Source organism: Ipomoea nil, unplaced genomic scaffold (assembly GCF_001879475.1).
Source record: "Ipomoea nil cultivar Tokyo-kokei standard unplaced genomic scaffold, Asagao_1.1 scaffold2826, whole genome shotgun sequence".
NCBI classification, from domain to species: Eukaryota; Viridiplantae; Streptophyta; class Magnoliopsida; order Solanales; family Convolvulaceae; genus Ipomoea; species Ipomoea nil.
The window spans coordinates 4,558,404-4,629,885 of NW_017619254.1; the positions used below are offsets into that span (position 1 = coordinate 4,558,404).

Genomic DNA, 71,482 nt, shown 5'->3' on the forward strand with positions numbered 1-71,482 from the left:
AGGAGATGTGTCAGATTTTATTGTGGACTGTTTGAATACACGGACCTTCCCAGCCAACTTGAATGATACGGATGTGGTTTTAATACCGAAGAAGAAAAATCCAGAACGGGTCACGGACCTCAGGCCTATAGCGCTAAGCAATGTGATTTATAGAATTATGGCTAAAATGATTTCAGCCAGGATGAAGCCACTCATGGATGATATTATTTCTGATACACAGAGTGCATTTATACCTGATAGATTGATTACAGATAATATTTTGATAGTGGCAGAGGTTGGCCACTTTCTGAACAGAAAACAATGTGGAAAGGTGGGATGGGGTGCTTTAAAGCTGGATATGGCGAAAGCGTATGATCGTATGGAATGGCCTTTCCTACGAAACATGTTAACAGCTTTGGGCTTTAGTAATATATGGGTGGAGTTAATCATGTTATGTGTGACTACTGTGTCATATAATATCAAACTGAATGGAACCCGAGGTTTGCCAATCATCCCATCTCGCGGACTCAGGCAGGGAGACCCATTATCCCCGTATCTATTTATTATCTGTGCAGAGGGACTATCTTTATTGCTACAACAGGCACAGATTCAGGGAGCAATTCATGGGTGCAGAGTTGCAAGGGGTGCACCTTCTATTTCACATCTATTCTTTGCTGATGACAGCCTACTATTTTTTAAAGCAAATGTGCAGGAAGCAAGTGCGATAAAGCAGTGTTTGACACGGTATGAAAATTTATCTGGCCAAGTGGTAAATTATCATAAGTCCAGCATATGTTATAGCAAGAACACACAGGATGTAGGGAGGAAGTGGCGCAGATACTGGGGGTTACTCAGGCACCAAACTTTGGAAAATATTTGGGACTACCCTCATTTGTAGGGAGAAATAAAAAAGCAGTCTTTTCATATATTGAGGATAAGATAAGGCAAAGAATCCTATCTTGGAATAAGAAATTGTTATCGCAAGCTGGTAAGGAAGTCTTGTTGAAAAGTGTGGCTCAGGCAATGCCCACCTTTTCAATGAGTGTCTTTTTATTACCTATGGGGATTTGCACAGCTATTGAGCGAACAATGAACCGGTATTGGTGGGGATCTGGGAATGAACGAGGAATCCATTGGAAGGCATGGGACAAATTGTGTATACCAAAAAAGTATGGTGGCCTGGGTTTTAAAGAACTGCACGCATTTAATATAGCAATGCTGGGCAAACAGGCATGGCGCTTGTTAACAAAACCTGACTCTCTGGTCTCACGAGTTTACAGAGCGAGATATTACCCAAAAGGGACCTTTTATGATGCCAAGGTAGGAAATAACCCCAGTTTCTATTGGCGTAGTATAATGGCAGCTCAGAGCATGATTTGTAGCGGAACGAGGCGCAGAATTGGAAATGGAAAGACAACTCTCATCTGGGACCACCCATGGTTACAAGATGAACACGACCCAATGGTTCATACTGATAAGCCCCCATATTTAAATAATGCAGCAGTGTTGGGATTAATTGATCATGAGACACAAACATGGGATCCGGATATTTTGGCAGATATTTTTATTCCTACGGATGTGGCTAGGATAAAAAGGATTCCAGTATCACCGGACTATGAGGATATGTGGTATTGGCATGGTGATCAGTGAGGTAATTATACTGTTAAGAGTGGCTACAAAGCAGTTGTGGGAGATCTCAATGATAATACAGGTACGCATAATTGGTTACGCCTATGGAAATTAAAAGTTCCCCCCAAATGGAAGACATTCTTGTGGAAGGCTTTGAGTGGTATCCTCCCTACTACAACGAATTTGATTATAAAGAGAGTGGAAATCCAACCAACATGTGCTATGTGTGGAATAATGGATGAAGACACAATGCATGCTTTAGTAACATGTGGTTATGCAAGTTCCATTTGGGCTCAATCTCACCTTCCAATCCCCATGATAGCAACAAATATTTTTCATACTTGGTTTAGTGAGCTATTAAATATTTTAGACACTAACCAAATTGTTCACGCAGCTGCAATATTATATCATATTTGGAGAGCCAGGAACGGAGCGGTATGGGATGCGTGTCTACCGCGACCACGAAAAGTGTTAGCCTTGGCCGAAGCAACCGCACTTGCATGGCAAAGAGTCCACCACACCCACCCACAAACGGACCAAGGGGCTGCCGCACAAAGCAGTGCTACTGCCACTGCCGTGACACGGCAGCAGCAGCACTACAACACGGCAAATGCCGTGACTGCTATGGGGATCGCCCAATAGGGCGCACGGAACGAGCCTGCCGAGCCGAGATGGAGATGCTATGTCGATGCTGGATTCATGCCAGCTACAGGAAGGGCTACGGTTGGCGCGGTTTTGTTCGACGAGGAAGGGGGATATGTATCGGCATTCAGTGCACCCTTGTCAGATTGTCTGTCCCCGCTTATGGCTGAAGCAATAGCATGTAAGGAGGCCTTGTCTTGGTTATGGAATCGTGGAGAGCGCTCAGTACACATACTCACGGATTGTTTGACCCTGCAACAGTATTTGACAAATCAAGCTATCACTGTTCGGACTTACGTTGGCTATGCCATTGATGCTTGTAGAGCATGCATTATTTCTTTTGATTATTGTTCAGTTAATTTTATTCCTAGATCAGAGAACTATTTAGCACATAGTCTAGCGGCTACTGCATTTAATTCTTCTACGATTATGTATTCGGACGATGTCCCTCCAGACTCTATTTCTGAGTACCTTTAATATATGCCTTATTGGCCACCTTTCAAAAAAAAAATTCTATATAATTTAGTATGACAACAAGTACATCACTTAATCATATCTATTCTAACAAACAATTTTTTGTACTCTAGCGTGAGGTAACAAATAATTGGTGTAAAAATTTGGTGCAACCTTTGTCTAAGAAGGATTGTTATACCGTGGAATCGTATCCACTTTGTAAGATGGGCATGGTTTCAATGTGACGCTATTTGGTAATTTGGAGTAACGGTGTTGTTAGTGACACCGTTTTCTTCCACCAATCATTTTTTTTTTTTGGTCAAAACAACTCAACGAGACGTTGTGAATATAGAGTTCAAGAATTATGAATATAGAGTTCAAAAATTACGAACATAGAATTCTATAATTATGAACATAGAGTTTTGTAATTGTGATTATAATAAAGTTTAATAATTGTGAATATAGAGTTCAATAATTATGAACATAGAGTTCTATAATTATAAACATAGAGTTCAGTAATTATGAACATAAATTTCTAGAGTTCAAAATTATGAACATAGAGTTCTGTAATTGTGAATATATATAGAGTTCAATAATTGTGAATATGAAATCCAAAAATTATAAACATAGAGTTCTATAATTATGAACATAGATTTCACTAATTATGAACATAGACTTCTTGAAAACAAATGTCGTTAACGGCATAAGAAAGCAAATTTTTTTTTAATTGACACAACATCGTTTTCCACCAAAATGACGCCGTTTTGAAACCGTTTCCACCTTGCAAGGTGGACATGGTTCCACAACATAATTTACCTTCCAAGAAAGACACCAAATTCTACACCAAAATGGTGTAAATGAATAGTGCTACACCAAAATGGTGTATATGGTGTAATACTATTCATTTAGACCATTTTGGTGTATAACTTTTTAAAATCTTTTTTTCAATTGTTTCCTTTTAAACATTTATATTATTAAAAATAAATTATAAAAATTTAAAGATCTCATTGAGACGTTTAAAACAAGATCAATATTGACTATAAAATAATTAAAAATTAAAGTACATAAAAACATAAATTTTATTTTAAAATATTATTATTTATATCAAAATTATATTTTATATTAAAATAATTTAAGTAAACTAAATTAAATTTTTAAATTATAAGAATACAAATTATTTTAGTGTATGAATAGAAATTTGGTGTAGAAATGGCATTGAAATGACATTGTTTTCCTATATTCAGTGTTGCAAAAATCCTGCCTAGACGCTAGGCGCCGACTGGCCACCCAACGTATTACTATAATAGGTGGTCTAGGCATCTGGCCGACTAGACCGCTTAGGTGCTGACCGCCTAAGCCGACTAGGCCTCCTAGGCACCGACTAGCTAGATCGCCTAGTCGGGTGATTAACTATTGCTCTTTTTTTTTTAAGGGCTATTTCACTCAAAATGACATTGTTTTGATCGAAATAACCTTAAATTATTCAAACTGTAGATGTTTTTAGATTGATATTTAATATTTTAATATTAACTATTAAAATATTAAATAGTTAAATTATTACTCTTAAAAAATTAAAAAATTGTAAATATATTTTTAAAAAGTAAAAAACAAAATAAAATAAATACACGGGCACCTAGCTGCCGATTGCGCGTCCGAGAAGTGCGTAGTGATTTTTTCAACTCATGCCTATATTACACAAATGCAACTACGATTAGTCTTTATTCTTAACTTTATACAAATTAAGCTATTCTAAGCATATAATAAACTCAAAGGACGACTCCAATTTTAATATAAGATGCCTCCCAAATACCTCACAAAACTTATCATCTTTGGCACTTACCAATATTTCACCTCACTTTCAATTCAAAAATAGATTAATTCAATTTATTTCTTCATAGGTCTGAGAACATCTATAAGGTTCAAAATATAATACGAAGAAGTTGAGAACGTGAATTATAACAAAACATTAGCATTAGCGCCCGTTAAAGTTCAACGCAGTGTTAGTCGTTAGTCACACAGACAACCCCCCATGTCACGTACAGGCCACCAATCAAGACTAAATGTTATTGAATTGGTTGTCATAAAGACAATCACTTTTAGGTTAAAGTTACTATGTTGAATTTAGTCATTTTACCTTTATTTTATTTTATTTAGTCTTTTTATTTTAAAAAGTGATGAAATTAAGAATAATTGTTCAAATCTCATTAGGAACATGATTATAATTATTTATTTTGAATATACTAATTTATTATATTGGTGATAAAAATAATTAATTTTAAATATTTATAAAGTAATATATGAGTAGGAATATAAATATCGGCAGCGCCACGTAATCTAAGTTAACGGCAATATTAACACCGTTAACTATTGTCCTTAATTATATTGCACCACTTTTGAAAGTACAATGACTAAATTAAACAAAATAAAGGTATAAAGACTAAATTGAACAATAAATAAATAAATAAATAAAATGAACTGATTTGAATCAAGGATGAACTTACTCATTACATCACTGAATATAAATAAAATGAACTGATTTGAATCAAGGATGAATTTACTCATTAGATTACTGAATATATAATTGGCTCGAACCCGGCCACAACCTCTTATATGAGAGATTAAATTCGCGTACCACAAGGCAGAAAACTTATCTAACTTAATACTTATATGACTAAAAAATTTAATATTTCCAGATATGACACTAACCTAACTAGTTCAGACATTTTGCGCTTGGGCTCAGATTCTGGTTCTACCATATGTCTAGGATAGGAGAGTGATGTTTCAATAGTTGTTCAAAAAATTATTTGAAAAGATTTCATTTTTGGTCCATTGATTATTATATTGTACATACTTCAAATTTGGTCCTTAATTATTAATATTTTCAAATTAGTTGAATGACTATATAATTTGTATCACATTTGGTCCTTGACTATTAATATTTTCAAATTAGGTGCATCACTTTGTAATTTAATTTGTCTCACATTTGGTCCTACCGTCTAATTTTCTGAACAACTATTACCCGATTTAAACAAAAAATAATAATTTTTTTGACAATAGTTGGCCAAAATTACTCTTTTATTTAGAACATATTATTTTTTTTCATTTAATGATTCACTTTTAAAAAAAAAATGCGAATTGCATTGTCATTTACAAATTAGAAAATTTTGCTTCCTGCATGCAGTACAAAATCATGATCTATAAAAGGAGATCATGCTTAGAACCAGGAATCAATTAAACCGTTCAGAAAGTTTTAAGCTAAGATTTGGTACAAGCTAGAATGGGGATAATTGATATGCTTATTATTAGCTTACCATTCTTGTCATTGATCCTTCCTCCAAATGTCGTTATAATTCTGATAATCTCAGTGTTTCTCTCATGCAAATGGCTAAATAACCAAAAAGCTGCTAAGCAATTCCCACTCCCTCCAGGCCCCATGTCATGGCCTGTAGTGGGATGCTTCCCTCAAATGCTTACAAACAAGCCAGTTTTCCGGTGGATGCTCAATCTCATGGAGGAGATGAACACCGAAATCGCCTGCTTCCGCCTTGGGGGAACCAATGTGATTTCCGTAACATCCCCGGAGGTGGCGCGTGAGATACTCATGAAACAAGACTCGGTGTTTGCGTCAAGACCGGCCTGCTTGTCAGCACAGCTGATAAGCAGTAATTATTTGATCTCCCTGGTTACCCCTCTGGGCGACCAGTGGAAGAAAATGAGGAGAGTTCTTACCTCTCGTGTGCTCTCGCCCAACACGCTTAACTGGCTGGCTCACAAGCGGGCGGCAGAAGCCGACCACCTCGTACGTTACATCTACAATCAGTGTAGAAACGCCGCAGGTTGCGGAGTAGTGGATGTGAGGGCGGCGGGGAGACACTTCTGTGGGAATGTGATTAGGCAGATGGTGTTCAGCAAGAGGCATTTCGGCGCAGGGGTGGAAGACGGCGGGCCTGGCGTGGAGGAAGAAGAGCACGTTAATGCCACCTTTGGAGTTCTTGCTTATGTGTATTCTTTTGGTATCTCGGATTACTTTCCCTGGCTAAGGATGTTTGATTTGGATGGCCATAGGAAAGCCCTCAAGAAAGCTGTAAAAGGTGTTAGGAAGCACCAAGATCCTGAAGTCGATGCTAGGATTAAGATGTGGAATAATGGGACGGAAACTGAGCAACAAGATATTCTTGACGTTCTTATCAAGCTCAAGGATATTGATGGAAGACCATTATTGACATCTGAAGAGATTAAAGCACAAATTCTTGTAAGTATAATTATACATTCTTTCACGATCATTTGTTTATATTTGCATACCACTATAGCAGTCATGTCACTTTTGAATTGTAGGAGCATCCATGATCCACCCAATGCATTCTTTCTAATTTCCAATTGTGATTGCTTTTGGCTTTATATTTGTAGCTTTTTAGCTTTGGATATTCATGATATATATATTTTCATATGTATGTTTTGCAGGAACTAATGATAGGAATTGTGGACAATCCATCAAACACGACGGAATGGGTATTAGCAGAAATGCTAAACAAGCCTGATATACTCCAGAATGCCACGGAAGAACTAGACAACATTGTCGGAAGAGAAAGGCTAGTACAAGAATCTGATCTTCCAAAGCTAAACTACCTCAACGCATGTATAAGGGAAGCATTTCGCCTTCATCCATTTGCGGATTTTGCTCCTCCACACCTTTGTACTTCTGACACAACTGTTTCCAATTATTTCATACCCAAGGATAGTCATGTCATAATAAGCCGCCCCGGCCTGGGGCGGAACCCTAGGGTCTGGGAGGAGCCTCTCAAGTTCATGCCAGAGCGCCACTTGAAAAATGACGGGTCTGAAGTGAGCTTTGTTGACCCGGAGTTGAGGATTTTATCGTTTAGTACTGGAAGACGTGGATGTCCGGGCATTCAACTAGGTTCTTTGGTTAGTAGCATGTTGCTGGCTAGGCTTGTGCAAGGGTTTGATTGGGTGCAGTGTGGAAGAATTGAGCTAAGGGAGTCGAAACATGATCTCCTTCTGGCACACCCTCTCCATGCACTTGCAAAACCAAGGTTGCCTCACTACATCTACTCATCCCTGGAATAAATTATATATACCTACTATTTTGGGTAAAGAGGGAAACATGCAACAACTATTAATGGTGTGCACGCGATAAACCTCACTTTGTATTTCTAGTCAGCAAAAAACTAAATAAATCCGTCTAAGTGGTTGCCCATAAAATTATATGTACTATTGATAATTAATGATGATGGATGTGATGCATGTAAACTTGTAATTGGTTATACTCTTTCGTAGTATGAATATGTATGTCATGGTTCTTGAAAAATTTTATAATGGTCTAGTGGAAATATAAATATATATAATTCTACTTATTATGTTTTTAACAACACTCTTGCAAGTGAGGTTTTGTTTTTCTCATATGATTGAAGATGGTGATGATGACATTAAGCTAAAGTCTACTATCTTCAAAGGTGTATAATTTGTCTATAATTTACTATCATAAGCAAAATAAAATGGACCTCCAAAAGACCAAAAGTATAGCAAAATTTAAGAGAAAAGAAATGAACTTTATATTCTATGAAACAAAACAAATTTCAATGTATTATAACTTTTGATATTTCTATGGTGAGTATATATAAAAGTACTTACAATGATAGAGAGGTATTCGTAACATTTAAAATTTTAATTTATCAAATTTTGATAATAAAAAATTTGATGCATATATTTGTAAAGGCCGGCTTTGAATTTGAAATTTGAAAATAATATATATGTTCATTCATAATAGTTGCATTGCCATTTCATCATTATCCCTGACTTTGAACAAAACTCAACCAATAATGAACATCAAGGTTTTTTGTGATATTTCTTTTATAATTATTGTTAAGGTAAAAATCTATATAATTTATGTTACACTTTTAATAATTTTTAGTTAGGTTGTTAGTGTAATTTGTTATTATTATTGTTGTTGTTGTTGAGCAACTCTGATTGAATATGGGAGATTAGTGGCCTTAATTAATTACCATTAAGGAGAGGTGATTTTCATTTTTTTAAATACATAGGTTTCTAGCTTATGTCAGACCAATCATAACCTTTCTAATGGATAATTCTATTTGCACCACCCAATTTGCTATCACGGCTGAAAATTATGGTATTTCCTACCAGGGCCGGATTCTGGGCTGTGCAAGCAGCCCAACAGCACAGGGCCCCAAATTTTAGAGGGCCCAATATTTAATTTTTACTTAGCTAGTTAAGATATTAAAAGAGATAACAATTTCACTTAATTTTAAAAGATTACATGGAGGAATGGTAAAAACATGTGACTATCATGTTTCCTTTGGGAGGTCAAAGGTTCAATTCTAGCTTGTGACATCTTTCATTTTTTCATAAAATCCTTTTATTATTATTAAAAAAAAAATTAGACTTTTGATAGGGTCTCGTTTATTTTAAGAACGGGGCCACACAAAACTAAAAACCGGCCTTGTTTCCGACCACCTGAAAATGATCTTAAATCAAGTCGAAAGCCTTGTTCCGACCACTTTTGGTATCCGGAAAAACCTTTATAGCTATTTCCGACCACTTTTTGCTTTCGATTTGATTTAAGATCACTTTCAGGTGGTCGGAAATTTCATAATTTCCAGTAGTGTTACACCACTTTTTTAATAGGTATAATAGCTTGGGTAATTCTATTTGCACCCATTAAAAGGTATTTTCGTCTTTTTCAGCTTAAGATCTCAATTTGAGTTTGAATAAAGGGATTTGAGTCCTAAGATCGATCTGAATTCGCAATTTAATTGAGATCGATCTTAGAGTTTAAATTCATTTATTTATGCTCAAATTAATTAGGAGCTTAATTTGAAAATGACGAAAATACTCTTAATACATAAGAGTGAGAACTAAACATGTTTATTTACCATCAAATCATGAGAATAAATAGAGTACAAGTCACGGAAGAAGGAAACTAGTTATACAAAACCAAATGATTAGGCAAACTCTAACTAACACAAACTAAGTCTCATCAGAAAATACTTTTAGAAAATAAATTTTGAGGGTTCCAAATTATTAACTTAAAAAATTAATTGTGTAGTACCTCATCAAAATCTTTCCACTCTTATTCCTAACCACTTCTAGTGTCGTCCAAGAAGTCAAAATAAATATTGAACATGTTTATTAATTGCTAACACGTTTGCATGTGAGAGGAGGAATGCTAATTCTCTTAGCTTTCATCAGATTCAATTCCAAACATATAACATCAAAATCATATTATCACAAAAGTCCTAATACTATCACTATGTGACACGACGCGATACGTACACTTTGATGTTCATTACTTTAATTTATATGCATGCATGGACTATTATATTGGCATTGTACACGTTTTCAAGTGAGGTGATGAGTGTTACCTTTCAAAAAAAAAAAAAAAAAAAAAAAAAAAAAAGTGAGTTGAGTGCACCTTGATTCACATAGTTTAATTTGTAGGGATTTGGGGCATTGAACGACGACCTTGGACTTCATGGACGTTTTCACGTACAGCTTCCCTTGTCCACAAGAAGTTTGTCACTTTCTCTCGTGCATTAAAATATGAGATGTTGATTTGTCTTGGAAAAAATAGTTAATATTGGTATTTAAAGTTGTCATTTTGTTGTATAATTTTCAATGAAGTCTACTTTCGGTTTGAATTGGATTAAAGTGAATTTGGATTCTCTTAAGTGTGATTTTTCATTCTATATATTATATGCATAAAATGGATAATAGATAAATAATAAATTGATTTTCAAAATATACTCATTTGAGTTGAGAAAAATTGAGTAGGGGAGATTTTTTAATAACTTTTGTCCGATATTGAATTGGAAAATAAATGTAGGTTTGCAGTACTAGTATATATATACAATTCCACTTTTTGAGAGAGGCGGGGGAGGGGGCGTTGGAAATTAAATCTTAAATGAGCCCAAAGGCTTAGTCTCGTTTGTGCTAAACCTGGCAATTTTTATCTGATTTTTTTTTTTTTTTAAAGTTTTGAATTGGCAACAATGGTGGAAAACTGGAAATGCTGTTTTAACTTTCAACTTTGACAAGAATCTTGACCAAGAAGGTTCCTGATGTAAAGGAATAAGAGATAGATATACGAACTGTTAGTGTGATTGAATCATGGAAACATTTTGATTTCCTATGCGGAAATTATGTACTAAGCGGGTTGCATGATTTTTTTTTTTTTTTTTTTTGAGTTTGTGGTTCCACCGGACTAAGCTTGGTTCCACCTTGTTGCACCTATACTAGATCCTGGTTCCCTGGTTCCTGGTTCCACTTTGTTCCGCCTAGGCTCTGGTTCCCCTATTCCTGGCTCCACGTTGTTCCACCTAGACCCTGGTTTCCCAGTTCCAGACCCCACTTGGTTCCTACCTGGTTGCATGATTCATTATACAATATAAACAAGTTGAAAATGACTAAAGAGTTATTGACTCTTTAGGCCACAAGTATAGGAGCAAAGACGCTGGGGCAAAGAAATTTACCGTTGGCCGAATCCTTGACTACAATTCAGAATAATGGATTCTGAAACTGTTCTAAGCCATGCTGAAGAGATTCAGATGATCTTCAACGAGATTCCTAACGAGGGAATGGCCAAGAGTTAGGCTTTCTAAGTGGCTTCAATTATTCATTTGTTGCCACCAGATTCAAAATACTTTAATAACTACTTGAAGCACAAGCGGAAGAAGATGAATCTAGATGATCACTCGCTGTAAAACAAATAATGATAAGTATTACAAGTAAAATGTCGTTCCGTTGGCGATTGGGAGTTAGGCACGTACTTGCACGACTATCATCTCACTAGACACCAAGACTTAGGTTCATTGAGAATCCAAGCAATCAACTCAGAATAAATCATAGTGATAACAAGTATAAAATAACTAAATAAATTAAAGGGTTAACAATAAGGAATGTAAATAGGGGAATGGATCAAGGATAATCACCTCCTAAGTGCACAAACAATCCATTAAGACCGGGGAGAAACACATATTTCAAGAGGTCACCACAATATGGGGTTAGAGTTTTCTAGATCTTTTGATCTTAGAACTAAAACTGCTAAGAATTGTCTCAATCTCAGCTCGTGACGCTACCAATTCCAAACTCTTAAGCTCATATGCATTTTTGGGTCCCGAAATGTTGAAAAGAAAAGTACGATATACATAAAATATAATTACTATCAAACACACTAAAAGCATTTGAAATCCTTTCAAGAACATCATGTCATCAAGAGGCTCAAGGGTTTCAAAGACTAATCAAAATCTTCAAAGAGTCTAAGTAGTTGGAGGAAATTAAAATCAACATTGGGTTGATAGTTTGTTGTAAAACTCTAGTAACAAATTATTAGCTTGTAGTTTTGTGGAATCCTAACAAACGTTGTGCTAACTTTGTGATCAAAGTACAAGTACAAGTACAAGTTTGTTGCTCACTTGTAATCTATATAAAAAAAAAAAAAAGTACAAATTAAAGTTATTGCTAAATTCTTTCTTGAATTATAAGAGAAGAATGGATTAGAGGAATTACCCAATCCTCGAACCACACTAAAAACTTTCATCTCATTTACATTTATGCACTTTATTACTACCATAACTATTTTCTTAATTTCTCAAATTACTTTTGAAACATCATATCCTTGTGTGTTATACTCACTTTCCATTGTGCATTAACTTTGATCAAAATCTTTCTTGACTAATTAATTAAGATCTCAACATGTATAACCTTTCCTGGAAACGCACTGTTGAGAGATTAATTTGTGAATTCAATCTCCAAAGCTCGATTATATTTTACAAAAAGTTTTATTATAATATTTTTTTTTCTTTTCCTGGTATCTTCTTAGCTACTATACTGTATTAAATTCTCCATGCTATCTTTTTTAATCTTTGTTCTTTTGGTAGTTTCTATCACCTGTGGAAACTCTTAGGTACTTTCAAAGCCCATTTTTTCAACCCGAACAAAAAATCATTTAAAATTTAATTAAAAAATACGTGTGGTTGTTAATTAGTAACGTACAGCAACCCGTCAAATTTAAAAAACTAATAACAACAACATACTAAAATTAGTGCAACACTAAATTACATCCACTTGATCTTGAAGCACATGAGAACAGAAAACATCCCATGATCAAATATAATTGAATAATTGATTGATCAAAACAGGTGTCATAATAAAACCTAAAAGTTGTTAAATCCATCTATCATTCTAACTTTAACAGCAAAGTTTATGTTCTCTTTCTTTAAAGTCAGGATGTGCATCAAATCAGCTAATACACGAATTTTATTTTAAATATTTAAAAATTTCAGTTAATATTTTTGGAACGTAACTAATATTTGAACTAAATAATAATTGGAATATGTTCAATTATGGTGAAATTGTCTTGAGTTAGTTTAGGTATACCTAACTTTCTTAATTGATCTTAAAAAAATTTTTAGCCATTTTATTATTTGCGTGCTAATATTTTTGTATATACAATCAAAATAAAAATAACAGAAAACATTAACAAATTAATTAAGAGAGTTTTGAAAATTAATTAATATAATATTATTATGAAATATACTTAATTGTTAATGTATAATATTCTTATGAAATTAAATAACTTGTTTGCTCTGCTGACATGCAGGCCCGTGGTCATTTATTTCATATCTCTATTTTTCATTTTTTAGTTTTTCATTTTTTCAAGTAAAAGAAAAAAGGTTAGAAATGTTGTTACAAGGGATTGAAGTATTGACCTTTACTATTAATTCCTGTCTTCTCCATTTTTTCAAATTTGGAGAATTAGTTAAATAGTGTCTCCAAATTCTAGAAAAATGGAGAACAATTCTCGGTTTTTTAATTGGGATCGGAAAAATGATTTTAGTCAATAAGTTTGGACGTTTCAATTTTTAGTTTCTCTAATTCTCTTTTTTTTTTTATTAGAAAAAAATACTCATTTCTCCCGTTACTAAGTACATTATGGTTCAGTAAGGTGGAAGCAACCGATTTCAATGCTCATCTCCTCCATGAGATTGATCATCCACAAAAAAATCGACTTCTTTAGCATTTTGGTTACTTAGCCATTTGTATGAGAGAAACGCAGATCGAGATTATCAAAATTAATTATTAGGGCAATAGGAGGAAGGGTTGATGACAAGAATGATGAGCTGCGCTAATAAGCATATCAATCATCAACATTTTATAGCAAATAATTAAAAATAAATAAATGATTATTGATCCCTATCTATATAATTCATGGAGTGAAATTTTCTATGCTTTATTTCATAATAATTATATTATATTCTTCCAAAAGGCTGAACCCCAACCCCGCCCTGACAAAGCATTTGAGAGGATGTAAATCATGGTGACTCAACTAAACATGAACCACATAGGCTAGACCGGTGCTGGTGAGACTCGATCCTTGGTAATAATTATATTATATTAATCCACCAAGTGATGGGGACATTGATTCATTGGGCTAAAAACAAATTAATAAAGTACATAACAAATATTACATTGTAAAAAATCATAAATGTTAAAAAAAATAAAAAATTAATCCACCAACTTGAAGTACTGCTTTGCCGAATGCTAAAGATGAAAGTGATATTAATATGTTATTATTCGTAAAGTCGGCTTGTACACTAGCTGCTTGAATCGGCCGGCTTTGACCCAGCATGTCAATTCTATGAAATATGTTAAATCAATTATCCATCTAACGATCAGTGTTTTGACCTAGGAAATTACTTTGCAACTTCGATCTTAGCTTGTTGGGAGATATGATATGAGAATATGAGTGAATAGATAACCATTTCAGCTCCCAGCTGCCTCATCTTAAGCTAGTTCACAGGTTCCAGAGGTCACGGTCGAATTCACGCTGTATTATTAATATGGATATTAATTATTTGCATTGCTATGTATGATACATCACTTGGATCTAATACATGCATGCAAATAAAACAATAGTAGCAGCTACGACTTATGAGTGCAAGGACGAGTAGATATGGTGAGGCAACCTTGGATTTGCAAGAGCATTGAGAGGGTTGGCAAGAAGGATACTATCGCCAGTACTCCATTCAAACCCTTGAATTGAAGAAGCCTACCCAGCAACATCCCGCTAACCAAAGACCCTAATTGAACACCAGGACATCCACGCCTTCCAGCACTAAACGATAAAATCTTCACCTCTACTGGATCAACTAGACTCACTTCTGACCCGTCATTTTTCAGGTGTCGTTCTGGCTTGAACTTGAGAGGTTACGTTCCTCCCAAATCCTAGGGTTCCGCCCTAGCCCGTGCCGACATATCATCACATGACTACCTTTGGGGATGAAATAGTTGGACAGGGTTGTGTCAGAAGAACATAGGTGGGGAGGAACAAAAGACGATAATGGATGAATACGAAATGCTTCCTTTAAACATGCGTTGAGGTAGTTTAAGCGAGGAAGATCTGATTCTTGTACTAGTCTTTCTTTTCCGATGACGTTATCAAGTTCTTCCGTGGCTCTTCTGAGGATTTCTGGTTGGTTTAACATTTCTGCTATAACCCATTCCACCACATTTGATGGATTGTCCACAATTGTTATCATTAGTTCCTGAAATAATAATATGAATAAAAAGATTAATTAGATATATGGTCATTAAATCCACCAAAAAAAAAAAGATATATGGTCATTAAAAAAAAAAAAAAAAAAAAATCATGAATATCATCAAAAGCTAGCAGAAATATATAATAATATATACTTACAAGAATTTGTGCCTTAATCTCTTCAGATGTTAATAATGGTTTACCATGGACATCCTTGAGCTTGATAAGAACATCAAGAATATCTTGTTGCTCATCATCATCAGTTTTGGTCCCATCCTTCCACATCTTAATCCTTTCATTAACTTCAGGATCTTGGTACTTCCTAACTCCATTCACAGCTTTCTGGATAGCTTTCCTCTGACCATCCAAATCAAACATCCTTAGCCAAGGAAAGAAATCCGAGATCCCAAAGGAATACAAAAGATCAAGAACTCCAAAGGTGGCATCAATGTGCTCTTGGTCCTCCACGCCAGGCCCTCCATCTTCTGCCCCGGCCCCGAAATACCTCTTGCTGAACACCATCTGCTTTATGACGTTCCCACAAAAGTGTTGCCCCGCCGCCCTCACATCTACTACTACTCCTCCTCCTGCGGCGGCGTTTCTACGACATTGATTGTAGATGTAACGTACGAGGTGGTCGGCTTCCGTGTCCCGCTTGTGAGATAGCCAGCTAAGGGCCTTGGGCGAGACCACATGGGACGTAAGAACTCTCCTCATTTTCTTCCACTGCTCACCCATGGGAGCAACCACGGATGTCAAGTAGTTACTACTGATTAGCTCCGCCGACATGCAGGTCGGCCTTGATGCAAACACAGAGTCTTGTTTCTTGAGTACCTCGCGTGCCATCTCGGGGGAGGTTACTGTAATCACATTGGTTCCCCCAAGGTTGAAGCAAGCGATTTCGGTGTTCATCTCTTCCATCACATTCAGCATCCACCGGAAAACCGGCTTGTTTCTAAGCAGCTGAGGGAAGCATCCCACTATAGGCCAGGCCATTGGGCCCGGAGGGAGTCGGAGCTTAATAGCTTTCTGTTTGCGTACTATCCATGAAAAAAGAAGAAACACAGAGATGATGATCAAAATCATCATCAGAGGAAGAGTTGATGACATTTTGTACCTACTTAAATCTTTAGTTCTCGATCTGAATATATGTAATAGGTTGTTAGGAGTTGATGTTTTGAACTAATTAAGCATATGTTCTCCTTTTATAGATCACCAGGCCAATTTGTACAGGAAGTTAAATTTTCTAATTTTGTAATGACAAGTTGCTATATTATATTTTGTGATAATCTGATATATATATATATTAGCTAGATATGAACATATTACTATAGGACTGATGTTTCATTTTACTTTATTAATCCTAAAATATCACATGATCGACTTAATTGGTTGGCCAAAGAAATTATTGGGTTGCCTCACTATAAACTAATAAAATATTAAAATATAAATTTTAAAGTTTATTCCTTTCACAAACTAAACAATGTAATAAAATTCATTTTTACCTACTCTATTTCTTATAGAATAAGATTTTAATTCATCATTTAAAATTCATTATATGAACCAAATGTATTTTAAGTTATATAGATACAGTTGATTCAATTTTTAAATTATTTCCATAGCCACTTTTAATCTTTGATCCATTTTTGAAGGAGCGATTCTACACCAAACATTAACAGAGATGTTGCTTTCATTAGGTTTGTTCAAAAACCATGACATGGCAAAATTACTGTTGGAAATTTATATAGTAAATGGTTGAATATATTATTTCAGACATGTTTATCAGTAGTATAAATAATATTTTGATTTTGTGAAGCTTAAAATACTCCGTATTATTTATGTTTGGTAGGAAGTTTATAATTTGATTAGTTGAGAATATTGGATAATTTTTCCCATCCCAATTTCGAGAAGTTAGACTGAAAGGTCAATTTCTAAGAAGTCCAAATTAACTTCTCGGTAGTTAACTGATGACGACATTAATTCTTTAGGCGGAAAAGAAATTAGAAAGTACATAATAAATATTATATTGTAAAGGATATGATCATAAATATTTTTTCTAAAAAAAATTAATCCACCAACTTGAATTTCTACTTTGCCGATGCTAAAGATGAAAGTGATATACTATGTGTCTATGTTATTATTAGTACGTACTAGCTGCTTGAATAGGCCCGGCTTTGGCCCAGCATGTCAATTCTCGCAAATTATGCCATGGAATCGTGTTCACCGAGAATGGTGAACACAAGGCAAAACGACGTCGTTTTTAGGCACAAAAAAAAAAAAAAAAAAAATTCGCGGATGTGGAGTTAACAGCGCCGTTTGATCAAATTATGAATTTTCTGTTATGAGATTATGAATTTTATGAAAATTCATAATCTCATAACAGAAAATTCATAATCGCATAACAGAAAATTCATAATCTCACAACTGAAAATTCATAATCTCATAACAGAAAATTCATAATCTTATAACAGAAAATTCATAATCTCATGGTTCCAAAGTGAATGTGTAGGCATGGAGGCATGGATTCATAATTTATGAATGTCCGTGATTTCGGACGGGAATGTGTAGGCATGGTTCCAAAGTGAATGTGCAGGCATGAATTCATAATGTATGAATGTCCGAAATTATGAATGTAATGAAAATTCATAATCTCATAACAGAAAATTCATAATCGCATAACAGAAAATTCATAATCTCATAACTGAAAATTCATAATCTCATAACAGAAAATTCATAATTTTATAACAGAAAATTCATAATCTCATGGTTCCAAAGTGAATGTGTAGGCATGGTTCCAAAGTGAATGTGTAGGCATGGTTCCAAAGTGAATGTGCAGGCATGGATTCATAATTTATGAATGTCCGTGATTTCGGACGGGAATGTGTAGGCATGGTTCCAAAGTGAATGTGCAGGCATGAATTCATAATTTATGAATGTCCGAAATCTTTGTTCACCTCAAATTAAAGTGAAACCACAAAATGTGAAAATAAAGAAGAAAAATCACGCAATTAAAAAAAAAAAAAAAAAAAAAAAAAAGAGATAACGGTATACTAACACCGTTGGAACCGTGTTCACCATGAATGGTGACACGGTTCCATGGCATAACGTCTGGTCAATTCTAGGCAAATTATGCTATGCAAGGTGCGCACGTCTCTAAAACGGCGTCGTTTTTCTTGAAAATAACGTTGTTCTAACTAAAAAAAAAAAAAAAAAAAAAAAAAAAATTGTTCGAAAGGCTGTTAACAGCGTATTCGTTATGAAATTATGAATGTACAATTATGACATTATGAATGTACAGTTGTAGAATTATGAATGTACGGTTATGGAATTATGAACTTACAATTATGAACATAGAGCTTCGAAAATTATGAATGTACAGTATGGAATTATGAATATACAGTATGGAATTATGAGTGTACAGTTATGGAATTATGAATGAATTATGAATATACAGTATGGAATTATGAATGTACAGTTATGGAATTATGAATGTACAGTTATGGAACTATGAACACAGAACTCTGACATTATGAACTTACGATTATGAACATAGAGCTTCGAAATATGAATCGGAATTATGAATATACAGTTATGGAATTATGAATGTACAATTATGAAATTATGAACACAGAGCTGTGAATATATGCTCCTATAACGAAGCGGTCTGAAATTAAAAAAAAAAAAAAAAAAAAAAAAAAAAAAAAAAAAAAAAAAAAAAAAAGATAACGGTGCCACTGACGGCACCGTTACCGTGCCCATGATGCACGCTGGGCACGAGTCCACAGCATAACGAGTCGTCAATGCTATGCAATAATGTGTTAAATCAATTATACATCTAACAATCAGTGTTTTGAACTTTAGTGGGCAAATTTTAATTATTATCGACTATGGTCCAAAACGGTGTCGTTTCTTTTAATGAAAAGAGACGGCACTCATTCCACATAACTAATTTTGCTTGTATAACATATTTAGTTTCATTTTATATACATTGTAGTTTCATTTATGCACAACTACAATTTCATTTTGTTTCAACTACAATTTAATACGACATTATACATACAATAGTCTTATTATAGTGAGACATGTTATTAAATTTCATTTTATAGACACTGTAGTCTTATTACAACACCACTAAATTATTTTATAATTCAACTACGGTTCCATTGGACAATGTGCACTCAAATATGTGAAACTGTTATTCAGTTTCATTTTATATACATTGTAGTTTCATTATTACAACACAACTATAGTATCATTTCGATATAACTACAGTTTCATTTGACAATATACACTCAATATGTGAGACATGTTATTCATTTTTTTATACATACTGTCGTTTCATTTCAGCAAAACTAAAGTATCATTTCTGATCTATTCAACAACAGTTCTATTTGACAATGTACACTCAATATGTGAGACATGTTATTCAGTTTCATTTAATACATACTACAGTTTCATTTCAATACAACTAAAGTATCATTTCAATTCAATTACAGTTTCATTTGGTAATATAAACACAATATGCGAGACAGTTTCTTTTTAGATACATTTAGTTTCATTTTGTTATGAACACACACACAAAATACGGGATTTGTTAAAAAGTAACGACTGCCGTTTCTTTAGTTAAAGAAATGGCGCCGTTTTCGGACCATCATCCATAAGCCATAACAACCAACTCTAGTGTTAGTTACTAAGTTACAACATAATATGTTAACGTGTCCATGTGGTAATAATACATTATTTTAAGATGCACCTTGCTTTAATTATGAATTAATTTAAGATAAAACCTCTTTTGAGATGTCATACAAGTTTGCATTTAAAATTTTAGACATCTTTAATTTTGAGAAGTCATACAAGTTTGCATTTAAAATTTTAAACATCCTTCTGAGAATTTATACAAGTTTGCATTTAAAATTTTAGACATCCTTTAATTTTGAGAAGTCATACAAGTTTGCATTTAAAATTTTAAACATCCTTATGAGAATTTATACAAGTTTGCATTTAAAAATTTAAACAGCCTTTTGAGAAGTCATACAATTAGTTTGCATTTAAAATTTTAAACACCCTTTTGAGAATTCATACAAGTTTGGGGGCTGTTTACTAAAATGGAAAAATGGAGAATTTTCTAAAAAAACAGAGAATTAGGGAAGTGGAAGAATGGAAAATAGAAAACTTGTTTACTAAATTTACTTCTCCAAATTCATGTTCCATTTCCATTCTCCACATGTCTTAACAATTTTGGAGAGAGCCAAAACAAACATCTCCAAATGGAGAAATGGAAATAGCGGGTGAACAGTACCACATGACCTTGAGGTCTTAGTTTTGATTCTTGTTGCTGTTTGTTTTCTTTTTCAGCGCTGAGCGCCTCTTCTCTTTGCCTATTCTTTCTCCTCTTCTTTAATTTCTCCTGAGCGCCTCTTCTTTAATTTCTTTTTATTATTATTATTATTATTATTATTATTATTATTATTATTATTATTATTATTATTATTATTATTACACATTTGTGTGAGACCGTCTCAGATATCTTAATTTGTGAGACAGGTCGGATCAATATGCAAATGTAATACTTATATTAATATAATATTAAATATTATTATTTTTTAGTACATATTATTATTGTTGTTATTGTTATTATTATCTTTGTTGTTATTATTATTATAGAGCGAGAAATCAGAAAATTAGAGAAAGGAAAAGATGGAGGAATGGAGAATGAAAAATGGAAAACTAGAGAAATGGAGAAGGAAAATTGGAGAATTGGAGAAATGGAAAACTAGAAATGGAAAAACAGAGAAATGAAGTAAACGACCCCTAAGTAGGTAGCTAGTGTGAGGTAATAAGTAATATCTTGACATGTTCTAATTAAGATAATTTTTTATAAAATAAATTCTTGAAATTAAATATACCTCTTGAAAAATATACACCAATATAATTTAAGAAAATTGCAATGAACAATCAATAAAAGAATTAATAAATATATAAAGTCAAATAAAGAACCACACACACACACACACACACACACACACATATATATATATATATATATATATATATATATATATATATATATATATATATATATTGGTATATCAGGACCAAAAGGGAATGTTTTGAAAATAAAAGGACTAAAAGTGGATTGACACCTATAAATCTAGGACCAAAAATGAAATTAACTCTTTTTATAAACTATAGTTATTTATTTATGAAGGGATTGATGTAGTTATTCATTATTTTGCATTTAGAAAAGCACCTAAAAAAATTTCATTATTATTATTGTGTATGTATTATTGTTAAAAACTTCTTAATCTTAATTTCAAGTTATTTGACATTAGTATTTTTCTCTTATTTAATTTGAATTTTAGGTACGAAAATAATGTTAACCCCATGCCTATAAAATGATAGGACCAGGCCTGGTTGCGTAACCCAAACAATAAACAATTTAACTCAGAGTTAATACCATCTGAGGTCCTCCGAGTATAGTGATTTTGCCACGTTTAGTCTTAAACTTTCAAATTGACCATCTATGGTCCTTCGACTTTCAAATTTAACCATTCGTGGTCCAAGTTAACCACTCATGGTCCTTCAACTATTAAATTTTAACCAACCATGGTCCTTTCAAGAGGACCATAACTGGTTAAATTTCAAAACTCGAAGGACCATGAGTGGTTAACTTGGACCACAAATGGTTAAATTTAAAAGTCGAAGGACCACAGATGGTCAATTTGAAAATTTAGGACTAAACTTGGCAAAACCACTATACTCGAAGAACCTTAGATGGTATTAACTCATTTAACTCATTATCAAAAATGGAACATATGAAATGGAACACGGTGAGGTATGATGAACCACAATGTTGATCTTGGCAAGGTACTGCTCTACGTTTTCTTTTCCCGAAATCGACAAGGCGCTTAGGCATATCACACGGCTCCTGGCCGAGAGAGCGCACAAATTCTTGGCCTGCCTACATTGAGTGCTAGATCATATACGGACCTCGATAAGGCATATGATTTGAGCGCACAACTTGGCTACTTTAGCGATAGGCAAGGCTATTGGAATTTTAATTTTCATCAAATTTTTCCTAATATTTAATAGAAAACGGATCTCAAAAAGGACTATTTTAAATGTTAGTACATAATTTAAAACATTTATAAACTTGTCCACTGTGCCTAAAAAAAGTCACAAAAATGTAAATGCCCCTATATTATTGACCTATTGAGTGCTTGGTAGATATATAATGTTCAGCATGCCGATGCAAATAGCACAATTGATATTCAAATGGTAGATTGTGAATAAAGACGTAGGATCGAGACCTAACAACCACACTACTGTAAGAATAATTGAGCTTTTTGTGAACCCAATTAAATATTGATCTTTCCATTCAAGAGACCACTCAGTCACTGTAATTTATATTTCTACTATCATATTGAACCTCAATGTAGAGCCTCTTATGGCGAGAGATTTTATCCTTTGTGGACAAACTCTATATTCATCATGTACATCTCATCAGTGCGTCAAAAAGAAATTTTTGCACAATTTCTTTTATAAAAGTGATTATATTATATTCCTCTTTTATTATAATAATTTTTTCTTTTCCTGGTATCTTCTTAGCTACTGTATTTTTATATATACAATCAAAATAAAAATAACACAAAACATTAACAAATTAATTAAGTGAGTTTTGAAAATTAATTAATATAATATTATTATGAAATATACTTAATATATTAACGATTATACCAATACTATCATACTATGGCCTCGTACTAACAACACTACTTTATTGTCACAACAATACCAATTAATAATATACCATTTGGTGATAAAGCTCTAACAAACATTTTATCTGACGGCGCGTGCGTGTTAGTTCCACAAATTTTGCAATATATATATATATATATTTAATTTGCGGAATAAGGGTCAAATAGGCCATCGAACTGCACACAATAAAACAATTAGGCCATTGAACTTAAAAAACCAACAATTAGGTCCCTAAACTAATCAATTTCAAACAATTCTTCCAATTTGAAGGTTTCCAACAGGTCAACAGGTCATCTCCCAAATTAATTATTTTTTTTAAAAATAAATTTTAAAAATTAATTATTTATAAATTAAATAAAAAAAATAAAAAATAAAAATAAAAACTGGAATCCAGCCGGAGACGGTGGAACCAGTTTTTTTTTTTTTTTTTTTTTAATTTAAATAATTAATTTTTAAATTTTAAATTTTAAAAAATAATTAATTTGGAAAGATGATCTGTTGACCTGTTGGAAACCTTCAAATTGGAAGAATTGTTTGAAATTGATTAGTTTAGGGACCCAATTGTTGGTTTTTTAAGTTCAGTGGCCTAATTGTTTTATTGTGTGCAGTTCGATGGCCTATTTGACCCTTATTCCTTAATTTGCTGGATGTTCTGTTCCGATCCTAGGTTTCATACGTTCATCTTCACAACACCTTCATGTGTTTAATTATGACTTATTTTAAGATATAAACCTCTTTTGAGAAGTCATACAAGTTTACATTTAAAAATTTAAACATCTATTCTAACAAACAGTATTTTAAACTCTAGCTAGCTAAGGATGAAAGTGATATATTATGTTATTGTAAGTCGGCTTGTACTAGCTGCTTGAATTGAATCGGTCGGCTTTGACCCAGCATGTTAATTCTTTGCAATAATGGGTTAAATTAATTATCCATCTTAAAAAAAAAAAAATTATGCATCTAACAATAAGTGTTTTGAACTCTAGTGTGAGTTACTAAGTTACAACGTAATATATTGACGTATGCATGTGCTAATATTACATTACTTTAAGATGCTCCTTGCTTTAATTTGCTTCAATTCATAGTGTGTTCAATTATAAATTAATTTAAGATAGAACCTCTTATCTTTGAAAAGTCATACAAGTTTGCATTTAAAATTTTAAACATGTACCTATTCTAAGTTTCTAACTAACAGTGTTTTGAACTCTAGCTAGCTAGTGTGAAGTAATAAGTAATATCTTGACATTTGCTAAGATAATTTTTTATTAAATAAATTCTTGAAAAATATCCACCAATATAATTTAAGAAAATTGCAATGAACAATCAATAAAAGAATGAATAATATAAATCTATAAAGTCAAATAAAGAACCAAATTCAAATATATTAACTATTGTCCCTGGGACATGCGGCCTAGCTATTACTCAGACAAACTTATTTTGTCTAGTGGTTCTCACAATTTATATCAAATTTGATCAGATTAGTCATTCACCGGACATCTTGTTTTCCTATATTATTGGTTGAGTTTTGTTCAAAGTCAGGATAATGATGAAATGTCAATACAACGAACTATTATGAAGATCATATTATTTTCAAATTCAAAGCCTTTACAAATATATGCATCCTTTTTTTTTTATTATCAAAATTTGATAAATTAAAATTGCAAATGTTTAGAACACCTCTCTATATCATTATAAGTACCTTTATATATACTCACCATAGAAATATCAAAAGTTATAATACATAGAAATTTGTTTTGTTTCATAGAATATAATATATACAAAGTTCATTTCTTTCTCTTAAATTTTGCTATACTTCTGGAGGTCCATTTTATTTTGCCTAGGTGGTGTATTATCACCATCTTCAATCATATGTACAAACACAAAACCCCACTTGCAAGCTAGTCTTGTTAAAAACATAATGAGCAAATTACACTTTTGGTCCTGTGACTATTAGGGGTGTGTTAATTTGGGTACGTGACTTTTAAAACTAACAATTTAGTCCTTTAACTATCATTTTTTTAGCAGATTTGGTCCTCCTGGCCAAATTGCCGGTGGAATTTGGCCGGAAAGACATTCGAATTTTTAAATCAAATATTAGTGGGGGTAATTCGGTCTTTTTAATTGTAAAAAAAATAGCGTTTGATTTAAAAATTCGAACGTCTTTCCGGCCAAATTCCACCGGCAATTTGACCTGGAGGACCAAATCTGCTAAAAAAATGATAGTTAAAGGACTAAATTGTTAGTTTTAAAAGTCACGTACTCAAATTAACACACCCCTAATAGTCACAGGACCAAAAGTGTAATTTGCTCAAACATAATTATATATATTTATATTTCCACTAGACCAATATAAAATTTTTCAAGAGCCTTGACATACATATTCATATTACGAAAGAGTATAACCAATTAGAGATCAAGTTTACAAGCATCACACCTATCATCTTTAATTATATTACTAGTACATATAGTTTTATGAGCAACCTAGACTGGTTTATCTTTTTGTGGTCATTTGCTAGCTAATTAGAAACAAAAAATGAGATTTATCCCGTACACAACATCAGATAGTGGTGGCAGGTTTCCCTCCTCACCCAAAATAGTATGTATAATTTATGCCAAGGATGAGTAGATGTAGTGAGACAACCTTGGTTTTGCAAGAGCATGGAGAGGGTGTGCCAGAAGGAGATTATGTTTTGACTCCCTTAACTCAATTCTTCCACACTGCACCCAATCAAACCCTTGCACAAGCCTAGCCAGCAACATGCTACTAACCAAAGAACCTAGTTGAATGCCCGGACATCCTCGTCTTCCCGTACTAAACGATAAAATCCTCAACTCCGGGTCAACAAAACTCACTTCAGACCCGTCATTCTTCAGGTGGCGCTCTGGCTTGAATTTGAGAGGCTCCTCCCAGACCCTAGGGTTCCGCCCAAGTCCGGGGCGGCTTATTATGACATGACTACCCTTGGGTATGAAATAATTGGAAACAGTTGTGTCGGAAGTACACAAGTGTGGAGGAGCAAAATCCCCAAATGGATGAAGGCGAAACGCTTCCCTTATACATGCGTTGAGGTAGTTTAGCCTTGGAAGATCAGATTCTTGTACCAATCTTTCTCTTCCGACAACGTTGTCTAGTTCTTCCATGACTTTCCGGAGTATCTCAGGCTGGGTTAGTATTTCTGCTAATACCCATTCCGCCGCATTTGATGGATTGTCCACAATTCCTATCATTAGTTCCTACAACAACATATGAAAGTATATATCATGAATATCCAAAGCTAAAAAGCTACAAATATAAAGCCAAAATAATTGTAAAGCAATCACAATTGGAAATCAGAAAGAATGCATTGGGCGGATGCTCAGAGAGTTGAGTCCAGCATCCTGAAAAGTGACACTGACTGCTATGCAAATATAAACAAATAATGTATGATCGTGAAAGAATATATGATTATACTTACAAGAATTTGTGCTTTAATCTCTTCAGATGTCAATAATGGTCTTCCATCAATATCCTTGAGCTTGATAAGAACGTCAAGAATATCTTGTTGCTCAGTTTTCGTCCCATTACTCCACATCTTAATCCTAGCATCAACTTCAGGATCTTGGTGCTTCCTAACACCATTTACAGCTTTCTTGAGGGCTTTCCTATGGCCATCCAAATCAAACATCCTTAGCCAGGGAAAGTAATCCGAGATCCCAAAAGAATACACATAAGCAAGAACTCCAAAGGTGGCATTGACGTGCTCTTCTTCCTCCACGCCGGGCCCGCCGTCTTCCACCCCTGCGCCGAAATGCCTCTTGCTGAACACCATCTGCCTAATCACATTCCCACAGAAATGTCTCCCCGCCGCCCTCACATCCACTACTCCGCAACCTGCGGCGTTTCTACACCGATTGTAGATGTAACGTACGAGGTGGTCGGCTTCTGCCGCCCGCTTGTGAGCCAGCCAGTTAAGCGTGTTGGGCGAGAGCACATGAGAGGTAAGAACTCTCCTCATTTTCTTCCACTGGTCGCCCAGAGGGGAAACCAGGGAGATCAAATAATTACTGCTTATCAGCTGTGCTGACATGCAGGCCGGTCTTGACGCAAAAACCGTGTCTTGTTTCTTCAGTATCTCACGCGCCACCTCCGGCGATGTTACTGAAATCACATTGGTTCCCCCAAGGCGGAAGCAGGCGATTTCGGTGTTCATCTCCTCCATGAGATTGAGAATCCACCGGAAAACCGGCTTGTTTCTAAGCATTTGAGGGAAGCATCCCACTACAGGCCATGACTTGGGGCCTGGAGGGAGTGGGAATTGCTTAACAGCTTTTCGGTTACTTAGCCATTTGTATGAGAGAAACACTGAGATTATCAGAATTATAACGACATTTGGAGGAAGGGTTGATGACAAGAATGAGAAGCTAATAATAAGCATATCAATTATTCCCATTCTAGCTAGCTTGTACCAAATCTTAGCTTAAAACTTTCTGAACGGGTTAATATATTGATTCCTGGTACTAAGCATGATCTCCTTTTATAGATCATGATTTTGTACTCCAGGAAGCAAAATTTTCTAATTTTTAAATGAAAATGCAATTGGCATTTTTTAAAAGTCAATCCTTCTAATTTTGTAATATCAAGTTGGTATTTTGTTTTGTGTATGCTTAATATCAAGTTGTATGCTTAATGCTTATTTAGTAATAATTAGTACTCCGTATTTAGTCTTGATTGGTGGCTTGTGACATGTGGGGCTGTCTGTATAACTAACACACACTGCGCTGCCCTAATGTTTTTTTTTTTTTTTAAATTTATAATTCAGGTTCTTGACTATTATATTTTAAATCTTATAAATCTGTCTCAAATTTATGAAGAAATAAATTGAGTTAACATATTTTCAAGACTCAACATTAAACATACATATCTACTAATATTAGTTTATAGGAAAATTGTATATCTTTGTTTCACAAAGTTATAAAGTAATAATTAGCATCATTTTTGAATTGAAAGTGGGGTGAAATATTGTTAAATGTCAAAGATGTTATGTTTTGTGGGGTATTTAGAAGGTATCTTAGCTTAATTATACCAATTACAATTGGAATCCTTTGAGCTTATTATATACTTATTAGAATAGCTTAATTTACATAAAGTTATGAATAAGGACTAATTGTGGTTGCATTTTTACAATGGCCTTGTTTGGTAAAAAATTGGCCTATAGGCCAATTTTGTCTTATTTGACCATTATTAATTGTTTGATTTAGTTAAAATATCTATATAAATGTTTTGTTAATTAGCTTTTTGCAACTTCAAAAGGCTAAAATTCAAAAAGTTACTCCAATCAACTTTTTCAATTAGCTTTTTGAGAAAAGAAATTATACCAAACAACTATCAGCTAACAACTAATTTATCAAACACTTTTCTACAATCAGCTAATGTTATCAACTATTTATACCCTCTAATTAACACAATCAGCTAACGCAAACAGCTATCAGCTAACAGCCATGTTACCAAGCAGGGCCAATATAGGAAAATAATGTCATTTCAAAGGCACTTCAGTGCTAGTTTGGTATTTTAATCATATCTCAACCTAAGAGTGTCCAAATGGGGTGATTCAAGTGGCATTAAAACGACAACTTAAAGGGATACAACTTTCCTAGAGATCACAAAGTCTGATTCTGACATCTTCAAGGTCAAAGTCATGCCACAAGTTACCGCGTGATCCCAAACGTGACACATATTAAACTTATATGCCTTGATGTTGCTTGTCATGCCACTTGTCATGAGGTAACTATACTACCCTCGTGACAAGAACTTATGTGCAGCAATTATGCATATCTCGACGTCTACCACGTGGTAACTCCGATCCCCTCATGATACAGAGTACAATCTTGGTTATAAATATATGGCTTGACCTCGTTTGCGAGAAGAATTTTGATTTTTACACTTTGTTCAAACTTGTATTTTAGATTTTAGAGAGAAAATCCTTCCTATGGTTTCAATTGAAGATTGTTCTTGAAAATTTTGTACACGAAACAGTTTCATGTCCATTACTTTATATGCATGGACTATTGGCATTGTACACGATTTCAACTGAGGTGAGTGCACCTTAGCTTGATTCACATTAATTTGGGGTATTGAACGATGGCCTTCAGGCCTTGGACGACATGGACGTTTTCACGTACAGCTTCCCCTGTTCACACAATAATCTAATCCAATCATGTGCCACTTCTGACCTCTCAATTCAAGAGTCTATCGATCTTAAATTAATTGATCTGATAATTAACACATGAATGTGTGAAGACGCAATCTAGGAAGGAACTTCCAGTAGATAGAGTTCAAAATATGATATTCTTATCAGATAATGGAAGTGTTGGAAAGCGTTTACATTAGTGAGAAGCAGAGAGGAAAAGTGATGCTTAGAAGATGAAGAAGAAGCATCGAGAAGCAGAGAAGGAAAAGTGATATTATTGATGAAGATACATTGGTTTATATATGGGAAAATAAAAGAATAAAAGAGGAAGGGAGGATATCATTATTTTTATCCTCCAACAGGAAGCGTATGATAAATGCGGTTAGCTAATTGTGTTAGTGAGTTTGACAAATTGATAACATTAGCTGATTGTGGAAAGGAATTTGATAAAGCAATTTGAGCAGCTTTTTGAATTTAAAATATTTTAGAGCAATAAATTATTACAAAACACTAATTAAATACATTCATATTAATTATTTAATCAAATTAAACAGCTAATACTTGTTAAATAAATTAAATTAGTTGATAAATTAACTATTTTACCAAACTAAGCTAATATATATTACTAGATATTTAATGCAAATTTTGTAGGACATGCACATGTCAGATACTACGGCCTATTCGATCTAAGTCACTGCACATTAGAGTCCATCACCAAAAAGGGCAAAAGGTATCTCTGGATTTTTTAAAATTATTTTTATTTTATTGGAGTTATGTGCCTGTTGTCGGTACTAAATTATATATATAGCTCGCTTAACATGAATTAATTCAAACCTAATATACAGTTGAGTGCATTATTAGAACGGAATATGAACAAAAAAAAAGTGGAATATGCGCAAAGGCTTTTGTATTAATTAAATTCAAGTTGCAAATGAATGAGAAGTGTTAGGATCAACACTTACCACCTCAAACCTGTACTGTGACCTGACTTTGATACTATTTTTTAGATTAAGTGTTTATTATTATGTCAAAAAGCTATAGCTTGTAGCAAAGATGTTATACAAATTGTGTAAAATACTCGCTTAGAGAACTTTAGCTCTTGATATCATCATATAGAAATTGTAAAACTATATATACATTAATAAGAAGTTTGCAAACTATTAATTGCTATACAATTTAATGAGCTAAAATAGGCTACAAAGCAACAGTGCAGACCTATTCTACAGGATAGAAAAAATAACCAATAAAAATTTAATTAAAAGTAATATATATGATTAATCCTCAATAGGTGCAATTTTATTTTCTTATACGAGACAAACTCAACAAGAAGATTATACTTATAGCTTGTTGTGCATAGCTTATAGCTTGTAGTGTCCAATTTCCTATTTTCTTGTCATGCCTTCATGTTGTAATACCAATGTGGTTATAAATTATTCTTCCAACTAATTGGCCTCTTACAGCCGCTTTACGATACAAAATAATGCTATATTTATTCTACATTTTACTCTATATTTTATTTCTTGATTGATGTGACATTTTTAATTAATTTAAATTGATAAAAAGTGGGTCAGTATTTGAGAGTCCACAAATCACCTGTACTTAAAAAAAAAAAAATATCAGGCATTTCGGATATTGCAAATTATGCCCTGGAAACGTGTTCACCATGAATGGTGAACACGGGTCCAAACGACGCTATTTTTACGTAAAAATAAAAAATAAAAAATCACGGATGTGGTGTTAACGGCGCGCGTTTGATCAAATTATGAATTTTCTGTTATGAGATTATGAATGTACTGTAAATTCATAATCTCATAACAGAAAATTCATAATCTCATAACAGAAAATTCATAATTTATGAATGTTGAAGAAGCTTGTGCTACAGAGGAGCAACCATGGTTTCGGACGGGAATGTGTAGGCATGGTTCCAAAGTGAATGTGCAGGCATGAATTCATAATTTATGAATGTCCGAAATCATTGCTCACCTCAAATTAAAGTGAAACCGCGAAATGTGAAAATGAAGAAGAAAAGTCACGCGAGTAATTAAGAAAAAAAAAAAAAGATAACGGTGCACTAACACCGTTGGGACCGTGTTCACCATGAATGGTGAACACGGTTCCATGGCATAACGATTCTTTCGGATATGGGGTCTGGCGACTGTTTTGGGTTGGGCGATTTATGCTCAATAGCTCACCCCCTAATCATGTATATCTCATCAATGTGGGGGGCCCTTAGGGTTGGGGTTCAACATTTTTTTGGAAGAATGTATATCTCATCAATACATCGAAAAGAAAGTCTTGCAAATTTTTTTTAAAAAAATATTATATTATAATAATTTTTTTAATTTCCTTGTATCTTCAATTCTTAGCTACTATATTAAATTCTCAATGTTTTCTTTTATTTCGGTAGTTTCTATCACCTGAGGTATTTTCTATGCCCATTTTTTCAACCCAAAAAGAAAAAACAATCATGTAATTAAAAAAATACGTGTGGTTGTTAGTAACAACTAATAAAATTTTTAAAAAACTAATAACCAACAATACTAAATTTAGTGCAAAACTAAATTATATCCACTTGAGCTTGAAGTCCGTGAGATCACATGAAATTGAATAATTGATCCATCAATTCAGTGATCCACGAATTTTATTTTAGATATTTGGAATTTTCAATTAACATTTTTGAAGCTAATATAATAAAATATAATTCGAATATGTTTAATTCTGATAAAATTATTTTGGGTTAGTTTGAGTATGTTTAAATTGATGTTAGCCGATGGATGATTTTGGATATTAACTAATTTTAAAAAGAGTTAATTTCAGCGGAGATCCATTATCTTTTGTGACAAGTCCACGTTTAGTTTTAAACTATCAAATTTACCTTCAAACATTCCAAACTATTAAATTGTAGACACTTTGGTGTTTTGAGCAGTTTGCTAGCCTGTCATCGGTGGTCCGCTCCGATCCACTCAACTCCCACTAGGTCCACTACTCGCCAGTGAGCCCAAATCCAGCACCGTGGTCTCCGGTCAGCGTCCCCATATCCCAGGCAAAGTGTTCCTTCCCACTGCTCATTAAATAGTTAAGGAGTTATATATAGCAGTATAAGGGTACTTTTTTTTAACAAAAATACAGTAAGAACAAAAAAACAATTTTGTTCTAATAAAAATGAAGTGTTGAAGATGTATATATACCTTTATTAGCATATACAGGTTGGACAAAAATGTCTGCACGTGTTTAACTTATTGGACCAATAAACAGTATAGGTATTATTATTATATTAAACATTATCCAAATAAATTCAGTGAAAAGAGGGGACCCAAAAAAAAAAAAAAAAAAAAAAAAAAAATCCCATCCGATCCGTTACCATTCATTTTGAGATCACAAAACCTATAAATAGAATGATTTGATAGCGTTTCTCGGATTTGTGCTCCGATTGAGAGTTGGAGCATCGGATCCCTATCTGTGGGAAAAAATAGAGAGTTGAGAAGGGGGGGCATAAAATCCAATTAAGCAAGCTGCAGATCGAAATGGAGGCCAAAATCACCCAATTATTTGATTCCGTCGTCACATCTTTCTTCAACGGCGCCGGCGATCAACTTCCATGGTCCTCTTCTGATTCTATCCGCGTACGTCCCCATTCTCCCGATCTCGATCTCACATTGCTTTCAATTTTGTTCATTGCTTTCATTAATTAATTAATATAAGAAATGTGATGATAGCTTTTGAAATTTGAATTACAAATTGGGGCGCAGGAATGCGAAAGGGAAGTTACAGATGCTATCAACGACTGGTGTGATGATAATGTGAGGAGTGAAAGCATCATGCGATTGTCTTGGGCTCTTGTCCATTCTATAAAACCACCCGATGTACAGCGCGGCATAGCTATGCTTCAAGCTTCACTCAGCAAGAACAATAGCCCTTCACAGAAGAGAGAAAAGTGTTACCTGCTGGCTGTCGGCTATTACAGAAGCGGTGATTATTCAAGGAGCAGGCACATTCTGGATCAATCTTTGCAGGTACCTACTTTAATTTATTCATTTCGATCTTCAATTCGATCATTCCTTAGCTTCTACGTATATCACGCGCGTGTTTAATTTTGTTTTTTTGTTAATTATATATATTATAATATTGCTGCGATCTGATTTAATTTTCCAGATTGAACCTCATTGGAGACAGGCTCTCTCCCTTAAGAAAGCCCTAGAAGATCAGATTACAAAAGGTGAGTGACATATATATATAGATCTGATTTTTGTTCATTATCATCATCAGATGATGAGATGAGATGATCGAGTAATAGAAATTATTGTTGAATGATATGATATGATCGATGGTGCAGATGGTGTGATTGGAATAGGCATCACTGCAACCGCGGTTGGGCTACTGGCTGGGATTATCGCCGCACTCACTCCAAACAACTAACTCATCCCATCCGTCCATAAATCACCTTCACATCAGATCCAACGGTGCATGCATCAACTGCCTGCCATTTCAGTCTGTCATATCACCTCCCCTGCTTAACTATCAACTTATACCATTCCCATTGGTTGATCAGATTTAATCTTTTATGATTAATGTTCCCAGTAATTATATAATAATATTATCAATTTTTGGGAGAACAATAATGACCAGTGCAATTCTGCATGCCCACAGCTCAACGTAACTCAACTAAAAGTATGCATATGTATATATGCTGATGACTTTTAATTTTCAGCATAAATGGAAATTATCCAAAAAGATAAAATTCATATATACGTATTATATATTCACTTTAATCTCTGGGATTAAAAAAATAATAATAATATAAACCACTATGCATCAGACTATCAGCACTCATGCAACTTTTCACTTTTGAACATCACAAAATTTGCAATTATTCACTCTTCATTCTTCATCCATACAATTCTCTCTCATCTTTTAAAAATAGTAACCCCACTATCACATCGACGTATAAAAAATGTAAAAGCTGCAAGAATTGACAATTCTGACATCCAAATTGCAATTGTTGCCATTTGACCTTTTAGAGTTTCTATACGCAATGTCTAAAAAAAATGTCACATCAGCTTTGCAATTGGAATGAAATCATGGATTCAGATGGTCTCATTCAGTCAGGCCATGCCCAACCCAAAAGGTCACTAACTACCTCAAGACGTATACTAAATGGTGAGCTAGATGAAGCTCTAACACCATCGATAAGAATCCATGGCACAATAAAATGTATGGAAATTATAATCATTGTAAAGAATAGGTAATAATTGCCCTCAATGTCTTATACATATAATATTGCAATTATTATTATTTGTAATAAGTCAGAACATTATTCAATACAACCCCTAGTCACGTTTAAGCATAACAATTCATTTTAATCACCATTAATTAAGTTCTTTAAAACATAGGTAGGTGTGAGCATTCTTGGAGACTTACATTGCTCATATACTATATGTTCACTCACCTCTAGGGGTGTAATTACTCCATTAGAAGTAACCTTAAAATATTGTTTAATGAGTTAATTACCAAAATGATCCCTTGATTATTGCAAAATTACCAATTTGATCATCGACTATTTTTTTTTTACCCAATAAAATTCTCGACTTTGAAAATTTTAACCAATATGGTCTTCCGTTAAGTTTGGGGTCTAGGTCTGTTAAAGTCGAGGGTAATAAAGGAATTTTACGATTTATGCTCTAGTGTGGAGATGGCATCCAATGAACCCTCATCATCCTCGAAAACTTCTTAATCGTCGTCGTCATGGATAACTCGTTGTCGAAGGAGAGGGTGAAGTCCCTCTCCTCCGGCGGAGGTGGTTCCGACGAGCCTGCTTTCAAGTGCTTCTGATCCCGCTTTTCGATTTGAAGAAGAAGGTTGTAGCCGGGCTTTGCAAAAGTTGCGAAAGGGAAGGGCAATGGAGGTCATTTTTCCGTTTTTTCTGTTTCATTGGTTTTCCCCCTTCTTGTATTACTACCCATCAAATTCGGCCACTGGCTTCAATGTTACGCCAAACCAGCTGTGAGCTGTGAACTGTCCTTAATTTAATGAAGAAATTAAAGTTTTGAGTTTTGCAAGTCAAATAAGCTATGTGTGTTAAATATTAATGTTGTCCTCTTTCTTTATTCATTAAAAAAAAAAAAAAACATTTGCAGTGCTGATGAAGGGGCTTTGGGTATGTGTTCAGGTACTTGGTTTTAGGCCAGGCTTGTTGCCAGTTGGGTCTAATGGAGGATGCTTTGGTTTTGTTACAGACGGGCAAACGCACTGCCACCGATGCCTTCGGCCGCGAGAGTATTTGCTTGTCCGATGACAATTTTTCTTTCACTAGATTCCCGCTGACCGGAGAGATTTTTGCCGCTGGTGCCCAGCTGCAAGCGCCGCCAATAACCGAATCCGAAAGCATTTCCCAGTTGCTCAACCACATCAAGCTGCTGCTCCGTCGCAGGACCGTCGCAATCACAGCCCTTAACACTAGCCTCTATTCCCAAGCCATTCGATACTTCTCCAAGGTTGTTCCCCAAATTGACCGGGTACTTGATTGTGCCATCTTCACACAAGACCATGAACTTGTGAAATTCCTTTATTACTCTCGATTTTAACAGACTTTAGACCCCAAACTTAACGGAGGACCATATTGGTTAACTTTTACAAAGTCGAAGACTTTATTGGGTAAAAAAATAGTCGATGACCAAATTGATAATTTCGCAATAGTCAATGGACCATTTAATTAACTCAAATAAAAGCCTTACAACCTCACTTTTGCCTTATACCACATAATTATTGCATTTTGATTTCAAATAGGGCCTAACCTTCAACCAAATTAAACAAACCAATCAAAACCAAGAACATGTGCATAAAGAAAGTAAACATAGGGCATTTGGAAAAACTAAATATTCGCTAAGAACGAATTTACCAAAACATATTTCTACAAGGGGACGTTTGGTTCACGGAATGTTAGATTACCTTAGGAAATGTTAGATTGCTGAGAATGTTAGATTATTAGGGAAATGTTAGATTCCTGTGTTTGGTTTAAAACTAAGATATGTAAATAAGACAACGGTAATAAGATAAATTGATTAAAACGTCCAAAGCCCAACATTAGTAATAAGACAAGAGAATGTGAGATTACCTAAGAAATTGGAGGGTATCTCACATTCCCTTCCAATATCTAAAAACTTAATGCGGAGGTTATCTAACATTCCCGGGAAAAGTTACATAACATGAACCAAACATGAGAATCTTATATTACCAAGCAAATATAACAGTGGTTGTATTATATAACCTGAACCAAACGCCCCATTAATGTTATCAATTAGTTATACCATCTAATTAATTCAATCAACTAATAGATATCAGCTAACAATCATTTACCAAACAATACCAATATATATACAATTGTAGAAAATTATTATTCAGTAGAGTATTTATATATTTTTTGAAAATCTATTCCATTTATATTTTTAAAATTCTTTAACCCAACCACATAGTAAAATGTCATTCATACATTCTATTTCTTCACCAAATCAAACAATAGAATAAAATTCATATTTACTTATTTTATCTCATATGAAATAATATTCCCATTCCCTCAAAATTCATTATGTGAACGAAACGTGGTGCTGTAATTTTTTGTTTAATAAAATATTTTATAAGATCAATTAAATAATTGCGGTTGTTATACGGTTAATTTATTAAAGGCCCTTAGGTATGCGATTTTATTTTTTATGGATATAATTACTGAATTCCAGTTTTATTAATAAATTACGATGTTAAAAAAAAAAAAAAAAAAAAAAAAAAAAAAAAAAAAAAACCCTGCCCGTACGTGTTTAGGGGTCCAAGAGAAATCGTGGCTGACTGGTTGGTGTGGAAAATGCAGTGCTTAATTTATTTATTTTTAAAATTACAAATAAAAACCCAAACGCATGGGGGTTTCCACTTTCCAATGAACACTTCGGACTTTCGGATCAACCAATGCCAAGAATCAAACCCTACTTATCCACTACACAGTGATTGAACAAGTTGCCTGAGCTGCGATGGCAAATTCCGGCGGCAGCGGGTCGGAAGATTTCTCGGTGTTGGTGTTAGCCTCGGATTTAGGCGTAGACGCCCGGCCCTTTCTGTCCCAAACGGAGCAAGAACAGGGGGAAGAGTGCTGGCACGACTGCCCCTCCGACGTCCATGAAGACTTCTCCGACCTCGATGCCCTCCAATTCTTCCGCCTCGAGCGGGGCTCCGATGTTGCCGGCAATCGGATCTTCCGGATCGTCGGAAAATACTTTCCAGGTACTTCGCTCCGGCCTTCCTTTGCAATTCATTTAATTTAACTTTTTGTTTTGTTTGGAAATGATTGATTATGTTGTGAGCTTGAAGTGAGTGTTTTCGAAATTTAGCCGAGCTTGCTGCATCTCTAATGAAATGAATGTTTTCTATTACTCTGATGTGATCTTATCCTGTGAATTCGTGACATAATCACTGCCTGAAGTCCAGTGATGTTCATGTTCTTATGTGATAAATTGTGTGCAGCTCTTGTAATCAGCGCGGAGCGGCTGAAGAAATATGTTGTCCACAAAATTCTGACAGAGATGCCAGAAGGACCTTTCTGTGTTGCGTACATTCATACTACTGTGAAAGGGGAAGATAACAATCCCGGCATGACCATATTGAGGTGGATTTATGAAGCTCTGCCACCTGAACATAAGGATAGGCTTCAGGTTCTGTACTTTATCCATCCTGGAATCAGATCGAGGCTTGTTATTGCTACACTAGGCAGATTCTTCCTAAGCGGAGGGTAAGTTTTTCTTTTATGTTCCTTTCTAAATTATGTCTACAGATCTTTTAAGCTATTAGTAGCTATGGTTGCTTTTAATGCATATTTCTGACAAACTGAGTTTGTCTAGTTAAGCAAATTAAATAATTCTGAATAAACGGAACTGCATTTCTCTCCTAGCGGTATTAGCTGTGTATTTAAGTTAAGCCAGAGGTGTTGCTGATTTGGTGTTAGCATCAATATGAACTGCATTTTCTTTTATATTTTACTGTTTGAATCATGATTGATAAACAAATTCTTTGCAGGCTTATTTGTCTTATATTTTCTGATTGACTGACAGATGATACACAATTATGCACCCATGCCTCCTCGTATATATACATGTAGACTCTATTACAATGTTTACTTCTAGTGTATTCTCATCAAAGTTTATGGTTAATCAGACTCTTATCAAAGTTATTTGCAACTCAATTCATGTCTGTCTATACATGTTTAATGTGCTTACTATCTTTCCTCTTGTTTTCCCGTAGCTTATATTGGAAAATTAAGTATGTTAGTCGCCTACAGTACCTTTGGGATGATATAAAGAAAGGCCAGCTTGAAATTCCTGATTTTGTTGAAAAACATGACGATCTTCTGGAGCACAGGCCATTGACAGATTATGGAATTGAACCGGATCCATTGCATCTAAATGAGGTGCCTCTGCCGGGCTACTCAATGGGGAGGTTCCACTCCCGATGGGATTATAGAGAGGCGATGTCGTGAGCGAGAGCAGCTATCTGCTCCAACAGTGGTAAGATCTTTGTATGTTAGTAGAAAAAAATGTTTCAATGCTTGAAACATTGGTGTTCTTGTAATAGATTTGTCTAGACAGACATATAGCCCTAAAGGTGTTGGGAATGTGTTGTTACCTTAGATTATTGTATTACTTCCTAAAACAATACCTTAATGCATATTACTGGAATATGCTCTATTTGTGTAATTGTGTTTGGTTAAAGTTGGGATGTAATATTAACCTATTTGATTGAGGCTTGAGGGTTGTCTTTTATCCAGTGTATTTGTTTAATATTAAAATGATGATATATAATAAAGAAAATAATTAAAAAATGAATAAATACAATTTGTAAAATTAAAATTAATATAATTTTTTTTTATAATAATAGTATATAGATTCAGTTAACCAAATTGTTTAATATAGTTAATTAAAATTGTGTTTTACCTATTCAATCACTCATTCCAAAGCTAATAAACAAATTTTATTATTTTGTAATTGTATATATCGACATGTTGGGATTGATAAGAAGTTATAGATGGAGACTGTATTATTGTAGAGAAGACATTGAGGAATACGATATAGGAGAGCGGAATCCAATCCTAAACTAGTCCCAAAATTCACTATTTTCGATTAGGAGTGATCTTGGCAATATAAATAATAGTACTCTGATAAATAGTAGACCATATTAATTAGGGACAGATTTATTGCCCTGGGATGCAGATCAACTAAAGAATTCTTCATGGCTTTGCTTTGTCTCATATATTATGCGATTGGATTCTAATATATTTTATCATATTTAATCTTTTAGAATTCCAGATAGGACCCAAAACTTGAAGCATATTTATTTGAAATTAGACCATATACCATTATTATATCACTTAGTAATTAGTAACTATGATGGGGTTTAGTAATACTTGTAATGATAGCAATGTGTGCTAGACCAATATGGGTAAACTCGGGCATGACCGATCATGTGCTACAACCCTTGGGCTGGCATATGAGGAAGTTTGGCAGTCGTTATATCGTGCAGCAGGGCGCACAATGTATTGTGCGTCTGCCTTATCGAAAACGACGTCGTTTTGGTGCATTGTCTAAAAAAAAAAAAATTGTTTCGAATACACATAAACTTATAACAGAATACACAGAAACTCATAACTGAATACACATAATTTAACATGATACATAATACACAGAAACTCTTAACTGAATACACATAAACTCTTAACTGAATACACAGAAACTCATAACACAATACACATAAACTCTTAACTGAATACACAGAAACTCATAACACAAAACACATAAACTTTTAACTGAATATATATAATGGGGTTTGGGCCGTTTAGACGGACGAAGTGACGTCAGCAATTGAAACGCGCGCATTTTGTACCTGGGTGCACATTATTATGTGCATTATTATGTGCATCGTGGTACATGATATAAATTGCCCAAGTTTGGTAGTGTTGAGTCACTCTTCATGTAACTATGATTTCAATCGAATCAGCCCAAATTCATATTACCTTTATCTTTAAAAATATCCCTTGTAACTTAAAAATGTAATCGTTTTAATTCATGTTACATACAATACAAATTAAATCTAAGACTTCTTATATAGAAAGTTCACACTTATATGTTATATAACTTGTAAATTATTTTAAATTTAATATTCAAAATTGTAAATTTTTAGTGTATTTAAGTATAAAATTTTAACTTTATAAATATACAAACAATGTACACTTTAACCCCACCTATTTAAATGTGTAATAAAATAAAAAATGTATAAATACAATTAAAATTTTAAAAAGTACTTAAACAATTTCCTTAAAATTATTAATTTGAATTTTTTTAATAAATTAAAGTAGGTTGAATTAGAGTGGATCAACATTTAAAAAATGTAAATTCACTCGACATGACCCACATAAAAAAAAAAAATCAAAAATAGTAATAGCTCATATTTAACTTATTTGTTTGATTTGGAAATGGTTAATTGCAACAGTGCTTTTTCTTTTTTGTGATAATTTCAAATTTAGTTTAAATTATCATTTTTATTATTTAACATCTCAGACTATTATATTTTGGACACTTACTCTTCCGATGAATTTTCAGTGAAATCTTATTTTAGGGAAGAGTATTTTCGTATGTTCAATTTTTTTTTCAATGAATTAAATTCAACGGAGGTCTATTATCTTTGATGTCATTTTCAAATTTAATCCCACACAATCATTTTTACTATTTAACACCCCAAACTAACATATTTTGGACACTTTTGGTTCTTCTGATTACTTTTTTTTTTCTCCAATGAAACTCTATTTTAGGAAAGGGAATTTTCTGATGACAAAGAAGATACTTTTTTTTTTGCTCTACATTTGTAATAGATGATTCACACAATCATGGACTAAATCAATAGCGGTCAGACTGAAACTGACCAGGCGGCGACATCTTGAGCTTTCCAACTGCGTTGCGAAATGATTCTCCCGCATCCGGAGGTCTTCACGTACTTGGTATCACCATTGACGAAGGATGATTTAGGGCTGAGTTGAAAGAGATGAAGACATTAGCCAGGTGAAGGAGATGATGCAATCCACGACTGAAGAGACGAAAATTAAAAGCAACAAGTGGTGTAAAAACTACAAAAAAAATTGATGAAACGAAAATGCATTTGTCTAAAATAGGGTTTCACCTGAAAAAGCCATATGAATGACCAAAAGTGTCCAAAATATGATAATCTGAATTGTTAAATGGCAAAACCAATTTTATGAGACTAAATTTGAAATTTCTACAAAAGACGAGACCTCCGTTGGAATTAATTCATTGGGAAAATAATAATAAAAATTGAAGAGACGAAAATACCAATGCTTAAAATAATATTTCACCAAAAAATTTATCAAAATGACCAAAAGTGTCCAAAATATGATAGTCTGGGGTGTTAAATGACAAAAAAGATAATCTGTAACTAAATTTGAAATTGCCCCAAAAAACAATAGACCTCCAATAGAATTAACTCATTTGAAAATAAACAAAATAGTAATGCCTGCTACTCACCCCTACAAATTTTCCCGTCATTATTTTCCTTCTTGACATGACATTATTTGATTGGTTACTTTACTTTTTTATTAAAAGGTAACGAAGACATCCCATTCATAACACCCAATAATTAAAAATCATGTCAAAGAAAAAATTTATGAGGAATAAAATTATGAGGGGTAAGAAGAGTTTTCCTAAACAAAAATATAATTAATATATATACGCACATGTGTGCGTCTTTTCTTTCTTCTTGTTGTAAAATTAATCTTCTTTAACTCAATCTTCCAAGATGATTTTCCGTCATTGTATGTAAAGAACAATAAAGGACATTGTAAAGAGAAGATAGAGGAAACTAAAAGTAAAGAGGACGATTGAAAATACAGGAACTACCTCGTTCATCCATAACTGACAAATGTATATATACATACAATCATGAGAATAAATGTACAAGGAAAATAGGATAATGGCCACAATAATGGTTATATTTACAACACTCTCCATTGGTCATTATCTTACTATATTTATGCCTCATTAAAAAACCTTGTTAGAAAAATTCGGTGGGAAAAATCTAATCGAGGGAAAAAGAGTACATGATGTATTTCATAACATGTGGAAAACCCAGTGAAAAAAACTCAGCTAAGGGAAAAAGAGTACAACTATAAACCTTCAGTAAAATAGATCATGGTTTTTCTAAAATTTAAATCAAATGACGTCAACGATGGTTTTAAAATAGAGCACCTAACCACACACACGAACAAAGCACCTTAAGAACACGAACCACACACGTAAAATTTTAAAATGACGCACCTTAAGTTTCAACAACTGATGCACTACCTTAAGCATACAAATCACGCACCTTAAGAAGGAAAACAACGCACCTTAAGAATGAAAACCACGCACTTAAAGCTTTAGGCCTACGCACCTTAAGTTTCAACAACTGACTCACCTTAAGCACACAAACCACGCACCTTAAGAAGGAAAATCATGCACTTAAGTTTTCAACAATTGACGCACCTTAATCACACAGCACAAAAACAACTCACCTTAAGAAGGAAAACCATGCACCTTAAGAAGGAAAAACCACACACCTTAAATCTGACCTAAATGTAAAAATTATCAAATTACCATCGCATTTTTTTAAAATTTTTTTTGTTAATCTTGAACGTTGATTTAGGCAAGATCAATGGCTCAGATTTAACCGCACAACCGCACGATAACTGAATTATATACACACACACACATACACATAATTTATGAGCTGGCCACCCATAGGCCCATGAGCCAAGTAATGGGCCCGACGTAAAAAACTCGTTTTGATGACTCAAGCAATAGACACGATCAAGAAGATGTTTGTAAGATTTGAACGGTTAAACTTTTATGTATGAGGACAAACTTATTTTTATTATATTTTTGGGTGTCCATTTTTCTTTTAGAATTATAAAAAAAAATACATTAGTATAATACAACTAATGATTATATTCACAATGTTTCAAAAAAAAAAATGATTATATTCACAAAATTAACAACCAAAAACTAAAATTGTTTGTTGTGTGGACCAAAACTGTAATACATATATATTTTCTAATATTGTATCGTTCAATTCTGTTTTTATTATAAAATTTAGCAGTCCTAAGAACCCATTTCGTGGATACAAAGAAAAATAATTATGAATATGGGTGGTATAATTATTAATTATATTTTAAAACCAATAAATAAATAAGGAAAAGAATATTTTGCGAGATAAGACTTTTGGGCACGGCGTGAGTCATAGCCGCCTAGACTTCACCCAGAAAACTCCGACCCCCAAAACAAAAGCCTTTTGCCGATGATTTTCATTCTACAAAAAAACTTCTCTCTCTCCTCCAACTCTCCTTCTCCTCCTCCAACTCTCCTTCTCATTCAAATCATGGCTTAGAAATTACATCCTCTATATATATCTCCAGACCCTAGTGCCTTCCTCTCCGTTTTCTCTTTGTATAACCCTACCCTTGCATGTATACATTTTCTCTGAATTGACGGAATCGGTGGGGTTAGAGCGGCTATTACGACGGGATCTTCGCAGATCTGGCTTTGATTTGGGTAAGTTTCTCCAATTTCTATTCGATTGTTGAATTTCGTTACGATTTGCGCGGTCAATTTTAAGGGGAAAAGGAAACTGGGCGCCTTTCTCTGTTCATGTGATTGCAATTTGGGGTTTTTATGATTTCTGTTGATGAAGTTGGAGGTTTTAGTTTTCTTGGGATTTTAAAATGAAGTTTGATTATTTTCGGTCTAATATTGATCAAAATACTAGAATCGAACGAGCTGGATCTCGATTGACCCGAGAGGAGGGTCTAGGGCATTATATGTCCTGATTGCTCATATCTCTTCACGAGAAGGTAAATCATGTCGGTATATTCTAGGGCACTAGTGGACAATCTGGAGATTTTCAATTGGTTTTATTATGTGGATTATGCGCTGTGGCATGCTATATAAACCTCAATAAATTTGATAGAAACGATTTCCTAGTACCCTTGAGGTGAAAAATACCGTTTAAACTAAATTGATGCCAGTTCAAGGTTTGTGAATATAAAAAACATTTGCAATTTCCACATTGTGATTGTATTTTGCCAGATTGTTGTGTACTAAATTGGTCCAGGTGGATGTGCTTGCAATTATTTTTTGGTAAGTGAACGGAACAAGGGAAGATGTGTGATTTTATCATTATGTAGTTTTTTTAAAAAAATAACTTGACCCTCTCTAGAAAGGAAAATATTGGGGCTTGCTTATGTATTACACTATAGTTTATTTGGGAGCATGTATTAGACTATATGATACCACTTCGAAGCTAATCCAGATATTTCTCTGCAGGTCAAGGGTTTTGTGTTTCACGGAGTTCTTTGAAGCTAAACTGCTCTTGATGGATAATGACCATTCCGATGGATAACAGTGTCGATCATTCATCTCGTGAGCGTGTTCAACGCCTCTTTAACAAGGTATGCTTGATTTCATCTTACAGTGGCATTTCTATATTTTGTACAAGTTTATAAATCAGGTTTGCATCTTAATTTGCATTTGTTATACAGAGTATTAAACTATATGGCATGTTATTTACTAATACTTTTCAATCTTTGATAGAATGTTGAATTAGAGAATAAGCGTAGGAAGGCAGCACAAGCCAGAATTCCTTCTGACCCAAATTCATGGCAACAAATGCGTGAAAATTATGAAGCTATTATCCTTGAGAATCATGCTTTCTCTGAGCAACATGAAATAGAGTATGCATTGTGGCAGTTGCATTACAGGAGAATTGAGGAATTACGTGCACACTTGAATACTGCTTTATCTGCTTCTGGATCAACCACATCTCAGAATGGGAAAGGTCCTAGTCGAGGTGGGCCTGATCGAATCACAAAGATTCGCACACAATTTAAGACATTCCTGTCTGAAGCAACAGGATTTTACCATGATTTGATGTTGAAAATTAGGGCTAAGTATGGTCTGCCACTAGGATATTTCTCTGATGATCCTGAAAACCAAATTCCATCGTCTAAAGATGGAAGTAAATCTGCTGACATGAAGAAAGGTTTAATATCCTGCCACCGTTGTCTGATTTATCTCGGTGATCTTGCTCGTTACAAAGGTTTATACGGCGAAGGTGATTCTAAAGCTCGAGATTTTTCAGCAGCATCAAGCTATTACTTGCAAGCTTCTTCGCTTTGGCCTGCAAGTGGCAATCCTCATCATCAGGTTTTCTTTGTTGCCTTTCTATTGTGATTGTACAACAGCCACATTTCTTGGATACTTGTGTCTCTTCTGGTTCACAGCGATTAACCAATTGTTTGTTTTATCAGCTTGCAATCTTGGCTTCCTACTCTGGTGATGAATTGGTGGCAATTTATCGATATTTTCGAAGTCTTGCTGTAGAGAACCCCTTCACCACTGCAAGGGACAACTTGATTATTGCATTTGAGAAGGTAAACATACTACTGATATGACAATTATACAAGTCTTCCTTTGTGCTGTTTCTTGCATGTATACAATATTTTATTTATTAAATCTGCTCTTACTTCAAACAACGGTGCTAGTTCATCTCCAATGTTGTACCCTACAAAACATCAGCTTTGTAAACGGGTCTTTTGGGCTTGTTGCTTGGGACTGGTACAAAAGATTCATTGTGTTAAGCTTCTCTTTTTTTAAGCAAGTAAACTCAAATGCTAAAAGCAGAACTTAGAGTCAGATCTTCATTATCTAAATAAACCCAGAACATACTATTTGAAGTGATGCATTAAATTGCATGTCCTGTTAAGACCATATGATTTGGTATTCTTACATTCCCCCCTCTCTAAGATATGGATGATATTTTCATGCTGCATATTTATTAATGAATGGTCACTCATGTTATTGATTGCAAAATTACATGTGATTTAAATTTTGGCAGAATCGACAGAACTATTCCCAGCTTTTGGGAGATGCTAAATCCTCTGTCAAATCTGCACCTGCACGTGTATCCGGGAAAGGAAGAGGTAAGGGTGATGCAAGATTTCCACAAAAAGAAGAAAGGGTTGAAGCCACTGCAGTTAAGGAAAGAGCATCAAGTACATCCGATATTTTCAAAATTTTCAGCACAAGATTTGTCCGATTAAATGGGGTTCTGTTTACACGCACAAGGTATATTCATCAGTTTATTATCAATGACTATATTTTATTTTCTGTGGCCATATTTTTTGATTTTTTTATTGCCATCTCTCACCAGCTTGGAGACATTTGGAGAAGTGCTTTCAGTGGTTAAAAATGATTTACTTGAGCTTCTTTCTTCTGGACCGGATGAGAAGTACAGTTTTGGTTCAGATGCTGCTGACTGCAGGCTTGCAGTAGTTAGGCTTGTTGCTATCCTTATATTCACTGTGTACAATGTGAATAGGGAAGCTGAAAATCAGTCATATGCTGAGATTCTTCAGCGCTCAGTTCTTCTACAGAATGCGTATACTGCTGTTTTTGAGTTTATGGGTCATGTGGTTGAGAGGTGTGGTCAATTAAATGACCCCTCAGCAAGCTTCCTACTGCCAGGTGTTATGATTTTCGTAGAATGGTTAGCCTGCCATGAAGATATTGCAGTAGGTAATGAGCCAGAAGAAACACAATCAAATGCTAGATCCTTTTTCTGGAACAATTGCATCACCTTTTTAAATAAGCTGCTATCAAGTGGGTCAAAGTTTGTTGATGAAGATGAGGATGAAACATGTTTCTTCAATATGAGCAAGTATGATGAAGCTGAGACCGCCAATCGTCTTGCATTGCCTGAGGACTTTGAACTTAGAGGATTTCTTCCTCTTGTTCCTGCACAGCTTATACTTGACTTCTCAAGGAAGCATTCATTGGGTGGTGATGTTGGTAGTAAAGAAAGAAAAGTGAGAATCCAGAGGCTTGTAGGGGCTGGTAAGGCTCTTGCTAGTGTGGTTAGAGTAGGAGGAGATGGAGTTTACTTTGATACGAAGGCAAAGAAGTTTGTTATTGGCACTAAGCCACAAATTTCTGATGATTATTGGCTTGGTAGCACTTTGGAAGATCCCAAATTGAGTGGAGTTGAACAAGAGAACCCGGTTGGAGGACAAATGGTTCTCGGAGCCTTGCCACCTAAACCACAGTTGTTCATAGAAGGTGAAGAAGAAGATGAGGTGATTGTGTTTAAGCCATCCATGAGTGAGAAACATATGGATGGATTCTCTTCAAATATGATTACTTCACCTGTTCCTGTATCCAATGTTACAACCGTGAAGGCTCCTCTTCCTGCTGTTAATGTGTCTGGGGTTGATTTAGGAATTGATATGGGAGTGTTTTCATCTGGACTTGATGGATTACTTATGCAAAATGGTTTCAATCCTAGCTTAAGGCTGCCTACCAGTGTTGTTAATAACAATACCCATTATGTGTCATCAATCCAACCAAGTTCTTCTATGTGGTCGTCGGAACAAAGCAGCATTACCAATGGATTGGCCCACTTGAATTTAATGGAAAATGGGTCTGTTAAGTCTGAGATGCAGGATCATTCTGGACTAATGCAAAGTGCTGCATATTCAGTCCCCTTTCCACAGTCACTTAATTTTACTACTGCTGATAATATTCCCATCCAGTTCTCTGAGGTTTGTGTTCCATCAAAGTTAAATTCATTTTCAGTAGCTGGTTTGGATAGCATGGCAGTGAAGTCTTCATCCATCATCTCTACTGGCTCAAAGAAAAATCCAGTAAGTCGACCTATTAGACACTTGGGTCCACCTCCTGGATTTGGTTCTGTTCCTCCTAAAGTCATGGATGACTCATCCTCAGCCATGGCCTTGAAGAATGAAAATACACATGCTCCCCCAATGGATGACTATAGTTGGCTTGATGGCTATCAGTTGCCTTCAACAAACCAGAGCTCAGGATACAGTAGTTCTATTAATCAATCAGTGCAGGCAAGTCAACCTCCCAACATGAGCAGCAATTCTATGGGGATGGTTAGCTTTCCTTTCCCTGGTAAACAAGTATCACCACTGTATGTCCAGGCTGACAACCAGAATGGCTGGCCAGACTTTCAGATGTCCGAACAAATGAAACTATATCAGGAACAACAACAGCAACAACTTCAGAGAGGAAATCAACAGACTGTTGCACTGCCTCAGCAGTATCAGGGTCAGTCTCTGTGGGAAGGTCGTTTCTTCGTGTGAGACGAATATGGAATTTTAGATGGTAAACTCAACATTTCCTACCATTCTTTGGTCTTTTCAGTGCCTTATCAATTGTGAATGTCCTATTCTTGTGTTATGAACTATGCCTACCTACCTTCTTACAGTTTTGTACTTACTGTGGTGAATGTCCAATGGTCCATTGCTATGAAGTTCAACCATCATGTTTGCAGTTTGGGCAATGTTATTAAGGTTTTTTATGCTGCATGGATGGTCTGAGATTGTTGCAGGCACTTGCTGTTGAAGAGGTATGCGTTTTTTTAATGTGTACATTTGATTGCAACTTGTTTCCATCCCCTTTTCCATCCATAGTTTCGTGGAGAAATAGTGGTTCTCGCTTTCTGTTTCCAGATCCTGTTGTTAATTGTGCCGTTATTTAAAACTGACTAGTAACTTCAAAAAAATAAATACTTGCAAAAATATTTGAACAGGAATTTTTGAGGGGTTAATATTCTGTCTGGGCAGTTTGTGATTTGAGGTTAATTGGTGTGGTTTTGTGTGGTTGAATTTGTATGTCAATGTTTTGTTTAACATAGTTGTGTGCTCATATATGACTGTTGTGGTTTGGATAACATGCAGCAGCTTGTGCCAAGCTTACCAGACTGGATGAGTGGAGGTTGTGGCATCAATAGGGTACAGGAATTGGTAACTTTGAAATTTATGAGCCTTTACCTGGTTGAATTGTTATGCACAAGGGATCATATGAGATTTTGATGGATAGCTGGTTGGGAGTCGGGATGGAATGAAGTTCCAGAAAATCTACCTAGCTGATAGGTGTCTTGACGATGTTGTGCTACATCGATGAGCAATTTGAACTGTTTATACACTATATATGTGTCTGGCAGTTCCCATGTCTGCTGTTATCTGATGAGAGCTTTGAAACAGAGATTATGTGGAAGGATAAAAAAAATCATGGATGGGAATAAATATGCGATCATGGACGCATTTTATATTTCAACTTTTACTGGTTGATGTATTGCCTCTTGCCTCTTGGTGGCAATATACATACTACTACTATTGTTTAGACTACTGTTTGTTTTTTTGTGTTGTTTTTCACTAAGCTATGCTATGCTAGTTACATTACGTATCTGCACTTTGTTTGGTGCTTTTGTTTTTATGTTGAATGCCTGTCCACAATAATATATTAAAATGCCTATTCTCCCCTTTGCAGTTTCTCCAGTACTAACAGGCTTTAGTAAGCAAGATTAGGGTAGTCATGCTGATGCCCTTGGTTGTGATGCTTTTTACACATTTTCTTTAGAATTTTGAGATAGGTTTTGATACAAGGGGAGTGTTTATCATTCGTTTTCTTTATTGAGGGGTGGGTCGAAAGGGATTGCCGAATTGCATGATATTTAATTTGTTAAAATGCCGTTATTAAAAGGGTAGTAATTAATTTTGAATGCGTTCCTTATATTTAATCAGCTGTTATTATGTGTTCAGAGAGTAAGTTAAAATACAACTTATATGAACTTTAGGCAACTTTTAGTTTATTAATTATTATTAAATAATCTCCATAAATGACTGCAATATAAAATGATTCCATTTGTGACTTTATCGATCGAAAGAAACCAAAAGAAAATAAAATCCTTTAAGCAATTCATTCAATTTAAAATGATATAGCATTTACCTTGATTTCATCGATGGCAATTTATAACGTTTCCTTACACGAATATATGCAAGCAATTAACAGGGTTCAGAGAAAATGATGTTTATCATTTACGTTCCTCATACGCTACCTTCATTATTCATATTAATTATGGGGTTTACTCCAAAATCAACCTAAGCATGCTTTATATCGATGAGGATTCATATAAGTGTAAGTTCTATATAAATAATAGAGTCCTAACACTCCCCTTCAAGCACAAGGTTGACTAGCCAAAACATTGAACTTGCCAACGTAAAACGTAAAGAAGAAAGAGACTTCGTAAATATATCAACTAATTGATCTTTGATCGAGATAAAATGAACTTGCAACTTCTTTTTGGACACCTTGTCACGAACAAAGTGGTAATCGATCTCAACGGCCTGCTTCGTTCAGGCATGGAATACTGGATTGATACACAAATAAGTGGCACCCAAGTTGTCACACCATAACTTGGGTGCTGTAGCAGGTGGAAAGCCAATCTCCTTCAGCAACGAAACAAGCCAAGTAACTTCTGCAGACACATCAGTCAAAGCCTTATACTCAGCTTCAGTAGATGAACGAGCCACAGTCCGTTGCTTGTGGCACACCCAAGAAACCAAATTATTGCCCCAAGTTGACTGCAAAATCACTCGTAGACTTCCGGTCATCCGGATCACCAGCCCAATCCGAATCAGAAAAGGCATAAATAGCAACAGATGTAGACCGAGAGATATGAAGACCGAAATGTAAAGTGCCATTCACATAAGAAGACGCTCGCGCAGCAACAAATGTAGCAGGAACCCGACGCGAAGCATGCCATGTATACAAGCCCCCCGGAGAAGACCCTTTAAAAAGGACCTTTCCGGTCGTAATGTCCTTCACATAAAAACAAGAAGGATGAAATTCAAAGAAAACGTTATTATCATTAGCAAAACGCTGAACAGACAACAACGACAACGAAATACCAGGAACATGCAACACATCACATAACCTAAAAGAATTAGAATCAGTAGCTATCGAAGCGGGACCAACATTAACAATAGGCAAACCTGAACCACTGTCGACTCGTAGAGTTTCCGGGCTATCATAACTAGCTGCAGACGACATTACGGGGGCATCCGGTGTTGCGTGATTCGTGGCACCAGTGTCAGGAAACCATTGATGAGGGCCATCCGAACCGGTAGACTCCATAGAAAAAACCATGTTCGCCTGAGGATTCGACGAGTCAGAATAACGGCGGTAACACAAGAGAGTAGTATGGCCTTGGTTGTTGCAGATTTGACAACGAGACCCAGACCGAGAGCGCCCACGACCACGCCCCCGGTTCCCTCTTCCGCGGCCTCCTTGGCTCCACCACCGCGAGACTGCTGACCGCCCCCACGGCCACCGCGACCACCACGACTCGCCGCAAAATCAGCCGGTGCACCCAAGCCGCCACCGTCATCAGCACAAATCCACTCATGCGAAACCAAAAAATCAGCAACCTCCGTCAACGAAACTGGAGCACCTCGCGTCAAGGATGCCACCAGCGAGCGAAACTCCGGCAATAAGCCACGAAAGACGTAAAGGTTTTGATCGTCTAACGTGACATCCCGGTCGGCAAGAGCCAAATCCTCCACGAGCATTTGAGCGCGGCCAAGGTAGTCCGAGATCGATGAGGCACCCTGGCGAAGCCCCTGCAATTCTCCAAGCAAGTGTAACGCCCGGGCCCTGGTCGACGAGCCAAGGGACTGCTCGATCGCAAGCCGCAGCTGCCGAGAAGTCAATCGGCCGACCGCAAGGTGCATGGTCTCTTCAGAGAGGGAAGAGATGAGAAGCGACAAAATAGCTTTGTCTTGGGGTCGCTACTGCTGTCGCAAGAGCAAGTCCGAAGCAGCGACAACACCGCCGCTATCTGCAGTCGAGGCTACTGGCGGTGAATCAGCCGGGCACGGCAACGTTCCGTTGATGTATCCAAGGAGCCCTTGCCCCTCCAGGAACTGGAGCATATGCGTTCTCCAAGAGAGGAAGTTTCGGGCAGTCAATTTGAGAGAGACAAAGTGATGAGCCGACGAGAGACTGTCATCAACAGCGGGTTTAGGGTTTAGGGTTTAGGAATTGGAGCATATGCGTTCTTCAGGAGAGGAAGTTTCGGGCAGTCAATTTGCGAGAGACAAAGTGATGAGCCGACGAGAGACTGGCACCAACAGCGGGGTTAGGGAGAGCCTCGGTGACGGTCCGCTAGGTAGAGTAATGAACAGAGCCGTCATCATTCACACCGAGAACTGCCATGAGAGAAAATCTAGCTAACTGATACCAGATGAGGATATGAATATATAATGTAATATTAACCGATAGTCATATAAATGTATAGAGAGAGACTCCTAGTTTAATATAAGTAATAGAGTCCTAACAATATCCACATAAAGATTCACCAATGATTCCACTACTAGTATTATAGTCATTTGCAAATTATATCACAACTAAACCTAGCTTAGCTTAACAAATGTTTATTATGCCCATACATGATTATTGGTACCCATGCAGCTAATTCAATCACGACTTATTTGACTCTTTTAGTTCCTCGACTATGCCGTAATTACTAAATTGGTCATCGACTATCAATTTTGATCAATTAAATTTTCAATTATTGAATTTGTAACCGATTCGGTCCTCCATCAAACTTATCGAGGACCAATTTGGTAATTACAGAGGATCAAATCGGTTACGAAATCAATAGTTAGGAATTTAATTGGTCAACATTGATAGTTCATGATCAATTTGGTAATTACAGCATAGTCGAGAGACCAAAATGGTTATCAATTTTGCAATCACAAATTGGTATTTGTACATTCAATAAAAAAATATAAAATAAATTATACAAAATTAACAAGGCGAAACGATTTTAATGTGAAGTTTTAAAGGATTAAAATCATAATTTTTAATTTAATTTTTTTTTTTTTAGTGAAGTGAAATCACATTTCATTAAACTTTAGGTGGGGTAAGTAAATTGTACATTGTAGAGTTGGGGCTAATATAATTAGATAAAGTTTATAATAGATATATAGAATTTTTGAGTGTCATCTTTCATCCATGATTATAGAGTGTTTTATACTCAAGGTTGCAAAATACGTTATGCGCCTCCTAGGCATCGATTTTATTTTTATTTTTTTAAATGTAAAAAAAATAATAAAAATTATCAAAATTCACTAATAAAACATGAGGTTCTCAACGTTTTTTCTTACAAACTATTTATTTAAGTGGCTATAAAATTGTTTAAAATATTGTTGAAATCATCAAAATACATTATAAAAAAAAAAACAAAAATTAAGAGCAAAAGAAGTATTTTTTTAAGAAATACGCGATTTGTAAAAAATAATTGTCCACGGACAACCGAGTCAAAAGTTATGTTTTCGCAAAGTTTGTAACTTAAACCCTAAAAAAAAAAAAAAAAAAAAAAAAAAAATCACCGGTTCGACTAGCTAGGCGGTCTAGGCGGCCGCCTAGCCGCCCGACCGCGGAGGGGGTCGATTCTGGCCTTCCTTGCCACGGCCGGTGGCGCCTAAGCGCGATTTTTGCAACACTGTTTATAGTGAAAGAGAATGTAACATTCATAACAAGACAATCACGAATATATATTGAAAAGTTAAATCACGAATGTTTATAGTTAAGTCAATCTTGTGAGCCAAATTAATCGTGTACCTTCCAATCTAACAAATTCTATAAACTTCATTATATTGAAACAAATGTCGATCTTAATCTCAATTCACAATATAATATTGATGAGGACATGGGATTTCAGGGGTCCGAGCAAAATAAACAAAAGAGAAGAGAGAAGAAGTTCGGCGAAGTAAAACTGCCGACAGAATTCCCGTGACGGGGCGTGTCACGTCAGACTGGTGGCGCCCCACCGGCGAGCCAAGTGAAGGCAGCAAGGGCACTAGTGCGCCACACCAAGGCTTGGAGTAAAGTAGTAAAGGATGGAACCCAGGACCACTAGTATGACGTGTCCTAACCCACCAAGTCGCTCCATCTCTTGAATACTGAGGCGTTAATGCTTATATTTGTTCTGACTTTTGTGGGCTGACAGGTTTACAAACAATCGCCGACCGGGCGTGGCCTGCCGGCCACCTCCGTCCATGGTGCCCCATGGTGTGGCGACGGCGCCCCGCCGAAGGGGGGTGCAATATTAAAGATGTGCATGTGCGTGGCTAGGGTGGTGAAGACGTGCTGATGCAGACATAGGGATGGCATGGACACGTGGATGGTGGTCATGAAAGGTGAATCATCTCCGTCCGCTTGGCAAAACATGGCCTGGGGAGCCCTTGAACACTATAAAAGGGGGTGCCCTCCCTCCTTTAAGACACCACAGTCTGATCAATACAAGTGCCCTAGTCCAGTGGTTTCTTGTCCATTGTTTCAACCCACCCACCAAGGGTCGATTTCCATTAGCTACACTATTGTCCTTAGTATTTCCTAACCCGTTCTTTGGGGCTACAGCCGCCCCTCGTTAGGGCTGTTAACGAACCGAATATAAACGAACGGAGGTTGTTCGTGTTCGTTTGTCAACGTGAACATGTTCACGAACGTGTTCGTTAACGTTAACAAACATGTTCATTAATAAGCACGTTCACGAACATATTCATTTATGTTCATGAATACTTAATAAACAAACACATACACATAACAATAAATAGTATACGTTCACGAACAATAATCAAACAAACAACACAACTACAAAACTAATATAATATAATATATGTTTGTGAACATGTTCGCGAACATTATTAAACGAACACAAACGAGCTTGTTCACGAACATTATTAAACGAACTTGTTCACGAACATGAGTAAACGAACACAAACGAGCTTGTTCACGATCTCTTAGCAAACGAGCTTACAACTGTTCAAGCTTGTTCGTTTATTAACCGAGCTCTAAATTTTGTTTGTTAATGTTCGTTTACCTTAACAAACGAACATAAACGAACGCTTACCGAACACGAATACGAGTAGTTTGTCGAAAGCTCTGTTCGCTAACACCCCTACCCCTCGTAATAAAGTTAGTTACTACTTTCCTACCCTGTTCTGTACTTCTATACCCGATTTACGGACAAAACCATCCTATATGATTTTCCCCACATTGATCCTCATATCTTGTTTGTCACTTAATTTTCACTCGCTCATACAAGTTTGAGGTAGCGTTTTTAGAGTAATTTCACGTACAAGCTAGCTTTCTTAAAACATTATTTTTTTCATAAAGTAAAGATATAATTTATGTTTGAAATAGATGAGATGGAATGGCAAAAAATGAAAGTGCAGTGGCTTAGGACTAGTTTATACGTACAGTTAATGAAAGATGAGAGCTTTTTAAAGCTCTGATCTGCTCTCAAGTATTACATATATAATCAAAAATGGTGCTCGATTAATAATCAAGCCTCTGATTCAATATGGACTACTAAGTATGCAGACTTACAAAAACAACAACAAACAAAAAAAAAAAGAAAAAGAATATGGTGACGTCTAATTTGCTTCATTCAATTCCGGCCTCCAATTGCAGGCTTCAAGGAATTGAACGTACAGTATATTGTTTGTTGGGTTGGTTCTAATCAAGTGTCCTCTGCAAAGGCTTTGAAGATATAATCACGAAAGCGCTTGGAGTAAGCCTTGGGATCGACGGCTGAGATGGAGTTTGGATCATATTGGATGGACTTGTAAGCATGCTCAAGCTTCTTGGTGATATCATAGTCTTGAAGGATGTCTATGATACTAAAGAAGAGGATTACGTCGTAGCATTCTCCTGTTGGCTCTCCTATTAGCTGCATTTCTCCAGCTTCGTTTTTCCTCTCTGTCCTCTCCACTCTTGCAGGCAGGTTTATCCCCAGTTTTATCATCCCTCTCCTGCAGTTACGTTACTCATCATTAATATAATCTGGAGTTTCATTCTGATGCATATATAATGTTCTGTTCTTGGAGATGAGATGAGATGCATACCCTTGAAAAGACTTTTCCAAATCTGCTCGAGATTCGGAATCGGAGGCGCCACCATCTGCACATGATATGATCCAGGAGCTAGTATTTGGGAGAATGTAAATCAGGATAACTAAAATACATACGGGATACTGAACCAATGAGCTAAACCTGTTGGGGAATGGGAACCAGAAAGTGGTTCATTTTCTTCATTGGTTGATGCTTCTTTGAAATGAACACCAACCAGAAGGCTGTAGTCCATGATTCTCTCTTGCTCAAGTAAGTCACAGTCCTTGTCTACTTGCCTGCATTAATTGCATGCAATGCAAGTTACTTTCCTTTCTCAGAAGGAAATTACAATCTCAGATTCATTGTATTATTGATACCTACTTTTGGAATTCTTGAAACCATAGCTTCTGTAACCTGAAAATGAAGTTGAGATCAAGGTCTTTGAGAGTTGTGGTTGAATCAATCTCAGATTCTGGCTTGTCTGTCAACCGCCCGAATGTTGATCCTTTCAGGTCGAATCGCCTGTGAATCGTGTAGTCCGTGTGGAATAGATTCCCCATTATCACAAACCGCACCTAAACCCCCCACCATCCATCAACAAATAATGCATGTTATAATATATGGAAAATGAATGATCTGAAGCCAATATAATGCAGGTTTGGTGGATGGGTGTTTTTACCTTCTTGGCTGCCGGTCCGTTTAGCTTTAGACAATGCAATCCAAAGTATTTGGTGATAAGGGTGTTATCAAAGTCAAGAACATGATTATAATACGCATTTAGCATCCTTATTAGCACCTATATAGAAATAATATAAGCACCATCCATCCACCACATCAAAATTCATAATTTTATATATTCAAGAAATGAAATTTGTATATATAGGAATAGGAATTAATTAGATCCAAATTAAATCTCACTTTCACTTCAGCCTTCTTCATTGTTTTGATCATGTAACGATCATCGTTTGTGAGGTAAAAAAAGCTTCCACTTTTCCCAGGAGAGGACAGCTCCCTCAGAGCATCATTCCCACATATGGAGCTGATGTAGTCTTCTGGTTCCACCTTAAACAACAACCTTAATGCCCTGTATATATATACCTCAATTATATTAGCATCATCAAAAGTCAAAACAAATCCATGTACTTGAATTGGAGCATATATACCTGAAAACTTTAGGACAGTAATCCTTCCATCTAAACTCACAGGACTGAAATGGCAATACACTTTTTGTTCCATCAGGTGAAATCTTAGTCCAAAACTTCTCCTTTGGATCGAACGCTGCTGCCTTCAGATCTAATGATGTTGCAGCACCAAGCTTCCCAACAGAATACCTATACATATACATATACATATACATTCACACACATATATATATTTTCATTTCAAGAAATTAAAACATATAGCCCCGAGCATAGCTCGGGGGTGAAAGCCTGTCCCAAGGGATAAGATCAGATCCTGGGAAATAAGCAAGCACTCAGATCACTGTCCCACGTCTGGGGATTTGAATTTGGGGCCCTAAAATTAGGAATTAGAACAACATATGTAATAATAATAATATTGTCTCACTTGATCCCTAGCTGCAAATTGAGCATTAGTTCATAACTCTTGTGGCCTTTAGAGATGGTCTCTCCCTGCTTCTTTACAATCTTGGGAATCCTGAGAGGGCTCCCCTTTATAAACCCACCGGCGGTGACCTCTTCCTGCGACTGCAACCCCACGAATGTGTCGTCCGGGGTGCAGAATATACTGGTCGGCGTTCCGGAACAATCCGACAACCGCATTCCGGCGAACTCCTTATCCACAGCCGCGTCCAGTCGTCCATCCGCCGACATTCTCCTCTGCCTCGTCGTGCTATCCGTCTTTGCGGTTTTCCAATCCGCCAGCTTTTGGGATGGGAAAACTGAGATTTTGTCAATGGGGCAAACTTTGCATTCCTTCAATTCCACAGTGTAAACGTCGGCGGGATTCCATTCTGGATGGTTGTTTTCGGTGCTTTCTTCTTCTCCTTCTGGCGTAGTATTGGCGGCTGGGTGGTGAGTTCCGGTGTGTTCGCCGGTTTCTTTATTCCAGGTTCCGACGTAGTAACTCCCATCTGCCCATCTGTAAGTCCCGTTCCCTCTGGGCCATCCGTCTTCCCAAAAGCCTTCGTACATGTTCCCATTGGCCCAGTACATGTTCCCTCTGCCGGAAATCTTGCCGTTCTTCCATTCTCCGACGTAGTAATTCCCGTTTTTCCAGGTGTATCTTCCCTGTCCTTCCTGCAATCCCCGGCTCCATTCCCCGTTGTAGCTGTCGCCGTTGGTGTATTCCTTCACCCCGAGTCCATGCCTCATGTTCATCACCCATGACCCCCTGAAGGTGTCGCCGTTGGGCCCCGTGTAGGTCCCCTCGCCGTCCAAATACCCGCTCTTGAAATTGCCGTCGTACACGGCGCCCGACGGCCAGCTGAAGGTGCCCCTCCCCATCGGCTTGCCGCGAAACCATTCTCCCACGTACATGCACCCGTCCGTCCACCAGTACTTGCCGGTCCCGTGGGGAGCCTCGTCCGCCCACTGCCCGGTGTAGTAATCGCCGTTCGTCAGAAACTTATCGGCGTGATACACTTCTCCGTTTGATGTATGCATAACCTGCATGGCCGCCATGCATGCAATCAATTTATGATCAAAACATTTTGGTATATATAAATGAAATGAAATGAAATTACGTACCACTTCGTTAACGTTATCAACGTCTTGATCCTCGTCGTTCAATTCCTCCACAGTGGTGGCGCCATAGGTGCCGAAGATGGTGTGGGCTCGTCTCCTGGCCACGGCCTGCGTTTTCCTCACCGTTGCCTCCCACGCTTTCATGTTGATGACATAGATTTCCTCGTATGGTCTCTCTTTTGCAGATCAGATCAGATCTTCTTTGTCTTCTTCTTAATTGGGAATAATGAATGGATTATTTGATTTGGGTGAAATTTTCAACAATCTACCCTGGCCTGTGGATAATAAAGTTTATTTATTTATTTCATTTTTTATTTAGTTTAATCTGCATTGTTCAACTACGTACAGCCATGCAGAAGGCAGAAAAACACTCCTGTCTTCCATTTTTTCTTTGTCTCTCACCGACTACTTCGCCTTCTCCACCTCCTATCTCTCCGGAATATGTAATGGAGGAGCATTCACATCATTTCTCTTCTTTTTTCTTTTTTCTTTTTAATTTCTATTTTATTTTATTTCACCCCGATCCATTTTTTTAATTATCATAATTGTAAGCCTCATGATCACAATTGCATTGATTTCCAGTAATTCTAAATTAACATACTATTGCATCTTACATACATAACTTGAAATAATTATTCCTACAGCTCTATATATTAAAGCGCAAGTAAAACAAATTAAATTAGCGTGTGGTTCATGTAATTAAACAGAATTAAAGTAATAATGTTATATATATATATATATATATACATATATTGGCTCTGGTTCAGGTGAGAACCATTGTTTGGGTGTGAACATGTGAACTCCTATATGCACCGTTGAGATGTGAGATTAGACGGCAAGATTTGAGGATCGGTGCAGTACATCCGGTGCAATTGTGCACTAGTGCAGTAATGTATACTTACCAAGTTAAAATCATTATAAACCACAAGATCGAGCAAGATAAACGATGCACAATGGTACACAGGTTCACATGTTAATAGAGGTTCTTAGATCATTTAAACCTAATTTTCTCCCGTTCAGGTGGGATCCACTGTTTGGGTGTGAACCTGTGAACTCCTATAAACAATTGATATGTGAGATTAGACGGCCAAGATCTGAGGATTGGTGCAGTGGTGTATGCGGTGGTGCAGTTGTGCAATGATGTATACTTACCAGGTCAAAATCAATATATATATATATATATATATATATATATATATATATATATATATATATATATATATATATATATATATATATATAGTTTTTAGAATGGTCTAATTTGAGGTTATTTTAATAATGTCATTTTTTTTAATGTGATTACCTAAACTGAACAAGAGATCAGACTTCATTTTATGGGGTCAGCAAACTCAACGTACATGTAACTACTTGTGGTTCAAGTAAGAGGGGTTTGTTTCCCTTTAATAAGTTATTGAAATTTGATTTCATCAAAAAGAACTGTAGTATCAAAAAATTATAATTTAATTTAGGTAAATCTTATTTTGATTGTATAAATTAACTAGTAATTCATCAGTGTGATGCAAGAAATATATTACTCCAATCCGTATATATTTACAAATTTTAAAAATAATAACGTCAAAATTTATATCATTTATAAATATTAAAGAAAAAAAAAACATTGATAATAAAACAATTTATATAATTATAATTTTTAATTTTGTTTACAAATAACTTTAGCATTTGTTGCAACTAGTTGATAATGACTTAACAATTGAGAATGACAATATAGTAAAAAGATTTATTTACTCTTTTTTGGGTGCTTCAGAAATCAGAAGGCCCTTGATGGCTTGCAGTTAAAATATTCTCAAATATTGTACTAATGTCAAATAATTTGTCTCAATAGTCTCACCAATATAATCTTGATTATTTCAAATAACTCTTAACACATAATACGTGTCGCGATAGATATTGTACTGAGCACCATTAATTCTAGGTGTGAGTAAGGATTTATCAAATTCAGTCTCATCGTTCCATCTGCGTCCACTTAAAGTGAACGGAATACGGATCTATTTAATGAAAATCTACCACTAATAGAATAGGTGTGAATGTGACTTATCAAAATTCACTATATTCAATCCGCTATAAATATAGCCTAGTAGTCCACTGTTAAGTATATATCCTGCAATGGATATGACGTAGTTAAATCTAAAATTATAATTCAATTTTAATTATTTTTTTTATACTTAGCATATAATTTTTGGTCACTCTTCCTCAATTCATCAATTATCATTTCTTACTTTCCTCCATTATTCTTTAAGCCAAATTTGTTACTTTTCACGTGTCACAATCACAAGTTTAATAGTGTTGAAGATGAATGAATATTTAAAAATGAATGAAGATTTGCAATTTAGATTTGTTTGTATTTTAAATTGATTATTCGTATTTTAAAATTTGATATTTAGTTTTTCTTTTTAATGGCCGTGGATGCTTGAAAAATAACTGTGACTTTGATTTTTGAAAACTTCAAATCTTGTATTATAGTTTACTAATATTAACCTAACAGGGTAACTCAAGTGGCAAATAAGCTCTCTTTGTGGGAGAGAATTTTGGTAAACTTGGATTCAATTTTCATAAGTGATGATTCCCTTTGGGCCAGCTCATGTGCCTCTCGAGCGAACCGGATGGACCTGGACCATTAAACGAATAGAGAAAGACCCTACTAATATTTGTTTTCTGATGTTATCCTTGCTTGATTTCGATTTATACAATTTAAATTTATAAACTTAATTGACAAAAAGGTATAACATTTCTCATCCGGACGACTTAAACAATGCAAATGTCCAATGGTTTGTCTCAACATTTTCATGAATATATTATTAATACTATTGAACACCATGAACTCTTCAATGGTTACTGTATTGAACACCATGAGCTATCTTATAAAAGCATAACTTTAACCCCACAAATTCATAACATTAACTCCACAAATTAAGCTAAACAAATATCTCAAATGATACACTTCAAACGAACTTAATTATTATGTTGTATATATTTTGGTTTCACTTAAAGATATTTACTTTGACACTTCCAAAAATGTAAAATTAGAATAAATGTGGCAGTAGCCTGGTGAGTCATTTAATTTAATTTTTTTAATCAAATCATTAAATTCAATTCACTGGGAATAAAACATAGTAACTTCATGTTGGCAATCTTTTTATATGTGATAATATATCAAACGTATATCAACATACAAAGAATGTAATAACTTATAACAAAGACTTAGCTAAGTATGGATTCCATTAAATACCAATGAAATATACAAATTGGGAACATATGCACAAAAATTTAGTTCTAAAATAAATCATTGAGCTTGCAATATATGGTTCTAAAATAAGTTATAAATGTCATATGTAGATAATCTGCCTTAATTAATACCAATTGTTTAATATTGTTGGATCCATTTATATATCATTAATTTAATTATTTACTGTTCAATTATTGCAAAATTTTGAGCTACACTTATATATTGTTATTCAGTAAGTATAACAATATATTGTTGTCAACTACTATTTTTTTTTATATAGTAAAATAACGCCCTGTAATTTTAATCTACATTATGAATAACCGATTTTTTTTTTATTTTTTTTATTTTTTATTTTTTTTTTTACAAAATCTTCCTTATATTCATATTCATTAGATTAATAATAAAAGGGATAAGGGTCAAATAGACCCTTGAACTATTGATGAAAGTGCAATTAGCCCCCTCAACTACAAAAAGCTTCAATTAGGCACTTAAACTTTAAAGAAAAATGCAATTAGACCTTTTTACAGGTTACCATCAGGTAATGGGTTAAAATTAGTTGACATGGCATCCACATACATCCCAATAAAAAATTAAATAATTTTTTTTAATTAATTGCTGCCGTGGCAGCTTGGTAGCCAACCAGCTGCCATGGCAGCGTTGTCTTCTTCCAGTTTGGAAGAAGATGCTTCGTCTTCTTCCAGACTGGAAAAAGACGGTTGAGCTGCCATGGCAGCCATTAATGGCTGCAATGGCAGCATTTATTTAAAAAAAAATTGTCTAAAAGAACATGCAACAACATCAAAAGGCTGCACAGAGAAGTGGATGGGCTGCGCTCTGTGAAAGGCTTTCGGATACTTTCCTCCATTGACACCATTAATCTTGATTTGGAAACCTTGATGAAGAATCTTCTTCAGCAATAAATTCTGAATTTAGAAAGAGATAATGCATGATAGATTATCTTTCAATTCAATGCATGGTAGATTATCATTCAATTCAGTCAAGCAAAAAACTAACAGTCATTATTAATATAATGTGAGTTGTAATTTCACTGTAAAATTATGTGTATGTAAAATTATCCCTTTTCTGTATTAACTATTAAGATTGTCGGCGGCAATTCTCAAACAGAATCATAAGAATTTTGGGACTTACAACACCTGAAATATGAATCCGACCTCGAATTTTCAAGAATATATGTTGGTGATTTCTAATCATTGATTGAAACCCATATTAAGGCATGAACAGTACAGGGATAAACAACAAATTCTTTAAAAAAAAATTAATAAACGCTGCCATGGCAGCCATTAATGGCTGCCATGGCAGCTCATGGAAGAAGAAGACGAAGCGTCTTCTTCTAAACTGGAAGACAACGCTGCCATGGCAGCTTGGTTGGTTACCAAGCTGCCATGGCAGCAACTAATTAAAAAAAAAATTTTAATTTTTTATTAAGATGTAAGTAGATGCCAAGTCAACTAATTTTAAGTCATTATTTGATAGTAACCTGTAAAAAAATCTAATTGCATTTTTCTTTAGAGTTGAAGTGCCTAATTGAAGCTTTTTGTAGTTGAGGGGGCTAATTGCACTTTCATCAATAGTTCAAGGGTCTATTTGACCCTTATCTAATGCGTAGAAATAATTTTAGAACATTATGGCTTCTCGAATTATGAATTCTTTTCCATTTTTCTTTTTTTACTGCTAACCTTATTATTATTAAATGTTTGGGCGGGAAATTAAAATGGAGAATTTCTTTTTTAATAATAGTGTAGAGTATAGAATATAGATTATTAATAACCAATTCTTTTCCAATTCTTTTTGGCAAAATCTTGCTTATATTCGTTAGATTGATAGTAACATAACATCATGTAATTTTAATCTAAATTATTAATAATCGATTCTTTTCTTTTCTTTTCTTTTTCTTTTTTTTATTATTATTAATTTTTTTGCAAAATCTTCCTTATATTCATATTCATTAGATTAATAGTAAAATAACATGTAGAAATAATTTTAGAATATTATGACTTCTCAAATTACAATTTTTTTTTTTATTTTTCCTTTGTACGGCTAACCTTATTATTATTAAGTGTTTGGGCGGGAAGTTTAAAAGGAGGATTTTGTTTTTAATAATAGTATTGATTGGTTAGATTAATATTAAAATAACGCCATGTAATTTTAATCTAAATTATTAATAATCGATTCTTTTTCATTTTTTGTGCAAAATCTTCCTTATATTCATATTCATTAGATTGTTAGTAAAATAATGCGTATAAATAATTTTAAAACATTATGTCTTCCCGAATTACGGATTCTTTTTAATTTTTCATTTTTTACTGCTAACCTTATTATTATTAAGTGTTCGAACAAGAAGTTGAAAAAGGATAATTTTGTTTTTAATAATAGTATAGATATAGATTATTAATAACCGATTCTTTTTCATTTTTTTCGAAAAAAATCTTCATTATATTCATTATATTAATATTAAAATAACGACCTGTAATTTTAATCTAAATTATAAATAACCGATTCTTTTCCTTTTTTTTTTTTTGAAAAATATTCCTTATATTCATATTCATTAGATCAATAGTAAAATAACGTGTATAAATAATTTTAGAACATTATGACTTCTCGAATTACTGATTCTTTTCTATTTGTCCTTTTTTTTTTTTACTGCTAAAAAGGATGATTTTGTTTTTAATAATAGTATTGATTGATTGGAGTAGTGACGGAATAATATAATATTGTTAAGGAATATGAATTTTAATATTGTTGCATTGTATTACGAATAGGAATTTTAATGTAGAATTGTAGTACGAATAGGAAAGTATGAAACACTATATTCTATTAGGAATTGTATTACACTATTTTACAATCTTATACAAACTTTAATAGTATAGGACTGTACGTTTTGGGCGGTAAGTTAAATGGGGGATTTTGTTTTTATTAATAGTATAAATTCATTAGATTAATGGTAAAATAACGTATAGAAATAATTTTAGAACATTATGGCTTCCGCATTACGGATTTTTTTCATTTTTCCTTTTTTTATCGCTAACCATATTATTATTAAGTATTTAGGCGCGAAGTTAAAAATGATGGTTTTGTTTTTAATAAGGGAAAATGGCACTTTTTACCCCTGAGTTATATACTTATAGCACTTTTTCCCCCTCAATTATTTAGGTAAGCGCATTAGCCCCCTCAGTTATTCTAAAAGTGGTGCTTTTTCCCCCTTGATATATTCAATTGACATTTATACCCTTAAAGTAAATATTTTATTTATTTTACTTCTCCAACAAATTATTGCGTATACGTAGGGATGACCACGGTTCGGTTTGAATTGAATCGGATACTATAGCAACCGAATTAATTGTTTTCGGTTATAATTCAGATCTAGAATCCAATATTTAAATGTCAATTTATTAAAATTATGTATCAAAAAAATTGAATCTTGAACCGTGAACCGGCGGTTCTGGATCCGATTCGCGATTTTGAACCGTCTTTATTTTAAAATTTTATTTTTATTTTAAAATAGTATAAATTCAACAATATATGTATTTTATTTTTTCAGTTCGGAACATGAACCGTCCGTTCTGGTTCACGATTTTAATAAACTCTAAATATCGGATTTCGATTCTAAATTGTAATTGGAATATTTCGGTTTGGTTGCTATAGTGTTTGTTTGGTTTGAACCAAATTATGGTCATAATTTGTTGGAGAAAAAAATAAATTAAATATTTAGTTTAAGGGTAAATATGTCCATTTAACATTTCAGGGGGGAAAACAACCACTTCAATAATTTAGGGGGGAAAAAATGCTATTGGTATATAACTCAGGGGGAAAAAGTGTCATTTTCCCTTTTAATAATAGTATTGATTGATTGGAGTAGTGACAAAATAATATTGTTTAATAGGAATAGGAATTTTAATATTGTTGTATTATATTACGAATAGGAATTTTAATGTAGAATTGTAGTACAAATAGGAAAGTAGGAAACAATATATTCTATTAAGATTTAGGAATTGTATTACACTATTTTACAATATATTATGCAAACCTTAATATAGTATAAGACTGTTTTGGGCGAAAAATTAAAATGGATGATTTTATTTTTAATAATAGTGTAAATTTTATTATATTGTTTAAATTTAAAATTCGTCATCCTATCCACATTCAATTGGTCAAATTCACTATTAACATATTGCACCCCATCGGATGTGAATGTGAATCAGATTTGTAAAATTCACCTTAGCATATTGGATATAAATTTACCCCAAATCCGCTACAATCAGCTTCGCGCTCACCTCTATATGGCATGTAACTTAGCGTGTACATGAACTACATTTAGAATATAGCTCAATTGGTACATTTCACCACATTGACAACCTAAATATTATACTACAATCACCCATAACAGTTAATTATTATCATATTTTATTAAAATTATTTAAAAAAATTATTCAACATTTTTGTATAATGCTTATATTTGTATATCAGTTACATACACATAAATCTCTACAAATTTTATGAACATAATTACATTATATTTTACTTATGATGGATATATTGAGTCCAACCTAAAAAAAAAATGTCAAGTAAAAGAGGTTCGAATACAACAACTGCCCGAGCAAGGATGAGGGCCTGCCATTAAGATTGACCTCTGGAGTCCGTCTCCAGGACCTAGGCAAGGGCATTCAAGTCCTGACCTAATCTCAAGAGTTGCCCTATTTAGGGGATTTGTTAGGTAGATTAGCTTATATTATTAGTCCTTGTCTAGGTTAGGACATGATCATGTTCTTTTATTACTAATCTTGTAATAGACATCCAAGAAATTTTCTAGCAATATAATGTCATTGTCCTATTTCATCATTGTCTTTGTTATCTTATTCCTATTTTATATTCAGAATTAGTTTAATTTATTTGGACGCAAATTAACTAATTCCATCTACTCAAAATCTCTACAAACAATAAATTAAATCTCACACATACACACATACACTAGTTTCTTTTATGCGCAATGCCCAAAAATCTATGTCTAATATTAGTACTCAATAAATTATGTGTGAGATTTGATTTAATATGTGGACAGTTCAACTCGTCATAGGGGTGAATTACCATAATTTACATCACTCTGTCGGACCGAGATGTAGGGGCCCTTAGGGTTTGGGATTAGGAAGAATTTTGTTTTTTTTGAAACAAATAATAATTTTGTTTGGTTACATAATAATACATAGTATAGTGGCATCCCGGCAGAGAAATTATAATTCAGGGGAATAGGAGACCCGAAATTGAGCGACGAAAAGACATAAAGATTGAGATTGGATTTAACCCTGTTTGTTTGCTGTCGCTTTGTCAGCATCTTTCGTGAATCTTCTGCCTTGTACGTATTCAAATCCCTCCAAATCTTCCCACCCACAGGACACAAACAAACCCAAATTTCATCACTTTACGCACCCAAAACACATCACACTATCACACACACACACCCTTTTCTTTCTTTTCATCTTTCCTTACCTTTCTTTCACGTACCGGAATTACAGAATAACGTATCATGGCGGATAGGAAAGATAATGTATCGGAATGCGGTGACGAATCGGAATCTGATTTTGAAGTGGCCGAGAGTATGTATGAAGAAGAGGGTGCTGGTGCCGGCGGCGATGAACCTGAAGGAAGAACTTACCAACAATGGCCGCAAAGTTTCAGGTTACGTGTGTTTTTACATACAACATTTATGTACATATCTGCAGGGGAATGATTAGATTAAAAAATTCATCCTTTAAAAAAATATTTCATTAATGAGTGGTAAATTATTACTGTTTTTGTTTGATCCATGATCATTAGATAATATAATAGCATTGGTTATTGGTTATAACAAACAAAAGCTTACAACTTTATTTTGGAGAGATTCAAATATTCAATAATCCAATGGACTCTTTGTTTTCATCCTATATAAGGTGAAGAAATTATACTTACTTTAAAATGTATATGTATGGATGATTTGCAGAAACTTTATCCAGAGATCACATATACATATAGACAGATTCATGTAGCTATTTGTAAAAATTAAAGGGGTGTTCTAATTAAAGCTGGTGATTTTTTGGTTTGAATTCCAGGGAAGCAACTGATATCTTTTCAATTGCTGCAACTCCTCAAATGACATCTGTAATACGCGGAGCTAGTATTTTTTCAAGAAATTCAAGTTTTGACTTCCAAAGTTTGGGCAACTTGGATGCTAGTGGGAAGGTTCCATTGTTGCCTGACCTTGAAAAAGTATTTCAAAGAAGAGACTCTGCAAGGCCGTCGAGAGTACCCTCGAGAGTTCAACCTTCGTTTTCACAGAGGTCAACATTGCATAAGCAACAAACTGGGGAACTTCCTAGTAGCCATGGATGTTCACTAGTTCAAACTGTTTTAAATGGTTAGGAACTTTAATTTTCTGTTTCTTCCTGTTATTGTTAATCGAATTACTTGTCGATTTCTATTTGGTCGTTCAATATGTTGTTTTGTATGGAACATACAGGCGTAAATGTGATGGCTGGGATTGCACTTCTTTCAACAGCATTTACAGTGAGAGAAGCTGGTTGGGCAAGTTTAGCAGTGCTTGTTCTTTTTGCTGTTGTATGTTGTTACACGGCCACTCTAATGCGGAGGTGTTTCGAAACCAAATATGGTATGTGGACCTTTGCTGATCTGGGAGAAGCTGCATTTGGCAAATTTGGGCGTATATTAGTATCTGTAAGTAGACTCAACTTTTAGGTGATGAAGCCTATAAGAATTTATCACTTTTGTCCACCATTTGCTGCATTTCTGCTTCTACATGATATGATTAGCGTTTTAATCCAACACAATTTACCTATCTTTGTATCTTACTATTGCAATTCCTACATACACTTTAATTAGGTCTCTAAGCAAACTAATATGTATATGTATTAATGTACTAGTTTTCAACATCCATGCAATTTTGTTTAGAAAAGGGACATCTCCAATTTGAGTTGTATTTGACATTATTTCTCTATTCTTGATTTGATGCAGGTCCTTTTGTACTTGGAGCTATACGTAAGGATCATGTTTCCTACAACCTTTGCAGATTGCTTTGACTGAGTTTAATATCAACTTAATTTCTAATTCACATTCTTTTACTACAGTCAGCTTGCGTGGAATATATTATTTTGGAGGGTGATAACCTTACTGGGTTATTCCCTGGAGTGAAAATTGATTTCCCGAGTTTCAAATTAGCTCCTGAGAAAATATTTGCAACCCTAGCTGTACTTGTCATTCTCCCTACATTATGGTTGAAGGATTTACGGCTGATCTCTTATCTTTCAGGTTCTTTTCTTGTTTCATGACTTCTAGTAGAAGAATCTGCCATGCCATATCATAACTTTTTTTTTTTTTTTTTAAATGTTGCAGCCGGAGGGGTGCTTTCAACAATTGTAGTGGTTCTTTGTCTACTACTTCTTGGTACAGTAGATAATGTTGGATTTCAGTATACAGGTGAATTGGTAAACTGGAAAGGTGTTCCATTTGCAGTTGGTGTCTATGGTTTCTGCTTTTCAGGGCACTCCGTTTTCCCAAATATCTACCATTCTATGGCTGACAAAACCCAGTTTACAAAGGCTTTAGTCATATGGTATGAACACCATGTCGTTCTTGGGATTTTAATTTTCAACTTTGATTTGCCTATCTAATGCCGGTGGTTTTGATTGTGGTGCAGTTTTAGTTTGTGTGTTCTCTTGTATGGTGGGTGTGCAGTCATGGGATTTATGATGTTTGGTTCAAACTCAGAGTCACAGATTACTTTGAATATGCCAACAGATTTAACCACTTCTAAAGTTGCAGTATGGACAACAGTGAGTACTATTCGATCTGGTTTTTTCCCTTAGTTCCAAGATTTACCGCAATACTAATCCCATAATTCTCACTCTATGCAGATTTTAATCCCAATCACCAAATATGCCTTGCTAATGAATCCATGTGCTAGGAGTATAGAAGAACTTCTGCCTCCTAGTTTGGCTAGCAACTTTTGGTGTTTCGTTCTGCTAAGGACTGCACTCGCCATATCTACTCTTTTTGTTGCTTTTATGGTGCCCTTTTTCAGTAAGTAACTCGTAACATCGTCTTTTCTTCGTTGTCTTCTCTATCAAAATACATTTCTCGAACGCCTTCCCTTACTTGCAGGTACTATGATGGCACTTGTTGGTTCTCTCTGTTGTGTAGTTATGGTAAGTATTATATATATATCCCCGTTAGTTTTTGTGTTGATAAAGAATTATTAGCTCTTCGAGAAAATTAAAGAATGATTGAATGAGAGTTGGGCTTTGGTGCAGGCAGTGATAATGCCAGCTTTGTGCTTTCTGAAAATTGTGGGTGATAAGGCAACAAGTAAAGAGGTCAAATTAAAGTTGTTTTGTTTTGAGTTTTCTGGCATTAACGAATTGCAATAAGCCAATAATGGTGTGCGTGGTTGGTTCAGGTGACGTTGAGTATTGCAATCGTCTTTTTGGGCATAATCCTTGGTTGCGTTGGGACTTACAGTTCAATATCGATGCTTATGGAGCAACTCTGAAACAACAAACAAACACCTTTCTTGTGTTTGAGGTTCTTATTATTCTTTTATTCTTTTATTGTTTTTGAAACAGGTTCTTATCATTATGTAAACAGTTTCACAATCCTAGATTATTGTACCTTTAGCATATTTATGGCCACGGGTTAATATACACTTTTTACAAGTGTAGTATTGTTTTCACCACTTCGAACAATTCAATATGATTGTCTTTCTTTCCATGTTTCTCTTTACCATATTTAAAAATATATGTTCCTAGATTTAAAAATTACGTGAGTCATTATGAATAGTTATCTTTTTATAATGCAGTATCCGTTTATAATTACTTTCTTAATTTATTACCGCTCTTACTGGGGCTCAAGCCTTTTCAGTAATTATCTTGTTTATACATCAATTAATTTCTTCAACCAAGCAAGACAAGTTTTGTTTAATCTTTAGAAGGTTGATTTAAGTGTTTAGCTTGCCCTTTTCACCCGTGCAAAAATCACACAATTTTTTACACTTCTTGTTATAGTATTTTTGTGTGGATTTTTTTTTTTCAAATTCATACTTACTACAAAATGTCACATATATACGGAGTGAGTTTGTGTGAGTGGTAAATGAAAGAGGAGTTTAGCAATATTTTTTTTTTTTTTTAATGATAACTAAAATTTACTATTTTATAATTTTGTGAAATATAATTTGAACTAAACATTTTAATTATTTTTATGTATTAATATTTTAATAGTAGACATGAATTTTTCTGTATTGTGCATATGAAATACTAGTATTTATAATGAGTTAATAACACATTTAATTATTGATTTTAGTTAGATCTTAGTTATTGACTTTAGTGTTTTTTTTTTAAATAGTTATAGACAAATATTAAAGTATTTCACTTTCCCTTTTAAGTAATGTTGGCAAATGTTTCTACCATCTACAAATACAAATCTAATAAGAGCTCA

The 71,482-nt window shown here is 34.8% G+C and overlaps 7 protein-coding genes and 1 pseudogene across 10 annotated transcripts; 5 read left to right on the forward strand and 3 right to left on the reverse strand.

The window, feature by feature from the left end:
• The first annotated feature begins 5,946 nt into the window (after positions 1-5,946).
• Positions 5,947-7,915, forward strand: LOC109158863 (isoleucine N-monooxygenase 1-like). The gene is made up of 2 exons (XM_019306752.1): positions 5,947-6,955; positions 7,165-7,915. The coding sequence occupies exons 1-2, from the start codon at positions 5,981-5,983 to the stop codon at positions 7,789-7,791; spliced, it is 1,602 nt and encodes a 533-aa protein (XP_019162297.1). The 5' UTR covers positions 5,947-5,980; the 3' UTR covers positions 7,792-7,915.
• Positions 7,916-14,671: 6,756 nt separating this feature from the next.
• On the reverse strand, positions 14,672-16,412 carry LOC109158779 (annotated as a pseudogene).
• A 9,157-nt stretch (positions 16,413-25,569) lies between these two features.
• On the reverse strand, positions 25,570-27,465 carry LOC109158852 (phenylalanine N-monooxygenase-like). Its single transcript, XM_019306743.1, has 2 exons — positions 26,494-27,465; positions 25,570-26,272 (listed from the first exon to the last, which is right to left on the reverse strand). Exons 1-2 carry the CDS (start codon positions 27,451-27,453, stop codon positions 25,646-25,648), a joined length of 1,587 nt encoding a protein of 528 aa, XP_019162288.1. The 5' UTR covers positions 27,454-27,465; the 3' UTR covers positions 25,570-25,645.
• Positions 27,466-32,637: 5,172 nt separating this feature from the next.
• LOC109158847 (mitochondrial fission 1 protein A-like) lies at positions 32,638-33,824 on the forward strand. Of its 2 annotated transcripts, XM_019306739.1 has the most exons (5): positions 32,638-32,828; positions 32,955-33,218; positions 33,358-33,421; positions 33,539-33,639; positions 33,684-33,824. In XM_019306739.1, exons 1-4 carry the CDS (start codon positions 32,730-32,732, stop codon positions 33,619-33,621), a joined length of 510 nt encoding a protein of 169 aa, XP_019162284.1. In that variant the 5' UTR covers positions 32,638-32,729; the 3' UTR covers positions 33,622-33,639; positions 33,684-33,824. The 2 variants fall into 2 exon arrangements, with proteins under 2 accessions (XP_019162284.1, XP_019162283.1); XM_019306738.1 differs by having other exon boundaries at positions 33,539-33,824.
• Positions 33,825-37,111: 3,287 nt separating this feature from the next.
• Positions 37,112-39,000, forward strand: LOC109159317 (ganglioside-induced differentiation-associated protein 2). The gene is made up of 3 exons (XM_019307444.1): positions 37,112-37,470; positions 37,711-37,975; positions 38,485-39,000. The coding sequence occupies exons 1-3, from the start codon at positions 37,221-37,223 to the stop codon at positions 38,717-38,719; spliced, it is 750 nt and encodes a 249-aa protein (XP_019162989.1). The 5' UTR covers positions 37,112-37,220; the 3' UTR covers positions 38,720-39,000.
• Positions 39,001-43,516: 4,516 nt separating this feature from the next.
• Positions 43,517-49,564, forward strand: LOC109159044 (protein SMG7). Of its 3 annotated transcripts, XM_019307039.1 has the most exons (9): positions 43,517-43,832; positions 44,047-44,131; positions 44,604-44,728; positions 44,871-45,482; positions 45,587-45,709; positions 46,174-46,403; positions 46,489-48,461; positions 48,565-48,705; positions 49,037-49,564. In XM_019307039.1, the coding sequence occupies exons 3-7, from the start codon at positions 44,660-44,662 to the stop codon at positions 48,437-48,439; spliced, it is 2,985 nt and encodes a 994-aa protein (XP_019162584.1). In that variant the 5' UTR covers positions 43,517-43,832; positions 44,047-44,131; positions 44,604-44,659; the 3' UTR covers positions 48,440-48,461; positions 48,565-48,705; positions 49,037-49,564. The 3 variants fall into 3 exon arrangements, with proteins under 3 accessions (XP_019162584.1, XP_019162583.1, XP_019162585.1); XM_019307038.1 differs by lacking the exon at positions 44,047-44,131; XM_019307040.1 differs by lacking the exon at positions 44,047-44,131 and having other exon boundaries at positions 49,040-49,564.
• Positions 49,565-55,462: 5,898 nt separating this feature from the next.
• LOC109158980 (phosphatidylinositol 4-phosphate 5-kinase 6-like) lies at positions 55,463-59,003 on the reverse strand. The gene is made up of 9 exons (XM_019306934.1): positions 58,747-59,003; positions 57,605-58,665; positions 57,202-57,369; positions 56,957-57,122; positions 56,718-56,834; positions 56,420-56,613; positions 56,201-56,334; positions 56,054-56,108; positions 55,463-55,960 (listed from the first exon to the last, which is right to left on the reverse strand). Exons 1-9 carry the CDS (start codon positions 58,885-58,887, stop codon positions 55,669-55,671), a joined length of 2,328 nt encoding a protein of 775 aa, XP_019162479.1. The 5' UTR covers positions 58,888-59,003; the 3' UTR covers positions 55,463-55,668.
• An 8,330-nt stretch (positions 59,004-67,333) lies between these two features.
• Positions 67,334-70,704, forward strand: LOC109158981 (vacuolar amino acid transporter 1-like). Its single transcript, XM_019306935.1, has 11 exons — positions 67,334-67,678; positions 68,089-68,393; positions 68,496-68,710; positions 69,008-69,031; positions 69,121-69,301; positions 69,386-69,605; positions 69,690-69,825; positions 69,907-70,072; positions 70,154-70,197; positions 70,303-70,365; positions 70,449-70,704. Exons 1-11 carry the CDS (start codon positions 67,527-67,529, stop codon positions 70,539-70,541), a joined length of 1,599 nt encoding a protein of 532 aa, XP_019162480.1. The 5' UTR covers positions 67,334-67,526; the 3' UTR covers positions 70,542-70,704.
• The last annotated feature ends 778 nt before the right edge of the window (positions 70,705-71,482 follow it).

Bases quoted from the DNA above. Each gene is read 5' to 3' on its own strand.
- LOC109158863 (XM_019306752.1), top strand. From the start codon at position 5,981: ATGGGGATAATTGATATGCTTATTATTAGCTTACCATTCTTGTCATTG. The intron at 6,956-7,164 runs GTAAGTATAATT...TATGTTTTGCAG, and splicing joins AGATTAAAGCACAAATTCTT to GAACTAATGATAGGAATTGT.
- LOC109158852 (XM_019306743.1), bottom strand. From the start codon at position 27,453: ATGCTTATTATTAGCTTCTCATTCTTGTCATCAACCCTTCCTCCAAAT. The intron at 26,273-26,493 runs GTAAGTATAATC...ATGTTGTTGTAG, and splicing joins AGATTAAAGCACAAATTCTT to GAACTAATGATAGGAATTGT.
- LOC109158847 (XM_019306738.1), top strand. From the start codon at position 32,730: ATGGAGGCCAAAATCACCCAATTATTTGATTCCGTCGTCACATCTTTC. The intron at 32,829-32,954 runs GTACGTCCCCAT...ATTGGGGCGCAG, and splicing joins CCTCTTCTGATTCTATCCGC to GAATGCGAAAGGGAAGTTAC. The intron at 33,422-33,538 runs GTGAGTGACATA...TCGATGGTGCAG, and splicing joins AGAAGATCAGATTACAAAAG to ATGGTGTGATTGGAATAGGC.
- LOC109159317 (XM_019307444.1), top strand. From the start codon at position 37,221: ATGGCAAATTCCGGCGGCAGCGGGTCGGAAGATTTCTCGGTGTTGGTG. The intron at 37,471-37,710 runs GTACTTCGCTCC...AATTGTGTGCAG, and splicing joins CGTCGGAAAATACTTTCCAG to CTCTTGTAATCAGCGCGGAG. The intron at 37,976-38,484 runs GTAAGTTTTTCT...GTTTTCCCGTAG, and splicing joins AGATTCTTCCTAAGCGGAGG to CTTATATTGGAAAATTAAGT.
- LOC109159044 (XM_019307039.1), top strand. From the start codon at position 44,660: ATGACCATTCCGATGGATAACAGTGTCGATCATTCATCTCGTGAGCGT. The intron at 44,729-44,870 runs GTATGCTTGATT...AATCTTTGATAG, and splicing joins TTCAACGCCTCTTTAACAAG to AATGTTGAATTAGAGAATAA. The intron at 45,710-46,173 runs GTAAACATACTA...AAATTTTGGCAG, and splicing joins TGATTATTGCATTTGAGAAG to AATCGACAGAACTATTCCCA.
- LOC109158980 (XM_019306934.1), bottom strand. From the start codon at position 58,887: ATGAAAGCGTGGGAGGCAACGGTGAGGAAAACGCAGGCCGTGGCCAGG. The intron at 58,666-58,746 runs GTACGTAATTTC...GCGGCCATGCAG, and splicing joins TTGATAACGTTAACGAAGTG to GTTATGCATACATCAAACGG. The intron at 55,961-56,053 runs GTATGCATCTCA...ACGTAACTGCAG, and splicing joins TTGGAAAAGTCTTTTCAAGG to GAGAGGGATGATAAAACTGG.
- LOC109158981 (XM_019306935.1), top strand. From the start codon at position 67,527: ATGGCGGATAGGAAAGATAATGTATCGGAATGCGGTGACGAATCGGAA. The intron at 69,302-69,385 runs GTTCTTTTCTTG...TAAATGTTGCAG, and splicing joins GCTGATCTCTTATCTTTCAG to CCGGAGGGGTGCTTTCAACA. The intron at 69,826-69,906 runs GTGAGTACTATT...CACTCTATGCAG, and splicing joins AAGTTGCAGTATGGACAACA to ATTTTAATCCCAATCACCAA.